The following is a 72,089-nucleotide window of genomic DNA, read 5'->3' on the forward strand; positions in this document are numbered from 1 at the left end:
ATGAGGAGGAATTTCTTCACCCAGAGAGTGGTGAACCTGTGGAATTCTCTACCACAAAAGACAGTAGAGACCAATACATTAAATATATTCAAGACGGAGTTGGATATATTTCTTAAGGCTAAAGGGATCAAGGGGTATGGGGAGAAAGCAGGGACCGGGTACTGAATTTGGATGATCAGCCATGATCGCATTGAATGGCAGAGGAGACTCAAGGGGCCGAATGGCCTACTCCTGCTCCTATCTTCTATGTTTCTACGTTTCTATTGATACAAGTACTGAGTTATTCATTAGATGTTTTTAATTTGAAGGTGCAAAGGTACCACGGTGGATGTGCACAGCGTGTCCACCTATGATGGTGTCAGAAAGAGGTGGCATTTCCTTCAACTATCTTTTTAAATATTAGCCCGAGCTTCTGCAACCTTTGAAGATGTGAGTGTAGAAATGCTTTCATTAGTTGTTGCATATAAGCCTACTGATGTATGAATGTTCTTTTAGATGTATTCCCTGAGCTGTATATTTTTTAGAGGTCTTCACATGGGAAAAAAACATCTTCACCGCACTTTTGTGCTGCAGTTTCCTTTCCTTCGCGGTTGGTCCTGCAACCTCGCCCTTCGCTAAAACATTCATTTCATCCTCTTTCGTTCTCTCTAATTATCCTTCATCCCTCTGAACCCCTCCTCTGCCCCTTGTTCTCCCCTTTCTCCAGCTCCTTGCTTATTCATCTCCCTTTGCACTCACCTCCTACCACTCCCACGACTCCTAGATTCCCATCTTCACCCTCCCTCTATCCTTATTCTCTCACATTGCTCCCCTCCCTTACTTATCTAGCTACCATCCTCCTCTCCCACCAGCAATCTGTACTCCGCCTCCACCTTCATTTGCTGTCCCTTTCTCCTCTCCCTTTTCCCACTTCATTTCACACCATCCTACGCTCCTCCAGTTAATGCATCTTCCTTCAATGCCTCTCCTCTTCACATCTAAGCTATTTGCTTCAACCACCTCCTGTTGTAGCGAGACATACATTCTATCCATTTTTGAGTATAGGAATGTCTCCTTGTTTCGCTGTTGGATGTATTACTCCACACTCTTGGCCTGAACACTTCCCTTTGCAACTGGACCATGGACTTCCTAACTAACAGACTCCAGTCTGACAAATTAGGTAACCACACCTCCCCCCCCGACCCTGAACACGGGGGCCCCACAAGGATGTGTGCTAAGCCCCCTCCTCTACTCCCTCTTCACCCACGACTGTGTGGCTGTTCAGGGATATACAATATTTAGGAAGGATCGGCAAAAAGGTAGGGGAGGTGGGGTAGCATTGCTGGTAAAGGAGGGGATTAATGCAATGGAAAGGAAGGATATTAACTCGGATGAAACGGAATCTGTATGGGTAGAAATGAGAAATAGCAAGGGGAGGAAAACGTTAGTGGGTGTGATATATAGGCCTCCAAATAGTAATATGGAGGTGAGGGAAGGCATAAAAAGGGAAATTAGAGAAGCGTGCGATAAGAGAACAGCTGTCATCATGGGTGACTTTAATTTACATATTGATTGGACTACCCAAATTAGTAATAATTCTGAGGAGGAGGAATTCCTGGAATGTTTTCGGGACGGTTATCTGGACCAATATGTCGAGGAGCCGACTCGAGATCAGGCCGTTTTAGACTGGGTATTGTGCAATGAGAAGGGACTTATCAGCAATCTTCTTCTACGAGGCCCCTTGGGTCAGAGCGATCATAATATGATCGAGCTCTCAGTCGAGATGGAGAGTGAGGAAATTGAATCAGAGACTAAGGTCCAGAACTTAAATAAAGGGAATAACGAGGGTATTAGACGGGAATTGGGTAAGATTGATTGGGTGGTGTTTCTGGGGGGATTGACAGTGGATAGACAATGGCAAGCATTCAAAGATAGAATGGAAGAGTTCCAGAACATGTTTATACCGGTTTGGCATAAAAATAAACCTAAAAAGGTGACTCAACCGTGGATAACGAGGGAAATTAGGGACAGCATAAAATCAAAAAAAAGGGCATATCAACTGGCAAAAAAAAGCACCAGACCGGAAGATTGGGGGCAGTACAGGATACAGCAAAAGAGGACAAAGGGATTAATCAGGAAGGGGAAAATAGAATACGAAAGTAAACTTGCAGCAAACATAAAGACAGACTGCAAAAGCTTTTATCGGTATATCAGGAGGAAAAGACTGGTAAAATCCCAAGTCGGTCCCTTGCAGTCCGATTCGGGAGAATATATAATGGAGAATAAGGAAATGACAGACCAATTAAACTCATACTTTGGTTCTGTATTCACAAAGGAGGACACAAATAACCTCCCAGGAATATCGGCAAACATAGGGACTAATGAGAGGGAGGAGCTGACAGAAATTAGTATCTCCAGGGATATGGTGTTGGGTAAGTTGAGGGGACTGAAGGCCGACAAATCCCCGGGGCCTGATAAACTACATCCTAGGGTACTTAAGGAGGTGGCCCTGGAGATAGCAGATGCTCTAAGGATCAACTTCCGGAACTCCATTGGCTCGGGAACAGTACCCGTGGATTGGAGGGTAGCTAATGTTACCCCAATATTTAAAAAGGGGGGTAGAGAGAAAGCAGGGAATTATAGACCAGTAAGCCTTACATCGGTTGTGGGCAAAATGCTAGAGTCCATTATTAAGGATAAAATAGCGGAGCACTTGACAAATGGGGAAAGGATCGGACAGAGTCAACATGGATTTACAAAGGGTAAATCGTGTTTGACTAATCTGCTGGAATTTTTTGAGGAAGTAACTGGTAAAATAGATGGGGGAGAGCCAGTGGATGTGGTGTACCTTGACTTCCAGAAAGCCTTCGATAAGGTTCCACACAAAAGATTATCATGCAAAATTAAGGCTCATGGGATTGGGGGCAAAGTATTAACGTGGATAGAGAACTGGCTGGCGGATAGAGAACAGAGAGTTGGAATAAACGGCTCGTTTTCGGAGTGGCAGGCAGTGACCAGCGGGGTGCCGCAAGGATCTGTCCTGGGACCCCAGCTGTTCACAATATATATAAATGATCTGGATCAGGGAATTGGATGCAATATTTCCAAATTCGCTGACGACACTAAACTAGGAGGAGGGGTGGGCTCTGATGAGGATGTCAGGAGGCTACAGTGCGATTTGGACAGGTTGGGGGAATGGGCGGATACGTGGCAGATGCACTATAATGTGGATAAATGCGAGGTTATCCACTTTGGGGGTAAAAACAGGAGGGTAGATTATTATCTAAATGGCAATAGATTGGGAGATGGGGAAGTGCAGAGGGACCTGGGTGTTCTTGTGCACCAGTCACTGAAGGAGAGCATGCAGGTGCAACAGGCGATTAAGAAGGCAAATGGTATGTTGGCCTTCATATCAAGGGGGTTCGAGTATAGGAATAGGGATACCTTACTACAGCTGTACAAGGTGCTGGTGAGACCGCATCTGGAGTATTGTGTACAGTTTTGGTCGCCCCATCTGCGGAAGGATGTTCTTGCCATGGAAAGAGTGCAACGGCGATTCACCAGGCTGATACCTGGAATGGCGGGAATGACCTACGAAGAGAGATTAAATAGTTTGGGCTTGTACTCACTGGAGTTTAGAAGATTGAGAGGGGATCTCATCGAAACATATAAAATTATGGCAGGCCTGGACAGGCTGAATTCAGAGAGAATGTTTCCAATGGCCGGGGAGCACAGAACCAGGGGCCACAGTCTAAAAATAGCGGGCAAATCATTTAAAACAGAGATGAGGAAGAATTTCTTCACTCAAAGAGTGGTGAGCCTGTGGAATTCCCTGCCACAGAGGGCTGTGAAGGCTAATTCAATAAATATTTTCAAGAGAGAATTGGATATATTTCTGAAGGCTAAGGGGATTAAGGGTTACGGAGAAAAGGCGGGGACGGGGTACTGAACTGGTAAGATCAGCTATGATCTCAGACCAAGATCAGCCATGATCTCATTGAATGGCGGAGCAGGCTCGAAGGGCCGAATGGCCTACTCCTGTTCCTATCTCTATGTTTTCTATGTTTTCTATATTTTCAACACCATCATCAAGTTTGCAGATGATACCATGGTAGTAGGCCAGATCACCAACAAGGATGAGTCAGCCTACAGGGAGGAGGTCCAGCATCTCGTGAAGTGGTGTGCCAATTACAAACTGGCCCTTAACATCAAGAAAACCAAGGAAATCATTGTGGACTTCAGGAAGTCTAAAGGCAGAAGTCACACCCCCATCCACATCCATGGGGCTGTGGTGGAAAGGGTGGACAGCTTTAAGTTCCTCGGAGTCCACATCACTGAAGACATCTCCTGGTCCCTCAGTACCTCCTCTTTGGTAAAGAAGGCCCAGCAGCGCCTATATTTCCTAAGGAGGCCTGAAGGGATGTAACCTGTCACACCTGATCCTCTCTAACTTTTACCGCTGCACAATAGAGAGGATCCTGATGAACTGTATCACAATGTGGTATGGCAGCTGTAGTTCCTATGATCGGAAAGCCCTGCAGCGGGTAGTCAAAACTGCCCAACGCATTACCGGCACCCGGCTGCCGACCATAGGGAACATTTATCAGAAACGCTGTTTACGGAGGTCGCTGACCATCATCAAACACCCTACACACCCCAGCCACAGTTTGTTCACCCCGCTGCCATCTGGGAGACGCTACAGGTGCATTCGCACCCGAACAACCAGATTTAGGAACAGCTTCTTTCCCAGGGCTTTCATCCTACTGAACTCTGCAAATAAACTCTAAAGCCTGCACATCTGCCAATGCACTTTATTATGTTTATGTTTATGTATTACAAGCCAAATGAATGTCGAATGTTAAATGTCTTAATCTAAATATACACTCTCGGGCGCCGCAAGACTACATTTCGTTGTACTGCACTTATGCACTAACAATGTCAATAAAGATGATTATTATTATTATTGTTATTATAATCTATTTTGTTTTTGATCTCCCGCAAGTGGAAACCTAATTTCACATTTACCCTGGACAAATGATTCATAATTAGATTGACCTCGATCAGATCACCTTTAAAACTTCTCTGTTCTAAAGAAAAGAGTCTAAAGCTGTTCAATCTTTCCCGAATGCTGTAATCTCATTTATGTTAGCATCTTGTAAATATTTTGTTCATTTTTTCCACTGATTCTGTGGCCTTTTCATAATGTGGAGGTCTGATCTGTGCAGCGTGAACAAGGTCCTATACAGGTTCAACATAACTTCACTAATTTGGAACACTACTCCCCTGAAATAAATCCAAGTGCTCTGTTAGCAGTTTTAATTTTTTTGCTGATCTGTGATGCTGCATTTAATTATATGTTCACCTTTACCATTAGTTCATTGTACTCTTCGCCACATTCAACTTCTTATATTACACGGAATAGGTGACATTTCTATCAATGCATCACATCACATTTATTTATTTTAAAGTGAATTTGACACTTATCTTCCAAGTCTACAATTTTTCTATACTGTATTATGCTAATACAATACTGACGTCATCTTATTGTATTTGCATATTTAATTAAATCTGACTTTGCAAAAACAGAAAGAAACTTTCAAGACGACAAAAAGTTTACTCGCTACATTATTCATGTTACAGATTTGATAAACTCTTTCCTTCACTTATTGAAAACTATATGCAGCCAGTGAGGTATTTAAGAGGAAGATATTTTGAACACCCGTAGATAGTTAACACACCATTTGACAAATCTCTCATCTCCGAAAATGAGCCACTGCATTATTCCAAAAAAGTGCAGCAAGCAATTCAGTTAATCCGAAGTACATTGTGCCCTTCTCAGAGCAATAATGCATTTTGCTAAATCTCTCCCTGTCTCTCTCTCTCTCTCTCTTATCTTAATTAATCCTTGAATGACTGCATTGTTAAAAATGTATTATCATTGATATCCAGAATTGATTAACAGGCACATTCTCTGAGCAACAGATTAATTATGTTGTCTGTAATTGATTAGAGGGGATATGACTGATTCGATAATTTAAAACGGTATATAGCTTCTTGTCCCAGGAAATAGACGACTGATGGCCGAATCCTTAAAACGTTCTCGGTCCCGAGGACACTTCTACAAATGTATATCCTTCCTACATCTAATAAATAGGCATTTTCAAGCGTAAATATTGTTTATTGTTCCAGCTTCATGCAAATCGAAATTAAGACATTGCTTTCAAACTTTTTTAATCAACTGCTTCGCATCGTAAATGTCACAAATGATAAGAGATGCCCACAGCATTAGAACAAAAGGAATAGGAGCAGGAGTAGGACATTTGGCTCTTGGAGCCTGCTCTGCCATTCAATAAAAGCATGGCTGATCTTCTACCTTACCTCCATTTTCCTGCAATATCCCCATATCACTTGATTAACTTAATATTCAAAAATCTATCGATCTCTGTCTTGAATATACTCAAAGACTGAACCTCCACAGCCGTCTGGGTTAGCGAATTCCAAAGATTCACCACTTCCTGAGTGAAGAAATGTCTCCTCATCTCAGTCCTGAATGGCCGACCCCTTATTCTGAGACTTTGACCCCTGGTTGTAGACTCGCCAGCCAGGGGAAACCTCCTCCCTGCATCAACCATGTCAAGTCCTGTAAGAAATGTGTATGCTTCAATGAGATCACCTTTCATTTTTTCTATACTCTAGATAATATTGGACGAATCTACTCAATCTCTCCTCATAGGACAATCCCCCCATCCCTGGAAACAGCCTGGTGAAACTCCGTTGCACCCCCTCTAAGGGAAGTATATCCTTCCTCCTGGAAGGAGACCAACACTGTACACAATGCTCCAGGTGTGGTCTCACCGGGGCCCTATATAATTGCAGTAAGACGTCTTTACTCTTAAACTCAAATCCTCTTGTAATAAAGGCCCTCATACAATTTGCTTTCCTAATTGCTTGCTGTACCTGCATGTTGACTTGCAGTGATTATTGTACAAGGACACCCACATTTCCCATTCTCCCGCCATTTAAACAATACTCTGCTTTTCTATTTTTCCTACCAAAAGGAATAACTTCACAAATTTCCACGTTATATTGCATTTGCCATATTCCTGCCCACTCATTCGCCTGTGTATATCCCCTTGGTACCTCCATACATCATCCTCACAACATACATTCCATGTTATGATTGAAGCAATTAGTATAAAACATGTTGCTACGTGTAACAGCTTGCATGTGAAAAGCATGCAATCCTTTATACCTACTAAAAAAAAACATGCTGAGCTAAAAAAAAAGGAGGCTATATAGTTGTAGATTTTTGTGTTTACCACTAGGGCATTAAGCATGTTCTGGGCAAAGCAGAAAATTGAAAATCCGGCGGGATGAATCGCCTGTAATAGAAACCACCTCATTTTCTATTTTGATATTAATGGAAAGGAACTCTGGCCAGTTCTGTTAGAGTTGTGCATAATATACTGCCGGAATTTCGAGCCTGCCGTTCGCCCTGGTAATGCTTAATCTCCAAGCGTTAATTACGAAAATCGCGTCCCTACTCCCACCATCCGTCCCGAGAAAGCAGTTGTCTCCACAGGTCTTGGTGAGTAACATATATCAAAGCTGCTGAGAACTTTTATTTCTTTTTCACTTCGGCATACACAATGCTGTCCGCAGCAGTGGCCAAGGCAGCTTCTTTCTGATTCAGAGCTTCCATATTCAAAGTAACATAGGTGAGTTCCTGGTGGTCACTCTCTGGTACATCAGCAGACGCTCCCTGCGATGAATAACATGAAGAAATGGCAGAAGTAGATAATATACGGATAATGTGTTTCTTTACTCCTCTCCAACTCTCGTCGCCTCGCAATATCAATATTTTTCTCTCTGTCTCACTTCCTCTGCCTCGCTCTCTCTCTCTCTCGCTCTCAGCTATCTTACTCTCCATCTAGCTCTCTGCCTTTGACTGTCTATCTTTCTCTGTGTCGCTGTGTCTCACTGCAGCTTTCTCTCTCTCTTTCTCTCACTCTCTGTTTCTGTGTCTGTCTCTCTCAGAGTCTGTCTGTCTGTCTCTTTTGTATCTCACACCTCTGACTCTCGTTCATTCGTCTGTCTGTTCATTCTGTCTGTCTGTTCATTTTGTCTGGTCAGTCTGTCTGTCTGTCTGTTCGTTCTGTCTGTCTGTCTGTCTGTTTATCTGTCTGTCTGTCTGTCTGTGTGTCTGTCGTTCTGTCTGTCTGTGGTTCTGTCTGTCTATCATTCTGTCTGTCTTTCGTTCTGTCTGTCTGTCGTTCTGTCTGTCTGTCGTTCTGTCTGTCTGTCGTTCTCTGTCTTTCGTTCTCTGTCTGTCGTTCTCTGTCGTTCTGTCTGTCATTCATTCTGCCTGTCGTTCTGCCTGTCGTTCTGCCTCTCTGTCTACCTATATATATTTCTATCTATATATCTATCTGTCTGTCTGTCTGTCTATCTATCTATAAATGTATCGATCTCTATCTCTGTGTCCATCTGTTCTTCTCTCGGTCTTGTCTTTCTCTCTCCTTCTCTCTCACTCACTCTCTATCTCGTTCTTTCACTCTCTCACTCTCCCTCGCTCACTATTCTGTAAGTTTCCGACTCTCTCTACAGGAGCCAGCTTATCGGTGTTTGCAAAGCAAGAGGCATAATGATTGGTATTTGAGAAAAATTGAACTTACGTTTTTGTCAGGATCTAAAGGAAGATTCGCAATCTCATCTGAAAAGAAGGACATTTATTTTGTGAAGTCTCTGCCTGCTTTTCCAGTGAGTTTCAAAGGGCTAGAATGCCAACTGGCTGCTCGGGCAGACAACTGCCGTTGCCATGCTTTATAGCAAATGCCTAGTTACTAAATTCCTTTAAAATCAGTTGATGGGCAGTTCATGCCCGCACTGAAAATCTTCCCCGATATTAAAAAATATCCTCAGTAATCACTCATTACCACAAATTTAGCGCAAAATTAAAATCATGTTTAGATATTTGTCTTTACCAAATGGGTAATAACAATCACAAGGCCACATTTCAGAAAGCAAAATATCGCAACAAGTATAACATGGCACTTCATTTCAAAGGAAGGGAAATCTGGCGGGTTACGTTACAAGCAGGGATCAGTGTTGGGGCCTCAGCTATTTACAATCTATATTAATGGGCGAGGTGAAGGGACCAAGAGAAAACAGGGAGGGGGAGAAGTACCTGGACTCTATGTTTCAGGAGGTAGTCACAAATATGAAATTAATTAATTCAGATGGAGTCCGTGGTCAGGGACAGGATGGTGTGACTATAAGTGAGGCAGGTACGGGGATCCAGGAGGTAGTGTTGAAGGAGCCGCAGCCCATGCTCTTGTCAAACAGGTTCGAGGTACTTACTCCCTGTGAGGGACGGAACGGGGACTGCAGGGAGGATGAGCAACCTGGCCACAGCACCGTGGAACAGGGGGCCATTCAAGTGAGGGGAGTAAAAAGAAATGTTGTAGTGGTAGGGGATAGTATCATTAGGGGGATAGATAGGGTTCTCTGCAGTCGAGGGCGGGAGTCCTGAAGGCTGTGTTGCCTGCCCGGTGCCAGGGTTAAGGACATCTCTTCTGGGCTGGAAAGAAACTTGGAGTGGGAGGGGGAGGATCCAGTTGTCGTGGTCCATGTTGGTACAAACGACGTAGATAGGACAAGGAAGAAGGTTCTGTTAAAGGAGTATGAGCAGCTAGGGGTCAAATTAAAAAACAGGACCTCAAGGATAATAATCTCTGGATTATTAACTGAGCCACCAGCGAATTTGGCTAGGATAAATAAAATTAGAGAGTTAAATGTATAGCTCGAAGACTGGTGTGGGAAAAATGGGTTTTGCTTCTTGGGACACTGGCACCAGTACTGGGACAGCAGGGAGCTGTTCCATTGGGACGGACTTCACTTGGCCAGTGCTGGGACTAGAATCCTAGCGAATCATATAACTAGAGCTGTAGAGAGGGCTTTAAACTAATTAGTGGGGGGAAGGTTTCTAGAGAGCAAATAATAAAAATGACAACGGGGAAGGTTATAGACTTAGGTAGCAGTGGGGGAATTAAAAACCAGAGCGTGTCAGAAAGGGACAGAAGGTATGGAGTAAAAGATACAGTAGCAAAAGGGGAAAAAGCAGGAACTAAGTGTCACAAAACGTATTTGAAATTTCTTTATCTGAATGCACGTAGCATTTGTAACAAAATGGACGAGTTAATGGCACAAATAACTACATATGGGTATGATCTTGTGGCCATTACAGAAACATGGCTGCAGGGTGACCATGACTGGGAATTAAACATACCAGGCTATTTAACAATCAGAAAGGACAGGCAAAAAGGAAGGGGAGGTGGGATGGCTATGTTAATTAAGGATGGAATCACTGTAATACAGAGAAATGATATTGGGTCAAAGGATCAGGATAGTGCAACAGTTTGGGTGGAGATAAGGAATAATAAGGGGAAAAAACACTAGTGGGCTTGTCTATAGGCCTCCGAACAGTTGCAACTCTGTTGGACGGAGTATCAATCAGGAAATAGTTGAGGCTTATAATAAGGGAACAGATATAATTATGGGGGATTTTAACTATCATATTAACTGGACAAATCAAATTGGGCAGGACAGCCTTGAGGAGGAGTTCATTGGGTGTATTAGGGATGGGTTTCTTGAGCAGTGTGTAACTGAACCGACCAGGGCGCAAGCAAACTTAGATTTGGTCCTGTGTAATGAGACAGGATTAATTAGAAATGTCTTGGAAAAGGATCCTCCATATTCAATTAGAGGGTGAGAAGGTTGGATCTCAAACAAGCGTGCTGAGCTTGAATAAAGGAGACTATGCAGGTATGAGAGCGGAATTGATTAGAGTGGACTGGGAAAATAGATTAAAGGGTAAGACGGTACATGATCAGTGGTGTACATTTAAGGAGTTATTTTAAAACTTCCAAAAAATATATATTCCACTGAGGAAAAAAGGGCGTAAAAGAAAAGATAGCCATCCCTGGCAAAGTAAGGTAATTAAGGATAGTATCCGACTAAAAATAAGGGCATATAAGTTAGCCAAATCTAGTGGGAGGATAGAAGATTGGGAAGTCTTTAAAAGACAACAAAAAATAACTAAAAGATTGATTAAGAAATGGAAGATAGATTATGAATGTAAATTAGCAAAAAATATAAAAACAGATAGCAAAAGTTTCTATAGTTATATAAAAAGTAAAAGGGTGGCTATAGTAAATGTTGGACCCTTAGAGGATGAGACTGGGAAATTAATGGTGGGAAACATGGAGATGGCTAAAACACTGAACAAATATTTTGTATCAGTCTTTAAGGTAGAGGACACTAAGAATATCCCAACACTGGACAAACAGGGGGCTCTAGTGGGGGAGGAGCTAAATATGATTAAAATCACTAAGGAAGTGGTACTCGGTAAAATAATGGGACTCAAGGCGGATAAATCCCCTGGACCTGATGGCTTACATTCTAGGGTCTTGAGGGAAGTGGCGGTAGAGATTGTGGATGCATTGGTAATAATTTTCCAAAACTCCCTGGACTCAGCAAAGGTCCTGGCAGATTGGAAAACTGCTAATGTAACACCCTTATTTAAAAAGGGTAGTAGGCAGAAGGCTGGAAACTATAGACCTGTTAGCCTAACATCTGTGGTTGGTAAAATTTTAGAGTCCATTATTAAGGAGACAGTAATGAGATATTTGGATGAACATAATTTAATCGGACAAAGTCTGCATGTTTTTATGAAGGGGAAGTCATGTCTGACAAATTTGCTTGAGTTCTTTGAGGAAGTAACATACAGGGTGGATAAAGGGGAACCAGTGGACGTATTGTATTTAGACTTCCAAAAGGCATTTGACAAGGTGCCATACAAAAGATTATTGCTCAAGATAAAAAATCACGGGATTGGGGGTAATATTCTGGCATGGGTGGAGAATTGGCTACTTAACAGAAAGCAGAGAGTTGGGATAAATGGTTCATTCTCAGACTGGCAATCAGTAACTAGTGGTGTTCCGCAGGGGTCCGTGCTGGGTCCCCAACCCTTTACAATCTATATTAACGATTTGGAGGAGGGGGCCGAGTGTAACATATTAAAGTTTGCAGATGATACAAAGATGGGAGGGAAAGTAGTGAGTGAGGAGGAAATAAAAAACCTGCAAGGGGACATAGACAGGCTAAGTAAGTGGGCAGAGATTTGGCAGTTGGAATACAATACTGGAATGTGTGAGGTTATGCACTTTGGCAGGAAAAATCATAGAGCAAGTTATTATCTTAATGGCAAGAAACTGGAAAGTGCTGTAGTACAAAGGGATCTGGGGGTCCTGGTGCACGAAACTCAAAAAGTTAGTATGCAGGTGCAGCAACTGATCAAGAAGGCCAATGGAATGTTGGCTTTTATTGCTAGGGGGATAGAATATAAAAACAGGGAGGTATTGCTGCAGTTGTACAAGGTATTGGTGAGACCGCACCTGGAATACTGCATACAGTTTTGGTGTCCTTACTTAAGAAAAGACATACTTGCTCACTCGGTTAATCCCGGGGATGAGGGGGTGGACATATGAGGAGATGTTGAGTAGATTTGGACTCTACTCATTGGAGTTCAGAAGAATGAGAGGAGATCTAATTGAAACATATAAGATTGTGAAGGGGCTTGATCGGGTGCATGCAGTGAGGAGTTTCGCAATGATGGGTGAAACTAGAACTAGGGGGCATAATCTTCGAATAAGGGGCTGCTCTTTCAAAACCATGATGAGAGACACATCTTCACTCAGAGGGTAGTAGGTCTGTGGAATTTGCTGCCCGAGAAAGCTTTGGAAGCTACATCATTAAATAAATTTAAAACAGAAATAGACAGTTTCCTAGAAGCAAAGGGAATTAGGGGTTATGGGGAGCGGGCAGGAAATTGGACATGAGACGAGGTCCGGAATGGTCATGGCCCTGTGTGTAGCGAAGCGGGCCCAGGGGCCGTGTAGCCTGGTCCTGCTCCTACTTCTTGTGTTCTAATTCTGTGTTAGATTTCAGGAGATGGTTCTATTCACAGGGATTAGTGGAGACATCGAACAGGCTGCCAGCTAGGTGTCCTTTAAGAGTAAATTGGGCCTGTTCCTGGCTGGGGTGGAGATCACCTTTTACAGAAGGTAAGTACTGTGGGAAATATCGGGACAGAGTGATCTCCTGGACGAGTTTCGATCGCCTAGATGGGGCGGAGAGGAATTTCCCAGATTTTATTCCCCAAATTGGCCATTGGGTTTTTTATCTGGTTCTTCGCCTCTCCCAGGAGATCACATGGGTTCGGGTGCGATGGCGAGTGATAGTAGATTTGATGTTAGGATCAGATCAGCCATGATCTTATTCAATGATGGAGCAGGCTCGAGGGGCCGATTGGCCTACTCCTGCTCCTATTTCTTATGTTCTTATGTTCTTAAATGTATCCAAAATTGATCACAATACAATGCAAAGTGGGACAGTAAACTGTGAGGAGAACTAAAAGAGTCTGCAGAGGGATGCAGATAGATTAAGTCAGTGGGCATTAAGGTGGCAGACCAACTGTAATGTAGGGAAATGTGAGGTTATTTACTTTGGTAGAAAGAATAGAAAAACAGAATATTTTATTAACGATGAGAAACTTTCAAATGTTGGTGTTCAGAAAGATTTGGGTGTCCACGTGCAAGGAACACAGAGAACTAGCATAAAGGTACAGCAAGCAATATGTAATGGAAATGGCATGTCGGCCTTTATTGCAAGGCGGGTTGGAGTATAAGAGTAAGGACGTCTTGCTACAATTGTACAGAGCCTTGGTGAGACCACACCTGGAGTACTGTGCACAGTTTTGGTCTCCTTATCTGAGGAAGGATATACTTGCCTTGGAGGCGGTGCAACGAAGTTTCATTAGATTGATTACTGGGATGAGAGGGCTGTCCTATGATGAAGGATTGTTTAGAATGGGCCGATATTTCTGGAGTTTAGAAGAATGAGAGGTGATCTCATTGAAACATACAAGATTCTGAAGGGGATTGACAGGGTAGATGCTGAGAGGATGTTTTGCCTGGCTGGAGTGTCTGGAACTAGGGGGCATAGACTCAGGATAAGGGGTCGGCCATTTAAGACAAAATACGGAGGAAATCTTCACTCTGACGGTTTTGAATCTATGAATTCTCTACCCCAGAGGGCTGCAGATGCTCAGTCGTAGAGTATAATCAAGGCTGAAATAGATACATTTTTGGAATCTAGGACAATCAAGGGATATGGAGATCTGGCGGGAAAGTGGAGTTGAGGTCGATGATCAGCCATGATCTCATGGAAAGGCGGAGAAGGCACGAGGGGCCGAATTGCCTAAACCCGCTCCTGTTTATTATGTTATTGTGTTCTTATGTAGGCATGCGTCCCTTCCATGGAGCTAGTACCTTTTCCACCCCGTTCAGATGGTGCCAGGTAGCCAGGCTCCAAAGAGCTAAATTTGAATCCACGACATTATTAATTGATTCACATATTTGGGGGACAAATTTGTACATGGGTGTGACGCAATAAAGGCATTATCGCTCCTGTCATCTGTAATCCGCTCAAGTCTTCAATCAGTTCCATTAACTTGAATAGATTGGAATATCAGACGTGTCGTACAACTGTTCACATTCAAAGGCATTACCATCGCTGAATCCCCCACTATCAACATCCTGGGGGTCACCATTAACCGAAAACTTAACTGGACCAGCCACATAAATACTGTGGCAACAAGAGCAGGTCAGAGGCTAGATATTCTGCGGCGAGTGTCTCAACTCCTGACTCCACAAAGCCTTTCCACCATCGACAAGGCACAAGTCAGGAGTGTGATGGAATTCTCTCCACTTGCCTGGATGAGTGCAGCTCCAACAACACTCAAGGAGCTCGACACCATCCAAGACAAAGCAATCCCTTTGATTGGCACCCCATCCACCACCTTAAACATTCACTCCCTCCACCACCGGTGTACCATGGCTGCAGTGTGTACCATCTACAAGATGCACTGCAGCAACTCGCCAAGGCTTCTTTGGCAGCACCTCCCAAACCCGCGACCTCTTCCACCTCGAAGGACAAGGGCAGCAGGCGCACGGGAACACCACCACCTCCAAATTCCCCTCCAAGTCACACACCATCCTGACTTAGAAGTATATCGCCGATCATTCAACGTCACTGGTCAAAATCCTGGAACGCCCTCCCTAACAGCTCTGTGGGAGCACCTTCACCACACGGACTGCAGCGGTTCAAGAATGCGGCTCAGCCCCACCTTCTCAAGGGCAACTAGGGATGGGCAATAAATGCTGGCATTGCCAGCGATGCCCTGATCCCATAAATTAATTTTTAATAATGTGAATCCGCCTGTTTGTTTACAGGCCCGTGTCAAATTTCACCCGCATTGTATCTAATTCAATCGTATGCAGGGTATTATTTTGCATTTTTCATTCCATATTATTTACACCAGTGCATTAATAACTAAAAGCCGATCCAGCTACAAGTATTACAAATTAAGCCATTAAGATATCTGTCACTGTTAGCGTCGCATAGAATCATATTGACCTGGATCTTACGGTCGGCAGCGTAACTACTCCAAACGCAATGCGCACTTAGCTCAATGTGCCAAGCACTTCCTCCGAGCTTTACACGGAAACTACAAAAATTGCCTGAGCAAAATCTGAAAATGATTCCCTTTCCGGCCGCATATAGCTTTTAGAAATTCTTGGAATTGACAGGCGGTATGTGTCACGCCCTGCGCCTGTTTGCATAAGCTGTTAAAATTGTAATGTTGCTGAGCAATTAGCCCTAATCTTTGGCCAGCAATTAGAATATCCCCATCGGTGCAAATCATCTGTCAAGTCGGAACGGAACAGAGAGCAATTTCGGGATGATGTGCACCTGCATTCGCATGTGGAAATTCCGAACGTGCTGCACATTTCCATGGCAAATTCTGGCCCATTATAATTAACCTTTTTCATTAAAGCAACACTGCACTTACACGTGTTATCAGCGTCTTCGTGACTCGTAACACCACCTGCAGAGGCTGCCCTACTGTAACATACACAAACATGTTATATTATCCTAAATATAGCCCCAAATTAATGTTTAGTCTCTGCACCATTACCTAAGATGCAATGAACTTGAGTGATTAAAGTATAATTGCATAATTTGCATAAAACTATGAGTATCAAAATAAAGCGTGTCTCATGGTGTTCTCACCTCTCAATATTTTGCCTTCTTAATTGTCCTGCAAGGTAACAATGGGAACATATAAATCACTATGTTAAATTTCGCAATAAAGTGACCCAAACTATCAAAATTTCCACTGTTCAATATTAATACAAGTGAAGTAGATTCAATTGTTTAATATGCACCCTTCCCAGAAGAAATCAAGGAATGGAGACGTGCATACGCACAAAAGGTGCAAGAAAATATGGAATGAGAAAGAAAAAAACAGTTTCCTCTACTTGGTTACCTCAGCAACAACGCGAACTGCTTGCTGTTATAGGTCTAGAAATTCGTCTCTTCCTACCCCAAAATATTGACAGCAAAGTCGGAAGCTATTACCACCTTAAATAGTATTGGGCCTAAATTTGCGTTGGAAGTGCACCTCCAGAGTACGCCTCCGACCCGAAAAATAAATCCAAAAGTACCTGCTGGCTCTCAGGAAGGATATACTTGCCTTGGAGGTGGTGGATCGAAGGTTCACTAGATTGATTCCTGGGATGAGAGGGCTGTCCTATGGTGAGAGATTGTGTAGAATGGGCCTGTACTCTCTGGAGTTTAGAAGAATGAGAGGTGATCTCATTGAAACATTCAAGATACTGAGGGGGATTGACAGGATAGATTCTGAGAGGTTGTTTCCCCTGGCTGGGGAGTCTAGAGCTAGGGGTCATAGTATCAGGATAATGGGTTGGCCATTTAAGACTGAGATGAGGAGGAATTTCTTCACTCAGAGGGTTGTGAATCTTTGGAATTCTCTGCCCCAGAGGGCTGTGAATGTTGAGTCTTTGAGTATATTCAAGGCCGAGATCGATAGATTTTTGGACTCTAGTGGAATCAAGGGATGTGGAGATTGGGCGGGAAAGTGGAGTAGAGGTCGATGATCAGCCATGATCTTTTTGAATGGGGGAGAAGGCTCTAGGGGCTGTATGGCTTACTCCTGCTCTTACTTATTATGTTCTTCTGTCACGGGCATCGGAGTTGTTGCGTCCTTGGGCTGCATAAAGGCCCACGGATCCCAGTTAGGCAAGCGGTTAGGAAGCGTCCCTCGGTACACGTGAGCCAGATCAACACCCCATAATAGACTGATGAACAAGGTCAGAGAATGCGGAGTCAGGGGACAAGCAGCAGACTGGATTGCTGGCTGCCTTCAGGACAGAAAGCTTGGAGCAGGAGTAACGTGTAGCTGCTGAGAATGGCAGGTGTGTCTAGAACGAGGGGTCACAGTCTCAGGATACGGAGTAGGACGTTTAGGACTGAGATGAGGAGAAATTTCTTCACACAGAGGGTGGTGAACCTGTGGAATTCTCTACCACAGAAGGCTGTGGAGGACAAGTCACTGACTCTATTTAAGAAGGAGATAGATAGATTTCTATACACAAAAGGCATCAAGCGGTATGGGAATATGGTATTGAGATAGAGGATCAGCTATGATCATATTGAATGGTGGAGAAGGCTCGAAAGGCTGAATGGCCTACTCCATGTTTCTATGTCTCTATAGAGGCTACGGGATTTTTTCCGTCCACCTGAGAGGGCAGACTTGGTTTAATATCTCATCTGAAAGACGGCACCTCCGACAGTGCAGCACTTCTTCAGCACTGCACTGAGGACTGTCAGCATGGATTTTTGTGCTCAAGCTTCTGGAGTGGGACTTGAACCCACAAACTTCGGACTCAGGCGAACTGAACCACAGCTGACACTATGAAGGGTAAAGGGTAGCTATTCACAGTGGCAAAAGCTGGGTAGTGGTGTTCCACACGGATCAGTGCTGGGACCACTGCTGTTCACAATTTACATTAACGAATTAGACTTTGGAATCAGAAACACAATTTCTAAGTTTGTGGATGACACCAAATTTGGGGGGAAAGTCAATACTGAGGAGGACTGTGAATTCTGTGACTGCAACAAGTTACAGGAGGACATTAAAAAACTTGGAGAATGGGCATGTAATTGGCACATGAATTTCAACACGGAAAAATGTGATGTATTACATTTTGGGAGGGAGGTCACTGATCACTTGGAGGATGTGAGGCTAGGTCATGTAGAGGAATAACGGGAGCTAGGAGTAGAAATACACAAATCTGTAAAAGTTGCGACACAGGTTAGCAAGGCAATAAAAAAAGCAACCCAAGCACTACGGTTTATTTCTAGAGGGATAGAATTGAAATGTAGGGAAGTTATGCTAAACCTGTATTGAACATTGGTTAGACCACACTTGGAGTCGTCGTCGTACCTGTCTTCACACTGTTCCCTTTGGGGAACAGTATGACATGGTGGAAGGATTTCTGGCCTCAATTAACGCTCCTTCCATGACCGTAACCATCTTCGTACCAGCCATTAGGGTGGTTAGTCCTATGGCGGGAGGGTTTTACGGGCTCCCACAACCCATATGAGGGGGGGGCCACCCACACCCACGGATGCAAGTATCCCACTGGATGTCAACCCAGAATTTAGAGCCGGTGCTCCGACTCCACTTGCCGGGACTGTCTGGAGCGGGGTTTGAAACCCTACACCTTCTGGCCCAGCGGCGGGGATGCTACCGCTACGCCAAAGGCTCACTCCCACTTGGAGTACTGTGTACAGTTCTTTCGCCATATTATAAAAAGGGTATAGAGGCACTGGAGAGGGCGCAGAGAAGATTTACAAGGATGATACCAGAAATGTGAGGGTATACCTATCACGAAAGGATGAACAGGCTGGGTCTCTTTTCTCTTGAAAAAAGAAGGCTGAGGGGTGACCGAATAAAGGTCTTTAAAATTATGAAATGTTTCGATAGAGTGGATATAGAGAGAATGTTTCCACTTGTGGGGAAGAGCATAACTAGAGGCCATCAATATAAGATAGTCACCAAGAAATCCAATTGGGAAGTCATCAGACACTTCTTTACCAAAAGAGTGGTGAGAATGTGGAACTCGCTACCACAGGGAGTGGTTGAAGCGAATAGTATAGATGTATTTCAGGGAGGCTGGACAAGCATATGAGGGAGAAGGGAATAGAGGGTTACGCTGACAGATTTAGATGAGGAAAGATGGGAGGAGGCTCGAGTGGAGCATAAACGCCGGCATGGACTGGTTGGGCCGAATGGCCTGTTACTTTGCCGTATATACTATGTAATCATATGTAAACACATTAGAAGGGAGAATCTCCATAAGCAAATGAGAAATCCCCAAATAAATAAGTAATTTACACAATTCTAATAAAAATAAATATTCTCATGTTCAAAATTAATTAAAAGCTCCAAATTCAGCATTTAAAATAAAAATTGAATTGTACGGAAAATAATTTTAATCCAGGCCAAAATTTAGATGAACTAACTTTAAAGGTTTTTGTATATTTTTATCATTTAGAAAATGTAATTTAACATCTATTTTTACCCTTATGCTGGTAAAAGCAGGCCCAGTGCCTGCTTTTACCAGGCGTCAGTGTTTTCCTGGGCACTCACTGAAGTAGATGAGTCACCTCAGGAGTAGTGACCACCAAATGACAGGGTTTCAGGTCCAAATAGAGAGAGAAAAGGTTTATGCATAGTTGAGTAAGCGGGTTGAGGCAAGGTGGAAAGACAGCTTGACAGGCAGGTCTGTAGATCAGCAATGGGATTTTTTTTTAAATTGCAAGGGCATGTAATAAATATCTATCATGTGAAAGAAAAAGAGAGCAATTCTGGACCCCGTATGCGCACAGTTTCTTTTTAATCCCGAGATAGTCAAATCCAAATCTGCTCCAGCAATAGAGTTTTTTTTATGGCGCATGCGATGATCACCTGGACAGGTACCAAATTCCAGTTTACCATGCACGGGCAGCGTTATGCAAAAACCTGGAACTTGTGGGGCCATTCTGGGGGCTTCCCGATGGTGTGTATGCTGTGCATACGCCGTCATCGGCCCCGCAATATCCGGGTCAATATTTTCCAATGATCCGACTAGGCAGAGAAGCCTTTCCAAACCATGCAGTCAGAACTCTTCTACATTTGCCTTACCGTCACCTTTCACAATGTTAATGCTGGACTGGGTTTGCAGGCTGTTTGCAAAGCCCGACCAGTTTTTTGATGATCTTAGTTCACGTGAAAATTTGTACTTTCTTTCCCCCACGATCACTTACTTCTCTTCGCAAGCAAGAACCAGGTCAGCGCCACAACCAGTAAAACGATGGTCCCAGCAGCACATCCCAGACCAATGTTGAGCAATAAACTGTTATCTGCATCTATACAGAGATAGAAAGATGGAAGATTGCTAAGATTTAATCAGCACACAAGAAATGTCAGCATTTACTTCCAGCTGAATGTCCAGTGCATAAAAGGGCACTAGATGATATTCTCTGCTTGACTGACTGCTTTGCGTCAGTGACACATTCTACCTCACGCCCGAAATTAAGTTCATTTGACGTGAGTATGATTATATGGGGATGAAATTGAACATGGGCAGAAAATTCAAAGAAAACGTCAGTATGGCACTGTTCGCTTATTTTACGCCCCGTTTGAGATCCAGTTACATTGCGCTCGAAATTCCACTCGGGCGGTGGTGCAGGATCAGCGATATCAGATCGGCCGTCCGTTATATGAAGCTCATGATATTCAATTCCATTGCCGACTGATACCGCCAATATGGCGCCCGTTCTGCGCCAATGCCCGAGTCAAATTTCAAACCCCCATATCCTCACATCTCTCTGTATAGAGGGACTTTTCCTGCTGTCTCCCCTCTAGTATTGTATTTACTACACTTCCTTATAGAACCCTAACTATTGACACTAGTTTGCTTCTATCATGATTTTAAATTTTCATCGAAGCCAACTTCCGTGCTTTCATAATTTAAAAAACATAGGCCCAGAAATTCGGGTCCCCACGGATGAGTACGCACGGGGTACTCACCCGTAGGCCCAATGGAAGTGCCGATTTCGTTCATGCACTGCGCAAGCACGAGAAAACGGAACTTCTGTTCCCTTGAAGGAAGGGGTTCACAGGTGGAATGCGTGCGCCGGAGAGGCAGCGCGTGCGCATCGAACTTACATTTTTTTTTGCAGGTTTCTCCGGGAGGGTAAGTCTCCAGAAATTAAACTTTTAAAAGCAGATGCAAGGCCTGATTTTAACAAGGTAAGTGCTGAATTAATTACAATTAAAATATTTTTTCAACAGTTTTATTATTTTTAAATACTTTAAAGAAAGCTAAGTTTATTTTTAGCCCCGTTAGAAAATGTAATTAATTTTTTCTTAAATTAAATTATTGTTTAAAACAGTTATTTTTCTGCCCTCGCAGCACGTTCCTATGCAGAGCTAGACAGATAGCTAACAACTTGATATCTTCCCATAAAAATCACAAGGCTTGACTTTTCTTGTAAAGCTTTACTGAAAGATTCTTATTGTAAAACTGAAATACAACACAGAAATGGAAGCACACATTAGTATACAAGTGCATAACTGATATGCATACACAAATTTAGGTACGCCTGAGCAACACAGTACATTTGGCATGTAAATTACCAAACACGTGGAAACACAGTTTACTGTGAATACACATTTAGCAAACTGGAAGGCATTCTCTTTAAATTAGCCCTGTACATAGTGCATTAAAAATACAGCTACAAGTTAACCAGCTAGACAGAGAGCGAGCACTTCACGGCTAGCTGTGTAAGTTTGCTTACAGTGAAAAGTTACAAACTAAACATTTTCTGCAACATGCAGTATACACTAATCATCTATAACATTCTCAAGTACTTACAGGCAAATAATATCCAAGACTCAGGCATGGGAACAATACAACTTCCCAGAGCATGTGCCGCTGTAGGTCTGTAGTTTACTTTACTGCACTTACTGTGCTTTACAGCACTTTACTGCACTTTTACTGCAGTTGCTAGGTACCAAATAGCCACTAGGTGGCAGCACACAATGGGAATCGACCCAACTTACGCAAACCCCTGAATTAACTGGAAAACTAACATAAATTGCCACAGAGAGACAGCACAGTTATTTGATGCAATTTATTGTTATTTTAAAAGTGTGATTTAAAAACAAAATATTTGAAGTTTTAGTGATGTTTTGGTGCTTATAGTATTTATAGGTTTGACAGCACTTCCTGTCGAACTTATGAATGAAGCATTCCCTGCTACCATTGGGTCTCCATGGCCCACATGATCCCAGGGGACGCATCGAACTAACTCCGCCCCTGGGATACGCGAGCACTGCACGCTGGCAGTTGGAGGAGGCCCAGGATCGGAATCCCACGTTGGCGGTATCAGTCGGCTGGCACGCTAGGTAAGTGCAGGTCGGGGACTTGCACCCGCGGGAAGCCCCCGACCCGAATTTCTGGGCCATTGTAATTGTAATTTTTATAATGGCCCGCATTTTCCAATCGCAGTGTCCCTGGGATTTTGTGGGCCTTGGGGAGCCAATCACAGAAGGGAATCTCCATTCATACGTTTGACAGGAAGACCTGTCAAATATATGAATGGAGATCAATGAAAAATCATGGCAAAACTTTAAATATATATTTTTTAAAAACACATTTTTAAAATGACTTGTAATTACAATAAATTAAGTATTTTAAACAAAAATTAATTTATTGAGAAAAATAATCCAAGTTCTTTATGGGGCTACAAATAAACTTATCTTTTTTTAAAAGTATTTTAAAATGATAACTCAGTGAAATGTTTTTTTCTTTTTTGAACTCTTATCCTGGTAAAAGCAGGTCTTACTCCTGCAGGTACACAGCGCATACCCACCCGTAGGAATCGGAATATCTGGGCCAATAAAACTAGCCTGTCTATTTGAAGGAATTTTTCATATCTCTATCTCATCATACCAGGCAGCATCACTGTGAATTTGCATTGCGCCTTCTTTAACTTGTCAATGTCATTCAATTTCTGACCTCCTTACTTGGGTGGAGACGACTCATATACTCCGAGTTAGCCTTCCACGCCCACCAGACCATGCATTAAATGGAGCATTGCCCAAGTTAAAATGGGCAAGAAATTCGACTGCTGATTTAGACGGGCGGCATATCCGATTCCGCCGCTTTCAGATCTCTGCCCTGGGGAATTTCTCAGCGAATGGATGTTAAATTCGGGAGCTCTCTGGCGTTTCAACGCTTATAAAGAAAGAGCGTTAAATAACGCTTCCAGCTTTTAATTTGTGACCATTATTTTTGGATAACAGGCGGGGGGGGGGGTGCGGTTCAGCTTCTGCAGACTATGCATAACAAATGGGAACCTTAAGCCAGCAGATAAAAAAACGATCCCCAGTTAACTTTTGCAGCGAAATATGTATATCTCAGTTCGATTTAAAAGGTATTGGTCACCTATATTAACAAGATATGAGCGAAGGAGACAGACATTGAGATACAAGAACACACAACCTCGTTTTGAAATGTGTTGGTCCCTACCTGTCTCCGTAATCGGGACATCTTTACTGAATGGCGAATGCCTCAAATGTCCTGCGACCTTTGTTTGATATCGACAACTGTAATTTCCCTCAGAGCCTTTGCTTCGGGTATTTATGTTGAAGGTCACATTCCGCTCATCACCAGTCACAGTACGAGACTGTACAGGATTTTGTTTCTGATCTTTGTACAAGAGAAATGTACCCCCTCTGGAACGAATGTCACCTTTGCAGGAAATGCCAACATTTTCCCCGTTTGAAACTGCACCGGAATCTGGTTCCATGTAGAAAGTCGGCTGCGGCAGTTCACCTGTATGAAAAATACCGCATGAAATTGTGTGTCAAAAGTCTACTCAATAACATATGAGGCCACTTTTGTGAAAATGGAACAAAATCTGTCGCCTTCATTCCAATGCATACTTCACTTTTTATTACTACTTCAAGAAAAGGACAGATGGGACACAGGGTGAACCAGAATGTGCTGATTTTTTCTATTATGCAAGGTATTTGATTCAGTCTGTTTTTTTCTGCTTTCAATAATGACCTTTGGGTAGCCGCTTACTGAACATCTCCATTCAATCTGCAAAACCCGACCTTCTTTTGGCTCAACGCTTTAAATGACCTCCCATTCCCAGGCCGACGTTCCATTTATCTGATTCTGTTGGAACTCGGATTAATCGGCTTCTGAAAGGTTTTCATGTATAGTTCATTCAGTACACAGCAAATAAATGTTGTTGGCATCATTGGAGAGAGAATGAGAGAGAGAGCGAGAGGGAGATTTCACTTAGCAACAGCCAGTGTTCAAGATTGATGTTTATTGTATTGCCATAATATAAACATCCAATCACCTAACATTGGGCCAGAAATTCGGGTGCCCACAGGTGAGTATGCGCTGGGTACTCACGCGTAGGTCCAACGAAAGTGCCGGTTTTGTGCATGCACCGGAACCAGAACTTCCATTCCCTTGAAGGAAGGAGTTCAGAGGTCAAACGCATGCGCCAGAGAGGCAGTGCGTATGCCTGGAAATTCCGTTTTTTTCCAGGTTTCTCGGGAGGGTAAGTCTCCAGCAGCTACGCTTATAACAAGCAGTCACAAGGCCTGCTTTTAACAAGGTTATGTGGTGAATTAAGTAAAATTAAAACATTTTTCCACAGGTTTATAATTTCTAAATACTTTAACGAAAGGTAAGTTTATTTTTAGCCCCGTTAAAAACTGCAATTACTTTTTTCTAATATTTAAATTATTGTTTAATATAGTTATTTTATGTAATTTATAGTTATTTTAAAAATGTGATGTTTTTTAAATATTTATTTGAAATTTTAGTTAGGTTTTGTGTCCGATCTCTATTCATAGATTTGACAGGTCTTCCTGTCAAATTTAAGAATACAGATTCCCTGCTACGATTGGCTCTCCATGGCCCATGTGATCCCAGAGGACGCTTCGAACTAACTGTGCCCCTGGGATAAGCAAGGACTGCGCGCCGGCAGCTGTAGGAGGCCCAGGATTGCAATCCCACGCGGGCCCACAGCACAATGGCCGGCGCGCTAGGTGAGTGCAGGTCGGGGGCTTGCACCTGCGGGAAGCCTCCGACCCGAATTTCTGGCATTGCAAACTAATCAATGGGATGTTGATGTACGAGAATTGTAAAGTTGTATGCATGCAAGACGTCTGAAGTACAGTGCAAAGATCAGTAACTACTGAATGTTGATGTATGAGAAATGTCAACTTGTGTGGGTATGAATCGGCTGAAGGAAAATGCATTGACTGGAGGCTACCAAATAAGGCCAGACCACTTCTAATTTGATACAATGAACAGTGTATAAAAAAGGAAGCATGTGTGTTAAATTTTGAGAAAAAGAGAGAAACCTATTTGAGTGCACGCTTACTCTCGGAACTGCTGACAACTCTCTGCTTGTGAACTATGTTACACTCTGAGGAAATTATACTCCATGTTTAGATTGATTTTTAATTTAATGTAGAAAAAAATAAAGTGATAAATAATCATAACACTGAAAAACAGAAGACTGTTTAAGAACAGATGCCTGTATACTTTTAATACTTCAGGCTCTCATTTATGTTCCCTGATACCGACAGTGCAAACACTCTCAGTAATCAGAGCATTGATATTAGCATTCCTACACCCTATAATCTCCAGCGTTTCCTAAACGATACTGCCTGGTTAAAAATCACACAGTGAATTGCATTTGTTGCTGGTATTCATTTTTTTGCAAGCATAGTAAAATTTAAACAGGTTCTAAATAACCAACATGCACAGTGGTGCTCGTGGTATCCAGTAGACGGTTTGAAATTGCATATCAGCCTCTCAAAATACGATTACCCTTTTCTCCCAGGTAAAAATAATATTAAGCGTAAAACAGATATGTGGCCAACTTGGGGCAACTCATTGTCACGTCCCATAAGCTGTGCAATTACTGTACTAAAAACAAAGATTCTAGCAAAGTGGCAAAGGCTAAATAGATTGTAAACTGGGTTACAAATTAAAAATGTGGGTTCTGCGCATTTATGTTGTGACAGAGGTAGATCCAGCTAGCCGAAAATTATAAGAATGGGACATTTTTGATCTGTTAGTTAGATAAGCATTTCTTGTGCAGCCGTAAGCCCACAGCCACACCAGCAGCTGCGAGAGCCAAAAGGTGCCATTCCGGGCCTGGGAAGTAAGTCTTATTAATTGCATATCATCTTGAATTTACTCTTGTCATAGTGAAAGCGGAGGTAGTTGAGGTACTGGATGTGCTAAAAATTGATAAGAAGGTGGCACTAGAATGGCTGGCTGTGCTTAAAGTAGATAAGGCACGAGGACCAGATGGGATGTAGCCTAGGGTGCTGAGGGAAGTAAAGGTGGAAATTGAGGAGGCACTGGCCACAATCTTCCAATCCTCCTTAGCTCCGGGGGTTGTGCCAGAGGACTGGAGAATTAAAAAATCAAATTAAAATGTAAGGATAAATCCAGCAACTACAGGCCAGTAAGTTTAAACTCGGTGGTGGGGAAACTTTTAGAAACGATCATCAGGGACAAAATTAACAGTCATTTGGACAAGTGTGGGTTAACTAAGGCAAGCCAGCATGGATTTGTTAAAGGCAAATCGTGCCTAACTAATTTGATTGTGATTTTGATGAGGTAACAGAGAGGGTTGATTTGGGCAATGCGGTGGATGTAGTGGACATGGACTTACAAAAGGCGCTGGTTAAAGTGACAAATAAGAGGCTTGCCAACAAAGTTGAAGCCCATGGAATATAAGGGACAGTGGCAGCATGGACACGAAGTTGGCTAAGTGAAAGGAAACAGAGAGTTGTGGTGAACAGTTGTCTGCGGGATGGAGGGAGGTATATATTGCTGTTCACGAGGTTATTGCTGCAAGGACCACAGCTTTTCTTGATTTGTATTGATGACTAGGACTTGTGTACAGGGCGCAATTTCAAAATTTGCAGATGACACAAAACTTGGATATATAGTGAACAGTGAGGAGGATAGTGATAAACTTCAAGAGGACAAAGACAGGCTGGTGGAATGGACGGTCACGTGGCAGATGAAATTTAACGCAGCAAATTGTGAACTGATACATTTTGGTGTGAATAACAAGGAGAGGCAATTTAAATTAAAGGGTACAGTTCTAAAGAGGGCTCAGGAACAGAGAGACCCGGGGGTCTATGTGCATTCATCATTGAAGGAGGCAGGTCAGAAACATAGAAACATAGAAGATAGGAGCAGGAGTAGGCCATTCAGCCCCTCGAGCCTGCTCCTCCATTCAATGAGATCATGGCTGATCATCCAAATTCAGTACCCTGTCCCTGCTTTCTTCCCATATCCCTTGATCCCTTTAGCCTTAAGAAATATATCCAACTCCTTCTTGAATATATTTAATGAATTGACCTCTACTGCCTTCTGTGGTAGAGAATTCCACAGGTTCACCACTCTCTGGGTGAAGAAATTCCTCCTCATTTCTGTCCTAAATGGCCTACCCCTTATTCTTAGACTGTGACCCCTGGTTCTGGACTCCCCCGCCATCGGGAACATCCTTCCTGCATCTAGTCTGTCTAGTCCTGCTGGAATTTTATAAGTTTCAATGAGATCCCCTCTCATGCTTCTAAACTCCAGCGAGTACAAGCTCAATTGTCCCAATCTCTCCTCATACGTCATTCCTGCCATCCCAGGTATCAGCTAAACTCCTTCCATGGCAAGAACATCCTTCCTCAGATAAGGCGACCAAAACGGCATACAATACTCAAGGTGCGGTCTCACGAAGGCCCTGAACAGTTGCAGCAAGATATCCTTGTTCCTGTACTCAAACCCTCTCGCTACAAAGGCCAACATATCATTTGCCTTCTTAACCACCTGCTGCACCTGCATGCTTACCTTCAGCGACTGGTGCACAAGGACACCCAGGCCTCGTCGAACTTCCCCTTCTCCCAATCTATTGCCATTCAGATAAGAATCTGCCTTCCTGTTTTTGCCACCAAAGTGGATAACCTCACATTTATCCACGTTATATTGCATCTGCCATGCTTTTGCCCAATCACCCAACCTGTCCAAATCATACTGGAGTTTCTCTGTATCCTCCTCACAGCACACACGCCCACCCAGCTCTGTGTCATCTGCAAATTTGGAGATATTACATCTAGTTCCCTCGTCTAGATCATTAATATATATTGTGAATAGCAGGAGCCCTGGGACCGATCCCTGCGGTAGCCCACTCGTCACTGCCTGCCACTTGGAAAAAGACCCGTTTGTTCCAACTCTTTGCTATCTGTCGGGCAACCAGTTCTCTATCCAAGTCAATACCTTGCCCCCAATCCCATGTGCCTTAACTTACAAGCTAATCTCTTATGCGGGACCTTATCGAAAGCCTTCTGAAAGCCCAAATACACGACATCCACTGGTTCTCCCTTATTTATATTACCAGTTACACCCTCAAAACATTCCAGTAGATTAGTCTAGCACGATTTACCTTTTGTAAATCCATGTTGACTTTGTCGGATCCTGTCACTGTTTTCCAAGTGCTCTGCTATTACATCTTTTATAATGGACTCCAGCATTTTCCCTACTACCGATGTCAGGTAATTCCCCATTTTCTCTCTACCATCTTTTCTGAATAATGGGGTAACATTAGCTACCCTCCAATCCATGGCTACTATTCCAGATTCCATCGAATGTTGGAAGATGATCTGCAATGCATCTATTATTCCTAGGGCCACTTCCTTATGTACCCTAGGATGTAGATTATCAGGTTGAGAAAGCATTTAAAAAGGCTTACGAATCCTGAGATTTATCAGGAGAGGCATAAGAGTACAAAAGTAAACAAATTATGATGAACCATTAAAAAACACAGTTACGGCCTCAATTCGAGTATTGTGTCCACATCTGGGCCCCGCACTTTGGGAAGGATGTGAAGATATTAGAGAGGGCGCAGGAAAAATTTACAACAATAGTTCAAAGGATGAGGGATTTCAATTACGTGGATAGACTGGAGAAGCTGGGGTTGTTCTCCATAGAGAAGGGAAGTTTGAGAGGAGATTTGATAGTGGTGTTCAAAATCACGAGGGGTCCAGACAGAGTAGATAGAGAGAAACTGTTCCCATTGGTGGAATGCTCGAGAACCAGAATTAAGGTGATTGGCAGAGGAACCGGAGGCGAAATGAGGGAAAGCTTTTTTTTACGCCACGGCTGGTTAAGATCTGAAAAGCACTGCCTGAAAGGGTGGAGGAAGCAGACTCAAAATGGCTTTCAAAATGACGTGGCTTTCAAAATGGAATTGGATAAGTAACTGAAGGAAAAAAGATGGCAGGGCTACGGGGAAAGGGCGGGGTGAGTGGGAATAGATGAAATGCTCTTTCAGAGAGCCGACAGGGGCTCGACGGGCCGAATGACCTCCTTCTGTGCTGTAATCATTCTAAGGTTCTACTGTGAAATAATATAACCTTGTAGAAAAGTTATATAAAATGATGTTAATAGTGCATGTACTAAACTTGTTAATAGAAAAAAAAATCGTGTGTGAATTACAAACGGAGTTATTGTCGCCGGACAACCCTTTGTTGTGACGGGAACCATTAAGAAATCCACTCACACCATGTAAAGTGGTTGGGTTTGAAATCGAACACCCAAGATCCAATGTAACTGCAGCCCAAGTGTCCTTCTGTTCCACTGGATCGTTTCATTGCTGAGTAAGCACAAATTGTTCTAATCCCATTGGGAGAATAGGTTCTGTTAACATACCTCGAATAATTAACTGAACAGGGTTGCTCGGTTGTGAAGATCTCCATTGTCCATTCTCCGAGTGTAGACATTCACATGTGTAAATGTCATCAAAGCCATGATCTGCGGTGAAATCAAATGAGGTATAACATTGTCCTTTAGCAGCAACATGTTCCGTGAATAAACCTTGCCTTTGGTAATAACAGTTCATTGTGAGGGGACACTGACAGCGACAAGTCATAGTTATTTTCTCTCCGTATACAATGACTTCATATGGTGGATTCACAGAGAAGATTGGCTTCGGTAAATCATCTGAGGAAAGCGCAGTCAAAAGAGTTTAAACACCGAAAAGCTTCAATCAATTAACATCGATATTATTATTGTAATAAGCTAAGTTCAACCTGTCCTTTACCAGTGTATGCCCCTCGAACAGAAATGATAAAAGTTTCAGGAGATAGCGAGCTCTCCGCTTTCTAGATCATTGGAATTAATGAGCAATTTTTTAATTACTGTAACAGTGACATGATGTTTCAAACAACATAACAAGAAAATGCAACTGCAGTCTTTTTAAAAACTGGTAAATTAGGTGGATTAGCGCCTCCCGTTAGCACCCACAGGGGCAGACCAGGCTGTTTTTACTGCACCCCGCTCCCCGGTGGTCTAGCAGGGCCCCGATGCCTGCGGCACTAGGTTCCACCCTATTAATCAGGGGAGGAATCCTGCAATGAGGCAGCGGTATGCTCCAACGCATGTGGCGCTGTTGCACGTAGCCCCCCGATCTTCAGTTATGGTGCCCCAAGAAGGAGGTGGGGCACTTCCAGTCACTCTCCACATTCTGCTTGGGACACTACTAATGAATTTCTGGCGGGGGGGGTGCTAACATTTATGGGGCGCTACAATCAGTGCCGGTGACTTTGACATCCCAAAATGGTCGCCAACAAATTGATCCACCCAATTACTGAACATCAGGTGCTGCGTATAACGGGCGGCCGATCCCATGCTGCCCATTTTGCGCCCCGCCCAAGACAAATATCTAGACCATAATAATAGTGATGGACAGTGATAATAAGTAACATTTTACAAAATGCGTACAAGCCGTAATTGCCTTTCAAGTAAGTGCAATTTTTTTTGGAATATCAGAATTTAAGAAACAATTGCGGAAAGTTGCACAATAATTCCTGCAAAGATCAATGCGCCCTGGAGTTAAATGAAATCCCAACTATCAAATATTAATTTCAGCTAACTGATGGCTATATTAATGAATTGACTATTCATTTTAATGTCGCATACTTACATATTATTTTCTGTCCGAACAACGTCTGGAAATGAACTGAAAGAGAAAAAAATGGATCAATGAAAAGTTTTGCCCATCAATAGCCTGTGGACCTGTCGCATTAACCAACAGCTCCCAGAGCTCGCATGTTATCACTTCCGAAATTGCCATCAGACTTTCTACCCTAGATATATGTGTACCTTTATAATTCAGTACAGGTAAGGTACAAAATTCAAATTGACTCTAAATTATCAAACATAACAAGCATAATTATATTACTACACAATTAAACAGAACGTATACACCGAGAAAAACATTTTGAAATGTCACTTTGTGTTGCGTAGTGGATATAAATGTTAATACATTTTGGTCTAGACTATTAGAAAGAAGGAAGGAAAGAAAGAAAGAAAGAAAGAAAGAAAAAATCAGACGGAAGGAAAGAAAGAAAGAAAGATCATAAAAACATAAGAAAATAAGAAATAGGAGCAGAAGTCGGCCAATTGGCCCCTCGAGCCGGCTCCGCCATTTAATAAGATCATGGCTGATCCAATCTTGCCCTCAACAACACTTCACCGCTCTCTCCCCATACCCCTTGGCTCCCCTGTAGTTCAAATGTCTGTCAATCTCCGCCTTGAATATATTCAATGACTCCGCTTCCACAGCTCCCTGGGGTAGAGAATTCCAAAGATTCACGACCCTCTGAGAATAAATTCCTCCTCATCTCCATCTTAAATGGGCGACCACTTATTCTGAAACTATGCCCCCTAGTTCTAGATACCCCCATTAGAGGAAACATCCTCTCAGCATCCAACCTGTCAATCCCCCTCAGAATCTTATATGTTTCAATAAGATCACCTCTCATTCTTCTTAACTCCAACGTGTATAGGCCCAACCTGCTCAAACATTTGTCAAGAGAGAGAAGGAAAGAAAGTAAGAAAGAAAGAAAGAAAGAAAGAAAGAAAGAAACAGAGTTAAAGTTTTAGGTATATAAATGTAATGAGAACTAGCAGATATTAGAGATGAAGAGTGTTAAGTCTGTGTGTCCCAGTTATGCTTATTATAAATCACTGGACACAGAGCACAAGAATAACTTTTAACAGGTCTTTACTATTCAGAGGTCAGGGCTGAACTGCCCAGCAAATCCCTACACAACGTTTATATACCAGTGTGGTCACCACCGGTATTACAGTATACAGCATCCAAGAGAATGTAGTACATCGCTTAAGGTAGTTCTCTTAAGGTGGAACAGGTTACATACACCACAATCCTCTCTTTTTAGCTTAACAGTTATATCACCATTTAACATAACATAATAACATATAGACATATATATATATACAACTTCATGCAAAACAGTTCAAAGATTCAGTCTCTGAGGAGGCCTCCTGATTCGAGTTGGATAACGCCTTTCAGGGGTCTCTGTTTCTCGTTGCTGGGGTGACTCATCTAGTTGACCTCTTATGGATTGGACATCATCCTCAGGTACATTCACTTCTGAGGTAGATGCTTCAGGTTCACTAACTTCTTCCACGGTTGTCTCTGCCGTAACCCTGGGTTCGACACTTGTTCTCGATTCTACCAGTTGGTCAGCATGACGCCGTATTACATTTTCACCAATATCTACCGTGTACATCAGGGGTCCTTGTCTGGCCCGAATTGTTCCAGATTGCCATTTCTCGTATTTATAGTCCCGGGCTAACACTGGTTGTCCTATTTCGAAACTCCGAGTGGTCTTGTTATTTATATGCTGGAACTGTTTGTTTTCAACTTCCCTCCGCACATTTGGTTTTAACAAGTCCAACATGGACCGCAACCTCCTGTTATAGAACATCATGGCAGGACTTTGGTTTGTCACTGCATGAGTGGCGTTTCGATATGCCAGTAGGAATTTGTCCACCTTGTGTTGTAGTGGAATCTGATCTTCGCTCATGGCCTTTATTGCTTTTTTGAACGTTTGTACAAATCTCTCAGCCAACCCGTTTGTAGCCGGATGATATGGGGCAGAGGTATAATGTTTCACCCCATTCTTCTTCATGAATTTCTGGAATTCTTCTGACACGAACTGCGGTCCGTTGTCTGATCATATTTGTTCTGGCAATCCATTTCAGGCAAATATCGTTCTTAGCACCACGATCGTCTTTTCCGAGGTAGTGGTAGTCATCTTAATCACTTCTGGCCATTTAGAATGTGCGTCCACCGCAATTAAAAACAAGGAGTCCATGAATGGACCAGCAAAGTCAATATGTAACCATTGCCATGGGGTTGAAGGCCATTCCCATGGATGCAGCGGTGCAATCGCAGGTGCATTTTGCACTTTTTGGCACCCTGAGCAGCTTTTCGTCAGATCCTCTATCTGTTGTTCGATACCCGGCCACCACACATAAGCCCTTGCAAGGCTTATCATCTTGACTCCCCCCAGATGACCTTCATGCAGTTCCTTTAGAACTCTCTCTCTTAACTTAGGCGGAATAATCACCCTTGTTCCATACATCAATGTTCCTTGACAGACGGACAGCTGTTCTCGTCTTGCTGAGAATGCCGGTAACTGTGGATCACCATGTGCTGGCCATCCCTTCACTGTCACTTCGTAGGCCCGGGACAGTGTCGGGTCATTCCTGGTTTCTCTTTCAATACTTGCATTGGTGACTGGTAAACATTCGATGAAGGTTGAGTGAAATAACTCAACAGGGCAGAGTCAACCATCGGTGCCTTCTCCTCTGTAGGTAGTGGCAGGCGCGACAGCCCATCAGCATTACCATGCTGCTTTGTACCTTTGAATTCGATCTGATATTGATGTGCCCCTAGGAAAGGGACCATCTCTGGAGTCTCTATGCTGTCATCACCGAAACACCCTTCTTAGGGTTAAAAATGGATCCCAACGGCTGGTGGTCTGTCAGAAGCGTAAATTTTTGGCCCTGCAGGTAATGATTAAACTTCTTTACTCCCCACACAAGGCTGAGAGCCTCCCTATCTATCTGAGCATAGTTGCGCTCAGCGGAGGTCAATGATCTGGATGCGAACGCAACTGGCCTCTCCAGGCCATTTGGCAACTTGTGTGAGAGTACTGCCCCAATACCATATGGAGAAGCATCACAAGCCAAACGAATAGGCAGCGTTGGGTTGAAGTGAGCCAACACTTCCTCTGAGGTGATCAATGCCTTGCATTTGAGAAAGGCCCTCTTACAGTCCTCGCTCCACTTCCATGGTACTCCCTTCTGCAAAAGAGCATTCAGCGGGTGCAGCACCGTGGATAAATTTGGCAGAAACTTATGGTAATAGTTAATCAACCCTAGGAACGACCTCAACTGGGATACATTATCCGGAGCGGGAGCCTTCAAAGCAGCTTCGATCTTGTCAGGAGAATTATGAAGCCCCTCCTGGTCAATGACATGACCACAGTACGAGATCCACTTCTGAAAGAACTCACATTTCTGGCGATTAACTCGAAGTCCATTTTCTTTCAATCTGGTGAGCACCAGTTCCAAATTTGCAAGGTTTTCCTCGTCATCATCTCCTGTAATCAGAATATCGTCCAGGTAACATTGTGTGCCTGGAATTCCCTGTAATACCTGCTCCATGGCCCTCTGCCAAATTGCTGGAGCCGATGCCACTCCAAAAACCAGTCCATTATACCGGTGCAAGCCTCTTTGCGTGTTGATCATGAGATACTGGCGTGACTCTTCCTCAACTTCCATCTGTAAGTACGCCTGCGCCAGGTCTATCTTGGTGAAGTGTTTCCCGCCAGACAATGAAGCGACGATATCCTCAATCCGCGGAAACGGATACTGCACCGTGTGAAGCACCGGATTAACAGTGATCTTGAAATCTCCACAGATGCGAACCTTCCCCGGTTCCCCTGGCTTGTTGCTCGATGAACACTTCATGACGGGAACAATGGGCGTGGCCCACTCACTCCAGTCTACCTTAGACAGTACTCCTGAATGTTCTAGCCCTTCCAGCTCAGCTTCCACAGCAGGTCGTATCGCACAAGGTACCGGTCTGGCTTTGAAAAATTTCGGGTTTACATGTTCTTCAACCTTGATGTTTGCCTTAATTCCTCTCAGTGTTCCCAGTCCCTGTTGGAACACCTCTTTAGCATCGACCAATATTCTGGACAATCGTTTAGGTTTGACATCTTTTTTACCGGAATCTACCATTAGTGCTTTTAAGGAATGCCAGTCCATATTTATTTTCCTAATCCACTCCCGTCCCAGTAGTGGTGGACCTCCCTCAGGTAGCACATATAAGTCCATTCCTCAGCTTCCTTTGCCCTTGAGGACCACCTTTACCTCTATCTTCCAAATGGGGTATACTCTTTGCCCCGTGTATGTTTTCAATACAATCTCCTTATCCCGTAGGGGAATATGTGGGAATAACCTTTTGTAATCTTGCTTATTCATGACCGTCAATGCCGATCCAGTGTCCAATTCCATCTTCACTTGGACTCCTGCTATCTGAAGTGTGACCCAGATTGTTTGTAGGTCTGCGTCATTACCAACATTGTGTACTCTTAGACTACCCAGTTCATTACTGCTGGAGTCTGAATTTGACTTCTGTTCGTTCGAACTGTTCTCTGTCACCTTGTGTACCTTTCTGTACTTTTCCTGCGGTGACTTTTTGTTGCTGGTCTTCTTTCCTGACCGGCATGCTTTAGCTATGTGACCATGCCTGCCACATTTTCTGCATTCCTGATTTTTGAACCAGCACTGGTTCTGATCGTGCGTTGTCTTTCCACAACGATAACATTTTACTCTACCCAAGACCATTTGATTGGTGCTGAGTTCCGGTGACCATAGCTGCATTTCTGCAGTGCCTCTCGCTGCGGCTTCGTGCGATGCTGCAATAGTGACAGCTTTATCAAGCGTAAGATCATTCTCCTCAAGCAGTCGCTTTTGTGTTCCTTCTTTTAACAATCCACACACAAATTTATCCTTCAGCGCATCTGCTAGTCCTGTTCCAAACTGACAGTACTTTGATAGCTTATGCAGTTCAATTAAAAATTCAGCGTTGCTTTCGTCTTTCAGCTGCGTTCTTCTGTAAAATTTAAATCGTTCCGCTATCATCAGCGGCGTGGGGTTTAAATGATTTTTCAGGACAGTAACAATATTCGCAAAAGTCTGATCCGCTGGTTTATCTGGTGATAGAAGGTGCTTCAATAGCCCGTATGTCTTCGCACCCATTGAGCTTAATAAGGTTAGTGCTTTCTCATCATCTGGTACCTTATTTGCTTTACAATATACTTCCATGCGTTCTACAAACGTGGTCCAATCTTCGATATCGCTATCAAAGGTATTAATGTTCCCATGTTTAGGCATCCTTGCAAGCTTTTAAATTTTTCTTTTTCTCAAAATGGTGGCTTCCCGCGCTTGTCTTCTTCCCCCGCCTACTAAAATGGCGGCTTCCCGCGCTTGGCTGTCTTTCCCGCGCTCGTCTTCTTCCCCCGCCGACTACAATGGTGGATTCCCGCGTTTGCCTTCTTCCCCCGCTGGCTGCAATGGCGATTGTCGTGCTGCTGCCGTTCTCGCCTCCCCAGCGGTTCTCAATTCCCCGACGCTGCTTTTACTCCCCCGCGGTTCCCGTGGGCATTCACGCTTCCCCTGCTGTTGCGCCTCTCAGCCCCGCATGCAGCCCGGTCCTTTACACCGGCTGCGTTTGAGTTCTCCGCGGCTCTCGTGCCTTAAGCTGCCACAGTCGCTGTGCCTCTTGGCCTCGATTGCAGCCCGGCCCTTTTCACCGGCTGTGGTCGAGTTCTCCACCCTTTTTCCTCCATTTTCCCTCCCCCACTCCAGTCAACGTGGCCGATGTTCTGCTCGTGTCGCTGATCGGCTTACCCACCACCGTGGTAGAAGGGATGATCACTGCCTGTCACTGATGGAGGGCTTCGTGATCAGAATTTTTCTTTTTAACCCGGGTTCTCGATGCCTCCCGTGCGATGGTGCTCAGCAGGATGATGAGGGCGGATGCTTCTTCTCGACGCCCATTCTGAGGACGAAGCTGCCTTGGATGTAAAACTGCTGCAGGGTAAGATCGGACTCATCGCCACTGTTAAGTCTGTGTGTCCCAGTTATGCTTATTATAAATCACTGGACACAGACCACAAGAATAACTTTTAACAGGTCTTTACTATTTGGAGGTCAGGGCTGAACTGCCCAGCAAATCCCTACACAACGTTTATATACCTGTGTGGTCACCACCGGTATTACAGTATACAGCAGCCAAGAGAAAGTAGTACATCTCTTAAGGTAGTTCTCTTAAGGTGGAACAGGTTACATACACCACAAAGAGCATTGATAATAAATATCCGGCCCCCTTGGGAGTCTAACTACCTTCCGTCTGCCAAATTGCCGATCCAGGACAAGCCTCTGCACTTTGAACAGGGCAAGCCTCTGAACCACATGAATCCCTGGAATACATGGTCCTCCTTGCATTTCGTAGTGGAGAGGCCCAGGATCGCAATCCTCGGCACCTACAGAGCCAACAGGTTAATGCGTAGATTTATCCTGATCGGAGACATCCGCACGCATGAACCCTCCGATCGGAAATTCAGGGCCAATGTGTCTTTGACTTATGTTTATAACAGCCTCACATACCTTCTCCTTTCATCCTTTAATAGGCTTTTAGAATGTACGATAAGATTGTTCAGATCATGAGAAACATCTGTGTGATTTTGTTTAAGCTGCTAGAGCACATCATCCAGTTTGCATCCTGTGAATTGCTATTTCATGTATTTAAAATGTCAATGAAATGTCGAATATGATCAAATATGCATATTAGAAAAAAACAGCTGCATGCTGAACCCTGTGTCGGCAGTTCCTCAATTCAAGCATTTTGCGGAACTCTCTATTTGAACTTTTCATTGACGTAAAGATCTTCGAGTAGTTAATGTTACCAGACAGTACACCCATGCCCACTGATCCCAAGAACAACTGAGAGAGGAAACATGTTCTAATTAGATTCGTGCACACTGTGCGGATCCTTCCAAAATACCGAGATATTGTGTTTTGGTAATTGCCTTTGTCATTGGTTTGGGGATAACGGATATGATGTGAATGTTGCTGCAGTAACCGAGATTGCAACACAGACATCACGTTAGCTGAAGTCACTAATTAGGGCACTGGGTTAACATTAGTCAAGTTGTCACGAAAAGGAACGTATAACTTCCCTTATTCGTTATGTTGGATTGGGGTAGGGATTAGGGAGGGCAGAGTATCCGAAAGTGGAGAGAGCGAAGGAGGCAGAACAACAGGAGGGCGCGGTCATGGAGGGAGAGCGAGAAAAGTAAAAGGGGAGAGAAAGTGGAAAAAGAAATGAATGGCTCGGGTCCGGACTGCCAGTCAATGTGCTCACGGGAATAGACACAGGGGGACAACCTGTGGAATAATGCAAAAGGTGATAGATGCACATATCGATATAGACACAGACCAATAAATAAACAGAGAGAAAGGGAGAGAGAAAGAGAGATAGAAAGAGAGACAGAAAGAGAGATTGAAAGAAAGAAAGATTGAAAGATAGATTGAAAGAAAGAAAGATTGAAAGAAAAACTGAAAGAAGGATTGAAAGAAAGAAAGATTGAAAGAAAGAGATAGAAAGCAATAAAGAATGGTAGACAGAAAGTAAGAAAGAAAGAAATAGGAAAGAGAGTGAGAAAGAACGAAAGAAATATAGAAAGTTTGAAAGAAAGTAAGATTGAAAGATAGAAGAGACAGAAAGAAAAAAGAATGGTCGAAAGAAAGTAAATAAGAAAGAAAGAGAGATAGTAAGAAAGAAAAAACAAAGAGATAGTAAGGCAAGTAGGTAAAACAAAACACTGTGAATGCTGGAATCCTGAAATACAAACAGGAAATTCAGGAAACACTCAGCAGGTCAGGCAGTATCTGTGGAGAGTGAAACAGAGTTAACGATTCATGTTGGTAAATGTAATGAGAACTAGAAGATATTGGAGATGAAGTGCTATTAAAATAAGTGCAGGAACTGGGAACCACTCCCAGAAACCTCTTTTTCACACTTCCGCCATCAGACCCTCACTCCCAGGAACAATTTCCGACCACCAACCGCACCCCTGGCAGTCTACCTACTGTCTTCCGCCACATTCCCGAACCAGGGTAAGCCTCTCCACATTGTTAGATTCCCCACGATTCCCTTACCTGCTGCTGTTCTACTGTAACCATTAAAAATCCTCTGCACCCAATATGTGTTTCTAGACTTGCAACAATAGCACTCCCATTTCCCTTACACCATCATCCATTTTGTCACTGAATCACTCACGTCCTCCAACCTATCACAGACTGCCTCATTTTATTAGTTTCCTGTCCCCTTTATCCTGGCACTTTATATTCTTAAAAGCTGCTCATCTCTAACAACTTCCAGTTCTGATGAAAGTTCGTTGAACTGAAACAATAACTCTATTCTCTCTCCACAAAGGATGCCTGACTATTTGAGTGTGTCCAGCACTTACCGTATGAAGTAAGTTAGACAGACAATGTGTCTTTGAATTAGTTATATAGCAGCCACACATACTCTGCCCTTACTTCCTGTAATCCGCTTTCAAAACTGTACGAGAACAGTGTCCAGATCTTGAGAAACCACTGCATGATTTATTGTTTAAGCTACCAGAGCACATCATTCAGTTTGTACCCTGTGAATTACTCGCCCACCTTTTAACAATTACAAATACAGGCCGAGTATTACCGATTATGCGCATTAGAAACAAATACAGCAGCGAGCAACGCCCTGTGTAGACTGTTCCTCAATTCAAACAGTTTGCGTAACTCTCTATTTCAACTTTACATTGAAATAAAAATCTTCGAGGAGTTAAAATTAACAGACACTAGAATCATACTCACTGATCCCAAGAAGAACTGAGAGAGTATACATGTTCTAATTCGATTCGCGCACAATTTTCGGAGCCTCCAAAGGACTGAGATATATTTCTTTCTTAACTTCCTTAGTCGTTGGTTTGTGCAGAAAGGATATGACGTGGCTGTTGCTGTAGTAACCAAGATTGCAACACAGATGCCACGTTAATCAAGTTGTTACTAAAGGAACGAATAATCTTCTTCATCCTCATAGGCAGTTCCTCGGAACCGAGGATATCTTTCTTCCACATTAAAAATGTGTTCGTAGGTGACTGATGAGTCCAATGCAGGACCTACAGTCTCTGTCACAGGTGGGGCAAACGGTGGTTGAAGGGGTGGGAGGGTGGGGTGCTTCGGTTGACGTGCGCTGCTTGCGCTTGGCTTCCGCTTGCTCCCGGCAAAGAGACTCGAGGTGTTCGGTGCCTTCCCAGATGCTTCTCCTCCACTTTGTGCTATGGTCTCAGGCCAGGGATTCCCAGGTGTCGGTGGGGATGTTACACTTTTTCAAGGAGGCTTTGAGGGTGTCCTTGAAGCGTTTCCTCTGCCCACCTGGGGCTCTCTTGCCGTGCCGGAGCTCTGAGTAGAGTGCTTGTTTTGAAAGTCTCGTATCGGGCATGCGGAAAATTTGACCCATCCATCGGAGCTGATCGAGTGTGGTCAAGGCTTCGATGCTGGGGATGTTGGCCTGACCAAGAATACTGACAATGGTGCACCTATCCTGCCAAAGGATTTGCAGGATCTTGCGGAGGCAGCGTTGGTGGTACCTCTCCAGTGCATTGAGGTGCCTCCTGTACATGGTCCATGTCTCTGAGGCATACAGCAGGGCGGGTATCATTGCTGCTCTGTAGACCAGGAGCCTAGTGCTGGGTTTGTGGTCCTGGTCTTCAAACACTCTCTTCCTGACCTGTCAGCACATACAATTACTACACACTCATTCTGAACATGAATTTGACATGTTACACCGGTGTGTAATATATTGAGTTACGAGGAGAGATTACACAAACAACGCATGTATTTCCTAAAATTTAAATGTGAGGGGGTGATCTGTTCGATGTTATCAAGATAGTAAGGGGAACAGATGGGATAGATAGAGATAAACGATTTCCGCTGGTTAGGGATTCCTGGACTAGGTGGCATAGTCTTAAAATTAGAGCCAGACCTATCAGGAGTGAAAATATGAAATTCCAAAATTATACACACAAATGGTGGTCGAAGTTTGAAACTATCTCTCGCAAACGGCAATTGTTGCTAAATCAATTGTTAAATTTAAATCGGAGATTGATAGCTTTCCATTAACCAAAGGAATTAAGGGATATGTGCCAAAGGCAGATTAACCATGATCTCAATGAATGGCAGAACAGGCTCGAGGGGCGGAATGGCCTCTTCCTTTTCCTATATATGTAAATAGAAGCCTGTAGCATATATTAAACAATGTATTGAAACAACCACCTACAATGCCAGTGCGTTTTAGGCAATCACATATAACTTCCCGGTGCCTCTCTGAAGATCTTTCAATATTAAACATCTTGTTTCAATGATGAAGGACTGAAAACCTTAATTTAAAAAAATAGAGACTGTTTTAGGATCACAGAGAGAAGCTCAGAAGGATTAATTTATATTCCAGATTATGTTAATTGTATGTTGACGTTATCTTAATATATTTGCATATATATGTACATATTAGTACATTTAATCGCTAAACACACAACAATCCTGTTTAATTTTCAGTACAACAATAAGATTACTCGCTACATTATTCAAAGAGCAGATTTGTTTAATAATTAGCTTTACGTACTGTAGCCTATCTGCAGCCAGTGCAGTATTTAGCAGGAAGCAATGTTTCATAGCCAAAGATAGTGAACAAATCACTTTACACATATTTCATCTCTGATAATGATACCCTGTATTATTCCAAAGACATGCAGCAAACAATTTGGTTAATCAGAAGTGTTTTGTGTACTTTTCAGAGACATATTACAAATTATTGTATATATATAGCAAAACAGCACAGAATGTGGTCATCGTGCCTGTACAGTCTCTTTGAAAGAACTATTCAGTTGACCCACTCCCCTGTTATTTCACCAAATCCCTGTAAATGTTTCCTTTTCAACTATAAAATCACTTACCTTAAATTAAGTGTGAAATCTGTTTCTATTTTCCTGTCAAGCAATGAATTCCAGGTAGTGATTAATAGGGTATTAAAAAAATATCCGCAACTCCCCTCTTTTTTGCCAATTACCATAAATGTACATCCTCTGGTCAACGATCTCTAGCCAGTGGGAACTGTTTGTCCTAATTCAACCTATCAAAACCCTATATAATTATGATCACTTTAGGTTCTTCTCAGGTACACGATGCAGATTGTGGTATCTATTTCTCCCTACACTCTCTCTTACTATAGATATGGAGAAAGAAAGAGATAGAGAGAGAGGCATTTAGACAAGCTTACATATATACAGACAAGCATAAAATTAAACCGAAAATGAATACATTGCTGAACATGTAATGATTGATATCCAGAATACATATAAAGGCACCTTCTCTGAGCCACAGTTTTCCCTCGCTAATTGATTAGAAGGGAGCTGTATTATTAATGTATCGTTTCTGTGGCACTGATCTATCTGCGAAGAAGACAGCGAGAAAATTGGAAAAAATGTAGACTTGCATTTATATAGCGCCTTTCACGAACATCGGACTTCTCAAAGCACGTTACAGCCAATGAAATACTTTTCAAGTGAAATCACTGTTGTATTGTGGGAAACGGTGCTGCCATTTTGCGTACAGCAAGGTCCCACTAACAGCAATGTGATAATGACCAGATAATCTGTTTTTGTTAGGTTGGTGGAGGGATAAATGTTGGCCAGGACACCGGGGATAACTCCCCTGTTTCTTTGAAATATTGGCCATGGGACCTTTTTAATGTTCACCTGAGAAGAGGGACAGGCCCTCTGTTTAATGTCTCATCCAAAAGACAGCACCTCCGACAGTGCAGCTCTCCCTCAGCTTTGCTTCAGAGCTTCAAGTATGGCTTTATGTGCTCAAGACCATAGAGTGAGACTCTGAACCCACAACCTTCTGACTCAGAGGCGAGTGTGCTAGCAACTGAGCCACAGTTCACAGGGAAGTGAGTCAAGAAGTTACACTTCCCTCTCTGCACGAAACAGTGTGTATTAAAGGCATCTTCCTCAACTGATGGTGTTGCTGTGAAAATGCCAGCAGCAGCTTACAGCAGAGATATCAGTTTTCAAAGGAAACAGGTTAAATTGAGCAATGCCTGAATCAAGTTTGCTCTAACTGCAGGCAGCTTGTGATTCAGTCTTTGTGAATAATTATTCTGTTTCTATAACTGCCGGCGCCAGGATTACTATTTCATGCTTTATTCTCAGATCTGTACCTGAGATATACCTATATTGATAATTTATTCTCCAATGCGTTTCATCTTATATCATTTGTCTTCAAATTTGCACTAACTTCCCAAACGGGTGGATTTTCCAAATGCTATTTTCGGTTGGCTGAGTGAGGAATAATGACCAGGACAACAGTGCAGCTGCCCTGATCTTCATTGAGTCATGGTGTGGGATAACTTACATCCACCTGAGGGAGGAGGAAGGGGCCTCAGTTTACCATCTCATACTAAAGAGGGCACCTCCGGCAGTGCAGCGCTCCCTCTGGCGATTTTACCATCTGCCCTAAATGTGCACCCTCTGGTTGCTGATCTCTGGACAGTGAAACGGTTTTTCCTATTTGCATCATCAAAATAATTTCTAATTATGAATAACTCTATTAAAACCCCTTGCCCTTCCCTGCTGCACAGAGAACATCACCCTGCTTCTCTACCATGTCCACATAATCGAAGTTCCTCATCTGTTTCCATTCTGTTCAATTTTCTCTGCATTCTTTCCAAGGCCTTTACATCCTTTGTAAAATCTGATGGCCAGAACTGGACACAATGTTCCATCTGAGCCCCCAACAATGATGTTTAATGATTTAGCATCACCTCACAATTATTCATCACTACTTTATGGCTCTATTTATAAATCACATGATACGGTATACTTTTTAACAGTCTTTACAATTGGCCTGCCAACTTCAAAGATGTGTGTAAGTGAACCTCCAGGTCTATCTGTTACTGCACCCCCTTTAGAATTACACCAAGCTATTTATATTGTCTCACCTCATTCTTCCTACCAACAGGCATCACTTCCCTGCATTACGTTTCAGCAGCAATGTCTCTGCACATTTGAAATGATGCCCTTTAACCCCAAGTCCAGGTCGTTAATATATAGGAGCAAGGGCAGAGGTCTCAATAAGCGACCCATGGGGAACCCCACTACATACTTCTCTCCAGTCTGAAAAACAAGCCTTCAGCACCACTCACTTCTTTCTGATCCTGAGCTGTTTTTATATCCACGCTGCCACTGACTCTTAATTAATATAATTGAGAAAAGGACAATAAGCAGCAATAAGTGGGCAATTACCGTTCAATAGTTTTTAATTGAATGTCGAGGAATAAAAGGAGGGACCCGGATACAGTAGCAACACAGGCAGCAACTACAAGCAGGTTGTATTGACTTGTTTAAGGGGTAAGAGTTTACATGTTTTAAGCTGAGGCAAATACAGGGCTATGGCAAAACGGCAGGATATTGGAATTTCATCAGGGTTGCTGCAGCAAACAGCCAGCAGAGAGAGAAACAAACAGACAGAGAGAGAGACAGGGAGAGTGAGAAAGAGAATCACACACACACAGACAGAGACGGAGAGAGAGGCAGAGAAACAGAGAGAGAGGCTAATTTGATTGAATTTTTTGAGGGGGTGTCTAGGTGTGTGGATGAGGATAACGCAGTGGATGTGGTATACATGGATTTCAGTAAGGCCTTCGATAAAGTCCCGCACAGGAGACTGGTCAAGAAGGTAAGAGCCCATGGAATCCAGGGTGCCTTGGCACATTGGATACAAAACTGGCATAGTGGCAGAAGGCAGAGGGTGATGGTCGAAGGTTGTTTTTGTGACTGGAAGCCTGTGGCCAGTGGGGTACCACAGGGATCGGTGCTGGGTCCCTTGCTGTTTGTGGTCTACATTACTGACTTGGATATGAATGTTAAGGGTATGATCAGTAAGTTCGCGGATGATACAAAAATTGGTAGGGTGGTAAATAGCGAGGAGGGTAGCCTCAGTCTGCAGGATGATATAGATGGGTTGGTCAGATGGGCGGAACAGTGGCAAATGGAATTTAACCCGGAAAAGTGCGAGGTGATGCACTTTGGGGGGACTAACAAGGCAAAGGAATACACAATGAATGGAAAGAACCTAGGCAAGACGGAGGGTCAGAGGGATCTGGGTGTGCAAGTACACAGATCCCTGAAGGCGGCGGAACAGGTGGATAAGGTGGTAAAAAAGGCATATGGGATACTTGCCTTCATTAGCCGAGGCATTGAATATAAGAGCAAGGAGGTTATGATGGAGCTGTATAAAACACTGGTTAGGCCACAGCTGGAATATTGTGTGCAGTTCTGGTCGCCACACTACAGGAAGGATGTGATCGCGTTAGAGAGGGTGCAGAGGAGGTTCACCAGGATGTTACCAGGGCTGGAGCGCTTCAGCTATGAAGAGAGACTGGGCAGGTTGGGTTTGTTTTCCTTGGAGCAGAGGAGGCTGAGGGGGGACATGATTGAGGTGTACAAAATTATGAGGGGCATAGATAGGATGGATGCTGAGGAGCTTTTTCCCTTAGTAGAGGGGTCGATAACTAGGGGGCATAGATTCAAGGTAAAGGGCGGGAGGTTTAGAGGGGATTTGAGAAAGAACTTTTTCACCCAGAGGGTGGTTGGAGTCTGGAACTCACTGCCTGAAAGGGTTGTGGAGGCAGAAACCCTCACAACATTTAAGAAGCATTTGGATGTGCACTTGAAATGCCATAGCATACAAGGCTACGGGCCAAATGCTGGAATATGGGATTAGATTAGACAGGGCTTGATGGCCGGCGCGGACACGATGGGCCGAAGGGCCTCTATCCGTGCTGTATTACTCTATGACTCTATGACTCTATGAGAGGCAGAGACAGAGAGACAGAGAGGGAGACAGAGAGACAGAGAGAGGGACAGAGAGAGAGAGAGGGAGACAGAGAGAGACAAAGAGTGTGAGAGAGACAGACAGAGAGAGACAGACAGGGACAGAGACAGAGAGAGATCGAGAGAGAGTAAGACAGAGAGACAAACAGAGAGAGAGAGACAGAGAGAGACAGGGAGAGAGAGGGAGGTCTGAATGGTGTCATGAGCATCTGCAAAATCCTAAAGTTTCAGAAAACCTCAAAAGAAGTAATTCATGCGAAAGAGAAAATTGCTTACGTTTGAATGGTGACTGTACTCAAGGTTAAACTAGGCTAAAACAAACAAAGCGACATACTGGTGGGGTGGGAGGGGATCGGTTGATGATGATGCGGTGGTGTACATCACTAATATGCACAGACTGTATAAACGTGCTGTCAGAAAGATATACAGGTTATGAAAGCCTTTATTAAATCAAAACACGATTGTATTCCGTGCATGGGTAGTTTTAAAATCTAGGTGAGTCGATGTTGTAACACAATTAACATAAAATAGAATATGAGTAACTGATATGATATTGTAGTACTGTATAGCCTAGGCTTCACTTTAAAATGTATGTTGGTCTGTTCAAAGATGACAGAAATGCGCAATTGTGGAGCATTTTCTGGACCTGAATCCAGTATTTGAGTGATAGTTCGTTATTTGACTTGTGCAATGTTGTAATCTACAGGATATTTGTCAGCAATTTCTCCCAGTGAATCTGAACCGTTCCTTCCCAAGGGAGGGAAAGACTCTGTAAGTTTAAGATAGAGCAAAGGAGGGCAAAGGGCATGATCAAGAGGGGCAAAATAGCTTACGAAAACAAGCTGGCGGAAAATATAAAAACTAACTCCAAAAGCTTTTATAAATATATCAAAAGGAAAAGACTGGTGAAAACCAAAGTTGGTCCATTGCAGTCAGATACGGGGGAATATATAATGGGAAATAAGGAAATGGCAGATCAACTAAATGCATACTTTGGGTCAGTCTTTACGAAGGAAGACACAAAAAACCTCCCTGGGATATCGGGAAAAATAGGGACATTGGCAAAGGAGGAACTGACGCAAATCAATATCTCTAAGGATATGGTGTTAAGGAAGCTAAAGGGATTGAAGGTGGACAAATCCCCAGGGCCTGATAACATGCATCCTAGGGTACTGAAGGAGGTGGCCCTAGAGATAGCGGATGCACTAAGGATGATTTTTCAGAATTCATTAGACTCGGGAACAGTGCCGATGGATTGGAGGGTAGCTAACGTTACCCCACTATTCAAAAAGGGGGGTAGGGAAAAAGCAGGTAATTACAGACCTGTAAGCCTTACATCAGTTGTGGGCAAAATGCTGGAGTCCATCATTAAGGATGAAATAGCGGAGCACTTAGCAAATGGGGACAGGATAGGACAGAGTCAACATGGATTTACAAAGGGTAAATCGTGCTTGACTAATCTATTGGAATTTTTTGAGGGAGTAACTGGTAGAATAGATGGGGGAGAGCCAGTAGATGTGGTGTACCTGGACTTCCAAAAGGCCTTCGATAAGGTCCCACATAAAAGATTAGCATGGAAAATTGAGGCTCATGGGATAAAGGGGAAAGTTTTGGCGTGGATAGGGAACTGGCTGTCAGATAGAAAACAGAGAGTTGGAATAAACGGCTCATTTTCTGAATGGCAGGCAGTAACAAGTGGGGTACCACAGGGATCTGTCCTGGGCCCCCAGCTGTTCACAATTTACATTAATGACCTGGATCAGGGAGTCGGATGCAGCATTTCCAAATTTGCAGACGACACTAAACTAGGAGGTGGGGTGGGCTCAGAGGAAGAGACCAGGAACCTCCAGAGCGATTTGGACAGACTGGGCGATTGGGCGGATAAATGGCAGATGCACTATAATGTGGACAAGTGCGAAGTTATCCACCTTGGGTGCAGGAACGGGAGGGCAAATTATTATTTAAATGGCAATAGATTGGGAGAGGGGGAAGTACAGAGAGACCTGGGTGTTCTTGTACACCAGTCACTGAAGGCGAGCATGCAGGTGCAACAGGCGGTCAAGAAGGCAAACGGTATGCTGGCCTTCATAGCAAAAGGGTTAGAATACAGGAACAGGGATACCTTGCTGCAGCTGTACAGGGCACTGGTGAGACCACACCTCGAGTACTGTGTACAGTTTTGGTCGCCTCATCTGAGGAAGGATGTTCTTGCCATGGAGGGGGTGCAGCGGCGATTCACCAGGCTGATACCAGGAATGGCGGGAATGACCTATGAGGAGAGACTATGTAGTTTAGGGATGTACACACTGGAGTTTAGAAGATTGAGAGGGGACCTCATAGAAGTGTATAAAATTCTGACAGGTCTAGACAGACTGGATGCAGAAGGAATGTTTCCCTTGGCGGGTGAGAACAGAACTAGAGGACATAATCTAAGGATAAGGGCTAAACCATTTAGGACAGAGATGAGGGGGAATTTCTTCACTCAGAGAGTGGTGAACCTGTGGAACTCATTGCCACAGAGGGCAGTGTACGCCAGCTCATTAAATATATTTAAGAGGGAATTAGATATATTTCTACGGGCAAAAGGGGTTAAGGGTTACGGAGAGAAGGCGGGGACGGGATACTGAATTAAAGGATCAGCCATGATCTCATTAAATGGCGGAGCAGGCACGAAGGGCCGAATGGCCTACTCCTGCTCCTATCTTCTATGTATCTATGTATCTATGTAATCTATTAGAGATTGAAAAGTGGAGTTGAGGAATTTCTCGGTTCTCCAAAATTATTCTGCAGAAAAAGGGGATCTCCGGGTGACTCGGAGATAAGGTATTGTATGTGATCAGTGATTAGAGTTGTTAACAAAGGACCAGGTCCGTATACCACCTTCTGTGTAAGCGTTCCTGACTTGCTGATAATGAATTGGGTGATGCCTCAGGAAAGGGGCTCGGGTAGGTATGGCGGTGGATGTCACAGGGAGGATGGCAGTGAAACTGCCAAGAAGGAAATCACTGTGTCTGTAGAAATAAATCTTAGGCCAGCGCTTTTTCTACACTCCTTCACAATGGAATAATTCAGATTCAAAGATTCCCTGAGATATGAAGTGGAAGATCTATTCCATTGATTCAAATGATGCAGCAATTAAATAACATCACAGCCAACCTCATCAACTGAATATGGAAGGACATTGATGATATTGTGCCATTTCAATAAAATTACATCCAGTGTTTGTACACATTGGGCGACATAAAATGTAATGTTTTTGGCCTGATAATTGAGCCACAGGCCTAATTTGCTGCTGTCATATTTGCCTATAACTTCAGTTAAAACATCAGCTCGGCTACACTCTATATTGTGCAGAATATTACTATAAAATTCTAATCCCACAGGGTGGACAGCACTGAGCCAAAGCCATCACGGCAGATGCCTCGTTACTCAGAAGGAGCAATAACCTGCTGTTTGAACATGTTAATACTAAACGGTCACACGCAACAAGAAAGGTGGAACCTGACCAGCCAAGAAAATTAATTGCATTTCAACAGCGGCCAGCTTCTGTTAAGGTGCTTTCCCAACATTGATACTGTGCAGTCACATGGTTCACATAGTGAGAGAGCGGGAACAGTACAGCAACAGGAAATGATAGCTTGACAAAATATTTGAAAGTATTCTTCCTGTTGTAGTGTTAACCAGAGCTCAATGGGTCGCATTCTCGCACAAGCTCATGGGATCAAGTCACTACTCCAGAGACTTGGGCACAAAAACCTGGGGCTGACACTCCAGTACAGTGCTGAGGGAGTGCTGCAATGTCGGAGGTGCCGTCTTTCAGATTTTTCTGCTCTGTAAGTTGGACGTAAATTATTCCATGGCACAATTTTGAAAAGGAGCATGGAAGTTATTCCCGATTGACCTGGCCAATGTTTATCCCACATTCAACATCACAGAAACAGATGATCTGGTCATTATCACATTGCTGCTTGTGGGAGCTTGCTGTGTGCAAATTAGCTGCCGAGTTTTCTACATTGCACGTCACTAATTTTCAAAAAGTACTTCATTGGCTGTATAGCATTTTGGGATGTCCGGTGGCCATGAAAGGCGCTATATAAATGCAAATCCTTCTTTCATTTCACAGAATAGGCAGCTAGCTGGGAGAGGTTTTGATCTCAGCTTCATTAGCATATGTTATACCTCTTATATTGTGAAAGTTTAATGCATGTCATTTACTCTGCTTACGTGTTTGTGTCTTTGCTTTCCATTTGTCACTCATTAGCGTGCAGTGAAGGGAATAAAGGCGAACAGCATTAAAGAGTATCTGCGTCAAACAGCACCTACCATTCACTACACCTGGCACGGATGAATGATGTACTAATGGCAGAATTTTAACTGCTTTATATTACCCCGAATAAATGGTTTCATTGGCACTGCCACTCACCTTCCCCTCTTGTGTATTTTGAACATACACAACGGACTGTGAACTTCTTCATCCACCTTGTTATAACTTTCCGTTCCTGACCTTTAATGTCCTTCTCCTCCCTCTAGACTGCCGCCCCTCGATAAATGATTCCATCCTCTCTGATGCCTTGGAGATTTAACCCTTCCATTGACCACTGTTCAAATACTTTCTGTTCCTTTCCCATTGACACAAAATCTTGGCATCACAATGTTGTCATTAGGCTGAACTCCAGCCGAGGCAACTGCCTCGAAAGCTCTCTGTTAATGAGCTGCGATAATGATTAAGCTGGGTCTGGAGCACGAATCACATGAACAGGTGGCTCTACACCCATTCGATCGTCACCTCCTGTTTGAAGTGGGAATTACAGTCACTATTTACATAGAAACATAGAAGATAGGAGCAGGAGTATGCCATTCGGCCCCTCGAGCCTGCTCTACCATTCAATGAGATCATGGCTGATCATCCAAAATTAGTACACTGTCCCTGCTTTCCCCCCAGATCCCTTGATCCCTGTAGCCTTAAGAAATATATCCAACTTCTTCTTGAATATATGTAATTAATTGGCCTCAACTGTGGTAGAAAATTCCACAGGTTCACCACTTTCTGGGTGAAGAAATTCCTCCTCATCTCTATCCTAATTGGCTTACCCCTTAGACTGTGACCCCTGGTTCTGGACTCGCCGACCATCGGGAACATCCTTCCTGCATCTAGTCTGTCTAGTCATGTTAGAATTTTATAAGTTTCAATGAGATCCCCTCTCATTCATCTAAACTCCAGCGAGTACAAGCCGAATCGACTCAATCTCTCCTCATACGTCATTCCTGCCATCCCAGGTATCAGCCTGGTGAATCTTCGCTGCACTCCTTCAATGGCAAGAACGTTCTTCCTCAGATAAAGTGACCAAAACTGCACACAATACTCAAGGTGCGGTCTCACCAAGGCCCTGTACAACTGCAGCAAGACATCCTTGTTCCTGTACTCGAACCCTTTTGTTACTAAGGCCAACATACCATTTGCCTTCTTAACCACCTGCTGCACCTGCATCCTTTCCTTCAGCATCTGGTGCGCAAGATCACCCAGGTCTCTTTGCACTTCCCCTTCTCCCAATCTATTGCCATTCAAAAAATAATCTGCCTTCTGGTTTTTGCCACCAAAGTGGAAAACCTCACATTTATCCACATTCTAGTGCATTTGCCATGTTTCTGCCCAATCACCCAACCTGTCCAAATCGTACTGGAGGTTCACGACATCCTCCTCACAGCATACCCTCCCACCCAGCATTGTGTCGTCTTCAAATTTGGAGATATTACATCCAATTCCCTCATCCAGATCATTAATATGGATTGTGAACAGTTGGGCCTAGAAATTCATTGTAGCCACTTTTGGGGCGGTAAAGTAGGGCGGCCGCTAAAGTTTGCGCTCGCCGCCAAATCGAGGCCACTTCTCCGATATTCATTAGCTTCGCCCTAAGAGTTTGCTCGAGCGCTAAAACTGGCGCTGCACGCCTCTCTTTAGGCGCTAAGCCGGCGGGCCGGGGTGCTACACCGGAAGTTGGGCGCAGGGCAGGTGCGGCGAGCTGCTGATTGACGGCAGACACTCTGGCTCCGGTGAGCTCTTAAAGGGGGAGGGTGGATTTTTTTGAAAGGCCGACACTGGTGTATTTGTGGTTTTGGGGAGGGTGTCTCTCCATCAGTTTGTTATGTGTTCCCGGAACACCAGTCGTCTCCATCTCCTCCACCTCCTCCTCCTCCTCCTCCTCATTCTCATCCTCGTCCTCCTCCTCCTCCTCCTCTCCCCCCACCCCCCCAGCCATACCGTACCATTTGTAGTACAGGAGGGCCCTTTAAATTGCGCTCCCCGCGGCCCGCATCGGCTGTGTACCGTTCCACTTCACAGTCGTTACGACCGCCCGGTGCACAATGGGCCGGCGCGAGTGAAGTTCCAGTTCAGGGCGCACAAAGGGCGTTGCACTAGTAAATGACGTCATGATCTGCGCGCGCAGCAGGGCGCGCGCTAAGATTTTGCGCCGGTGCTAAATGTGTACTGAAGTTGGGGCGAGGCGCAGATCGCGCTGCGTCCGGGCGCTAAGCACCTAGCGCTCGAGATCTGCTCCTCCTAAGACGCTAACAGCTGGCACGCCCAACTGAATTTCTAGGCCCTGGGGTCCTAGGACCAATCCTTGCGGTACCCCACTAGTCACTGCCTGCCACTTGGAAAATGACCCGTTTATTCCATCTCTTTGCTTTCTGTCTGCCAACTAGTTCTCTATCCAAGTCAATACCTTTCCCCAAATCCCATGTGCTTTAACTTTACACGCTAATCTCTTATGCAGGACCTTATCAAAAGCCTTCTGAAAGTTGAAATACACCACATCCACTGATTCTCCCTGATCTATGTTACCAGTTACATCCTCACAAAATGCCAGTAGATTAGTCAAGCACGATTTATCTTTTGTGAATCCATGTTGAATTTGTCCGATCCTGTCACTGTTTTCCAAGTGCTCTGCTATTACATCTTTTACAATGGACTCTAGCACTTTCCCCACTACCACTGTCAGGCTTACCAGTCTGTAATTCCCTGTTTTCTCCCTACCACCTTTTTTGAATAGTGGGGTAACATTAGCTACCCTCCAATCCATGGCTACTGTTCCAGATTCCATCAAATGCTGGAAGATGATCAGCAAAGCATCAACTATTTCTAGGGCCACTTCCTTAAGTACCCTAGGATGTAGATTATCAAGCAGTGGGGATTTATCGGCCTTCACTCCCATCTATTTCCCTAACATCATTTCCCTACAAATACTGATTTCTTACAGTTCCTCTCTTTCATCAGACCCTATGTTCCCCGAAATCTGTGGGAGGTTTTGTGTCCTCCTTTGTGAAGACCGAATCAAAAAATGTATTTAATTGGCCTGCCATTTCTTTGTTCCCCATTATAAATTCCCCTGATTCTGACTGCAAGGGACCTTAGCTTGACTTCCCCAAACGTTTTCTCTTCACATATCTATAAAAGCTTTTACAGTCAGTTTTTATGTTCCCTGAAAGCTTACTCTCATATTCTATTTTCCCTTTCTTAATTAATCCCTTTGTCCTCCTTTGTTGAATACTAAACTGCTCCCAATCCTCAGGTTTACTGCTTTTTCTGGCCAATTTATATGTCCTCTCCTTGGATCTTATGCTATCACTAATTTCCCTTGTTAGCCACGGTTGAGTCCCCTTTTCTGTTTTATTTTCATGCCAAACTGTGAGGAATAAATTCTGTAGTTCATCCATGCAGTCTTTGAATGTTTGCCATTGCCTATCCACCGTCAACACTTTGAGTGACATTCCCCAATCAATCCTACCCAACTCCAGCCTCAGACCATCGTAGTTTCCTTTATTTAAATTTAGGACCCTATGTTACCCATAATATCTTGAAAAGTTCAATAAAATCACATCTTAATCATCTAAATACCAAGGAATACAACGATAGTTTGTAAAATAAGTGTGTGATATTCACTGGTGTATATTATTATAGTTGTGTTGGTCCGTTTATTATAGAACAAACTTTGACAGAAACCTGTTATTTTCTGTCCTTTATATAATGAAGTTTACATTTGTTCTAACACAGCAGCAACATTGTGACACTGAACGCGCACCAGATCATATGTGTTAATGCAATGTTAATTGGCTTATTCATCAGTCAGAGCCTGAGTGTAACATCAGTAATGAATTCTATCGTTTCAGACTCCCCACCTCCTCCAACAAGGCCCAGTTATCCGGTATATCTGGTCAGAGAAGAACTCATCATTATCTGCGAAGCTGCCAATGGTTACACTTTCGGTCAGCTTCAGTGGTTACTCAGGTGGCCGGTTGGCAATGCAGCCAATGAAATATACAAGGAACAACAATCGTTTAATAACTCAATAATAAATGTCAATAACAATAGTGACGGATGCTACAAATGCCTTTATGAGAAACAAGTGTCCGGACGCCGGATTAACGCTATTCCCAGTGATGCTGTGACTGTCCAAAGTGAGTTATACTTTCTGATATTTTATGCCATTCCAATTTTGTATAACGGCTTCCAGAGATCAGCAACACCTTCAGTTGAAGAAACGTAGATATTGCTCATGGGCTGGTGCACAAATGGGCGCTATCCAATCTGCTGCACGTTTTTGGTCCCGCCTGATGTTGACATCGATTGACTGCAATGGAACTGAATATCTACCTGTAAAACTTGGCTCTGATAACTGGTAAAAATCTTATTGTGTGTGCTCAACCCTCTGTGGAAACGGAAACTGGGCAGTGTTAAAAAGGGGCGACCGATTAATTCCCACCATTTTGTGCTTCCGCACAACACAAATTTCACCGCAAAAATATGCTTTTACCGAGTTACCACGTTAAATTGTAGCGACATCTAGAATTGTTCTTCTGCTGCATTTTTATGTGGTAGAACTTCCTCCTGGGCAGCAATGGTATAATGGGCAGCATCGCTTCTTCTGCCTGTTCCACACCCCGGTGCGTATAATGGGAGGCCGATTGCATTGCTCACGTTTTGTGTTACACCCGATATGATTTAATACTGCAACATCTTCAGGAAATAAATTTATAACGAATTAACCCGAGCTAAGGCAGCAGGCTAAAAACCAGTAATGTAATATAAGAATTGCTAGACAAAATCAATAGAAATGCATCTGAATGATGCCGTTGGCGTCTCTATTGATGTTGGCTGCCTGTGTGTGGCTGCCTCAACTTCAGCTGGATAATATGGGCAATATGGGAATGCTGCCCATTATATATCATGCTCGCTTTTGCTTTGCATTGTTTTCAATGGAAAATAAAATAATGTGGGGCAGGCAGTGGGTATGATGGAAGGATGATCGGAAATCGTCGTTTTACGCCCCTAGGGAAGTTGAGATTTCTGGCGCATATCTCTGTAATTGTGGCCCATGATAACAGATCTTGTTTTACATTTTTGCGATGATGCAAATTGGGTGATTTCCATTAGCCACCTGTAATACTTGCAAGCCTGCTTTTCCCTCCATTGAATTTATTTATAATGACCGGTCAATTCATTATCATCCGTTTTATACCACCTCGCAAAATTAATTGACCCTCAGAGTCTCGCGCCTTAGAGATTTATGTTGCGATACGAATATAAATTCTTTCAAATCTATTATTTTAAACTTCTGTTCCAGGACAAAAGATGATCGCCAGTGTTTCTTTGTACCACGAGCCGGGTGTGTATATGAAAGAAGAGTCAGCTCCCATTACCTGTTCCGATTCCGACCAGAACAAGGTTAACAACTTCACTTTCTATCGGGACAATTTGGTACTGAGCTCCCTAGATATTGGTTCCCCTCATGATTTTGCCTCGATCATTATCAGCAACATTTCCGATATACGCACAGGATTTTACAGCTGCAAGTACGAGTTGAGAGTGTTCGGAAGGCAATTATTATCACACCTCTGTGTTAATAACTGTGGAAGGTAACTCTTCCTCCTTTTGCTTTACTTAACAAAATCTCAATTCCTACACCTAGAAGGAGTTTATGATTTCCTCACTCATGCAACAAACAATACATCCCCCATCCTTAGGCAAAACATACTCTTTCTGAATTGGTAAGAGATGCGGCTGTTACACAGCTGAATTTCGTCTTTGGCAGAAGCGACAAACGGGCGGAATCTTATTGGCCGCGTGTTATTTGCCCCGCCGGATATTCAGTCCAATTAACATGAATGGGACTGAACCCGCCGGTGAATCACCTGGCGGTAGAAAATCTGTGGAGTTACTGGTCGATCATATCCAGTGTCTTTCACTTCTATTCGTGACAATTGTTGTGATTGGTAAAGCATTAGACTAACTGACTCCTGCTCTAGTGAATTATCCTGCTAAACCTTTTGCCTTGCCACATCTCTGCTCACCTTCAACAATTTTGGCACATGCCATGTAAATCTACTCATAACTGGTATTATGTGGCTGTCTCTCCATATCTGTAGAGCTTCCCCTGTGGAAGCCCCAGTACTTTAAATGGGCTATTTCAGAGTGTGTTCCTGTTCTGCAAGACACAGCAGTAAGAATAGTGACAACCATCTGGTTAAACATTAGTCATACAGGGATAGATATTCTACCTACCGCTTGGGCAGAACCCCGGTGTTCCCATTAAAGAAACCAATGGAAATGTAACTGGAGACGGTTCTACAACCAGCTGCCAATGCTTACCGACAATTAATACACTTAGCCAGCAAAATAAACAACAAGCCCATTATCCAGGAATGAATCTGCTACCTATGAGGTTACGAACCACGCTGAAACTGAAATGGATCAACATTTAGCACATTAAAGACAAACGTGAAGTTGAAGTGTGAAGAATGATTGTGGTGGAATTGGTCATGGCGGGGCAGGGGGTAGGGAGTGCGCTTGTAAAACTGACGGTAGAACATTAGTGACCTGGTATATGCTGTGCCCGACATTCAATTCATTCGCCGAGTAATATGCTGTCAATTGAACTTAATATCAGTCGCTACATAGAGCGGGCGGCCGATCCGACACCATTCGGTTTTCGCTACCGTCCGAGTCCAATTTCTCTATTGACTTCTAACGACTCAATCATATCATCAGCAACTTGCCCAATTGTACTTAGCGCAACTCTACACTGAATTGATGGCAATGGCTTCAACATAGGAAATTTAGTCAAATTCACTTAATACGTTTACTTTTCAGAGATTTTTAAACCAGTTATATCAATACATCCAGGAAAAGTTGAAATCGGTGGAAACGTCTCTATTACCTGCACCAGATCGACTGTCTATCGCAGCATCATATTCATCTTGCAGAGAGCTGGCAATACCAATTGCTCTGCCTCCCTGACTGTGTCAGCAGAGGATAATTCTGTCACCTTCACATTCACCTTCACAAATGTGACTCAGGATGATGAAGGAGTCTACTCCTATTGCTATAAAGCAATGGTTAATGGAAGAGTGATAACATCAGCTATCAGTCAACATGTGCAGGTGACTGTAAAGGGTGAGTGCTATTTATACAGTGACATGTAGGTAAAGGTAAAGAATGAATACAGGGCTCGTGGCAATATATACATTTTTCGATTTCTGCAGCCACACTGTATAAATGAATCAATTCATCCTGACAAACAGACAAATAACACATGGAACGTAAGAAAGCTGCATTAGACTCAAGAGATCTGTGGGTAAAATGTAGTTTAACCGAATGTAACCCTTGACCTAGATTCGAGGTGGTGAAATAGCACCTGTGCGGGGATGGAACATGTGCGGAATCGCATTTGCTTCCAGTTATAAAACCGCTCGAAATTGAATGTAAATTGCTGGGTTCTATCAAGTACAGACAATATGCGACACCAAATTACCTCCTAAACAATTATGTTGAAAATTTGTCCCAGCACGTCAAATATTCGCTCTTACTTCCCAAATGTGATTCCACCATTGATATAGAAAAGGTAAGAGTAAGGTCCAGGAAGATATTGTTATCAAACAATGAACAACACAAATGGGTGCAGCTTCACCCAGTGGCTCAGTGGGTTCAAGCAATGAGGCACTGAGCATTGGCCACTGGCCTTTGAACAACCGGAACAAGAATAATAGACACATTTCATGAAGTACACGAGGGCGCTCTTTGGACAGTAAACAATTTGAGCAAAGCCTCAACTGGGAGACGGGGGATTCAATGGCAAGGGTGAAAAGAGGGCAGGTGTGGATACATCACCTGTTATACACCCGGCCCGAATTTAGTTCCCATTGAATTTAATAGGTGAATCTTACAGTTGGCTGATGGCACAGAATGTGCAGTATTGAAATAGACACCCATTATAAACCACACCGGATTTCCCTTTCCACTGAAGGTGATGGAATGTAAAATCGGGAGAGTTGCACATTCAGCGGCTAATTCAATGTCGCCCGTTGTTCACCTGTGCCAGGAGTTCAAATTAATCCCAAATAGAAAGTAAAATGAGCTGCGTGTATAACGGTCAGCCGATCCGCTCCCCCCTTTTGGTAAATCTCCCGAATTCGGGTTTCACCCTTCGTCTTCCGAGGAGGAAATATTGATAGACCGTGAAGAATTCGCAAAAACTGAGCGCTGGTAAAAGCTAAAAATAGTTTAATGCGGTTTGTGTATTAATATGAACCATTGTAAGCCCTTTTAAAACTATTACGGAATATAAAAACCATCAGGTTGTTTCTGACAAAAAATATTCACATCGAAGAAAATTCAGCACAGCTAATATTCAGAGAATCATGCAGCCCAGAAGGAGGCTATTCGGCCCATGGTGCCTGTGCTAGCGCTCTGAAAGTGCTCTCCAGATAGTTCAACTCCCCTACTCCTTCCCCTTAGCCCTGCAAGTTACTGTCGAAGGTGCTTATGACACTTTTTCAGGCATTGCATTCCAGATCATATATCGCTGAGTTAAAAAAAATCTCCTCACCCTTCCTCTGTTTTTTTGACAAATAAATTAAAATCTGTGGCCTTTGCTTAACAACGCTCCTGCTAGTGGAAACAATTGCTCCCTATGTACTCGATAAAAAAACCCTCATAATTTTGAATACATCTCTACTTAATCTTTCCTCCAAGGAGAGCAATCCCAGCTTTTCTAGTCCCTCCACATGACTGAAATCCCTAATTCTGGTATATCTCTTCTGTACCTGCTCCAAGGCCGTGACATTCTTTCCAGAGTGTGGTGAACATAATAGTACACAAGACTCTAGCTGAGGCGTAAGCAATGATTTATAAAGCTTTACCATAACTTCCTTGTTTATGCCTCTATTTTGAAACCAATGTGTCCCGGATACATTTTTCGCAGCCTTCTCAACTTGTCCTGTGACCATCAAAAATGTGTATGTGTGAATCGACAGTTCTATTTGTTCCCGCACCCTATGTAAATGTTTTCCATTGAGTCTATTCTGCAGCTCCTCATTTTTTTCCCTGCCAAAATGCATCACTTCACAAATCTCTCCATCAAATATATCTACCATTGTTCTGCCCAATTCACCATTCTTTCTCTTTCCTCCTAAAGTCTGCTACTATGCTCCTCACTGCTCACTATATTTCTATGCTTTGTGTCATTTGCGAAATTGGCAATTATTCCGCCGATACACCGTGCAGTTCATTAATATATATCAGAAAGAGCAATGGTCCTAATATCAACTCCAGGGGACACCGAATTATATATTGCTGCATTCTGAAAAACAGCCGTTCACCACTGCTCTCCACCTCCTCCCTCTCAGCCAATAGCGAGTCCATGCTGCCAATCCACTTTAAACACGACGGCTTCAAATTTGTTGCGGTTGAGTTTATTTTAAGTGCCATTTACTGCACAACCAATCTTCGACTACTTATTAGATCTCAAGCATTGTGAAAAGTAACCAAGTGTAAAATGAATTAGTGGTGAAATTCAGACACGAACCTGTCTGTCTAATACAACTGCTTGTTATTTCACGGCCAAATCACCAATTGAAATGATGGTTCGCAATGTTTGTGTGATTGCGGTGGGGGTGTTGGAGCAGTCGCTGTAGCGATCGCCATAAGGAATCGGAAAAGAAAAGGTAAAATACAGAATTTATCATCATTTAACTATCTTCAACTTAAACAGACCAAGTGTATCATTGCTATCATGATACAACCACATGTGTTTGATACACAAATTGAGTTAAATCATGAATATATTTATTTCTACAATGGGGAGTAAAAAATTCCCGGCAGACTCCAGTCAACTTGCTAGTAAGCCCCAAACATAGAAACATAGAAGATAGGAGCAGGAGTAGGCCATTCGGCCCCTCGAGCCTGCTCCGCCATTCAATGCGATCATGGCTGATCATCCAAATTTATTACCCTGTCCCTGCTTTCTCCCCATACCCCTTGATCCCTTTAGCCTTAAGAAATATATCCAACTCTTTCTTGAATATATTTAATGAATTGGCTTCTACTGCCTTCTGTGGTAGAAAATTCCACAGTTTCTCCACTCTCTGGGTGAAGAAAGTCCTCATCATTTCTGTCCTAAATGACCTACCCCTTATCCTTAGAATGTGTCCCCTGGTTCTAGACTCTCCAACCATCGGGAACATCCATCCAGCTTCTAGTCTGTCTAGTCCTGTTAGAATTTTATAAGTTTCGATGAGATCCTCTCTCATTCTTCTGAGCTCCAGCGAGTACAAGCTCAGTCGATCCAATTTCTCCTCATATATCATTCCTGCCACCCCAGGTATCAGCCTGGTGAATCTTCACTGAACTCCTTCCATGGCAAGAACATCCTTCCTCAGATAAGGAATACAAAAAAGCATGTGCGGCATCACAAAGAGGGAGGAAACAAAGAGAAAGGGAGAGAGATAAAGATGAATCCTAAATTTATAAAAAAGTGGAATTCTAAGTTTATCGGGGTAGAAATCTGTCCCTGGCGGTAGCGGAAAAGGGAATTAGTGGATTGGTCGCTCATTCCACGCTCCGCCTGATTTTGAGTTCCATTGACACTAATGGAATTGAATATTGAGCAGTGCGTGTAGCAGGAGGCCGACCGTCCAATCTGAACCTCGACTCCAATGAAACTTCTGTATACTTGGCTTGTGTATTGATTGGTTAACACAACTTACATTGAAATGAATCAATGATAGAGATCGGTAAATTGAGCATCATGATCTAACCTGTCTCATGGAATACAACACTTTTTGTTCTGAAATTCGCAGGACATGCCAGTTTGGTAAAAGCTGCCGCCAACTTAAATGAAATGAATCCTACCTTCAATGCAGAGGCCACGTTTTGAGAACATAAAGACACCACGATGCAACATACGATGTGATACTTTATACTGTTTTCTTATTTAGACGGTTATCATTCTAAATCGGTAGCACTCCCCATAATAATAAAGGATTCCGCTCTCCTCTCACATCTAACCTGGTGTAGGTTTTTCATAATGGATTCGGCCCAGAGAAAAACGCATATCAATGATAACTGCAAGTTTCCGATTTCGCTTTTGGAATAGCCATCGTTTATTTGTCTTTATAGCAACAGGCACGTTATTTTGTACAATGCGTTTTCACACTATCATTAGCAACCTCACTGTTTTTAAATGAAGTCTCTTCTATCAACAATATCAAACAGAAGACAAAACACGTAACATGAAGTTTTATTCAAATAATGTTTTAACATGTTTTATATAATGCGCTTAACTCATTACAATATATTAATGGTTATTTTTACTGGCTTCCTAATGGAATCAACAAAATTACTTTTGCGATATTTGGCAGGTTGTCCAGTTGCATTCAATTTGTGTTCCTTCTGTAATTTCATTTAACTGATTTCATTCTGTTTTTGTTAAATGTGGTTAATAGATGTGATCAATATATGAGATTAATATATTGGATTAATACATTTTAAGTTTTGAAATCCCATTACTGGTACAAATTTCGTCAGTACTCAGAATGCAGAAGATTGTCAGCCAATTCAAAAGCATCATGATTTAAGATACCACACACACACACACACACACACACACACACACACACACACACAGATATACACACACAGATACACACACACATAACGACATGCACAGGCACACACACACACACAGATACACAAACACAGATACACACACACAGATACACAAACACAGATACACACACACACAGATACACATAACGTCATGCACACACACACACAGATACACAAACACAGACACACACACACAGAGATACACATAACGTCATGCACACACACACACAGATACACAAACACAGATACACACACACAGAGGTACACATAACGTCATGCACACACACACAGATACACAAACACAGACACACACACGCAGAGATACACATAACGTCATGCACACACACACAGATACACAAACACAGATACACACACACACAGATATACATAACATCATGCACACACACACACAGATACACAAACACAGATACACACACACACAGATACACAAACACAGACACATACACGCAGAGATACAAATAACGTCATGCACACACACACAGATACACAAACACAGATACACACACACACAGATACACATAACATCATGCACACACACACACAGATACACAAACACAGATACACACACACACAGATATACATAACGTCATGCACAGACACACAGACACAGATACACACACAAACAGAGATACACATAATGTCATGCAAACACACACACACAGATACATAAACACAGATACACACACACGCAGATACACATAAAGTCATGCACACACACACACAGATACACAAACACAGATACACACACACACAGATACACATAATGTCATGCACACACGCACACACACACAGAGATACACTTACACATAACGTCATGAACAGACACAAATGCATACCCATAGGCCGAATCGTGCGCACAAAACACGGCCACAAACACATATATAAACATATACACATATACAACGCATTCACACACAGAAACACACACACACAAATAAACATAAGCACACACACTCCCACACAATCACAAATATACCAATATGCAATTAGTAGCAGAAATCGGCCACACAGCCATTCGAACCTGCTCAGACATTCAATAACATCATGACTGATCATCGACTGCAACTCCACTTTCCCGCCCGATTTCCATATCCCTTGATTCTCCTGGAGTCCAAACATCTATCGATCTCAGCCTTGAATATACTCAATGAATCAGCATCCATAGCCCTTTGGGGTAGAGAATTCCCAAGATTCACAATCCTCTCAGTGAAGAAATTCCTTCTCATCTCAGTGTTATACCCCTTATCCTGAGACTGTTCCTCCTATTTTTCGACTCTCCAGCATCTACCCTGTTAATCCCTCTCAGAATCTTATATATTTCAATGAGTTCACCTCTCATTTTTCTAACTCCATAGAGTAAAGGCACAATCTACTCAAACTCGCATAGGAAAAAGCCCCCATCCAAGGAATCATTCTAGTGAACCTTGTTTGCACTCCCTCTAATATATGTATGCACTTTCTTAGATAAAGAGACCAAAGCTGTGCTCTGTACTCCAGGTGTGCTCTCACCAAAGCTCTTTACTATTGTAGTAAGATTTCCATACTCGTATTCTCCAACCCACTTGCAATAAAGGACAACAAGCCCTTTGCCTTCTGCATTGCTTGCTGTGCCTGCATGCTAACTTTCTGTGTTTCCTGACCAAGGGCAACTAAATCTCTCGGAACACCAACATTTAAAAATTGATCATCATTCAAAATAATCTGCTCTTCTATTCTTGCTACCAAAGTGAATAACCTCACACTTCTCCTCATTATAGTCCATCTACTACATTAGTGCCCACTCACTTAACCTCTTTATATCCCTTTGATGGCTCTTTCTGTTCTCCTCACAGCTTACTTCCCCACCTAGCTTTGTATCATCAGCAAACTTGGATATATTGCACTCGGTCCCATCATTAATATAGATTGTAAGTATACATAAAGACACACACACACACACACACACACACACACACACACATGAATTGCTTTATATGCAGAATGTATATATTTCGCATCTCTCACAATTACGGGGTTGGGGAATGGAGTCGGGGGGCGGGCTGCAGGCAACTCATATGTGAAAAAGTACAATCGCATCTGCCACCAGGCCAGTGGTGACTGCATAGAATCCGTTCAATCTGAGGTCCACACCTGTAGTAATGGTTGTGTAGGAATACATTGTGCAGCTTTAAGTAGAGTTAGGCACTATTTATGTTGCACTTATTACAGTTCTACGGAGTACTACATCTGCAGAGTACTATACTCGGGAATTTGGTGAGTGAAGGGATTGTTAAGGGTTGATCTCTTTCAAAAATGTCATTACGTTTTGCATTTAACATTTGGCGCTTAACTTAACTTTAACCTTATCTTGTAGTTTATTTCACAGTGGTCAAAAAACTGCCTGCTATTTCCAGTAGCAGATTGGAAAACTGCTAATGTAACACCCTTATTTAAGAAGGGAAGTAGAGAAAAAGCTAGAAAATATAGACCAGTTAGCCTAACATCTGTGGTTGGCAAAATGTTGGAGTCCATTATTAAGGAAACAGTAACAGAGCATTTGGATAAAAATAATTTAATAGGACAGAGTCAGCATGGTTTTATGAAGGGGAAGTCATGTTTGACAAATTTGCTCGAATTCTTTGAGGATCTGTGTGTAGAGCCAGATGATGTAGGTGGGGTTTTAAATGAATTTTTTGCAGCTGTGTTCACTATGGAGAGAGACGATGCAGACATAGAAATCGGGCAAGGTGACTGTGACATACTTGAACATATTAGCATCGAGAGGGAGGAGGTGCTAACGGTTTTAGCAGGCCAAAAAGTGGATAAATCCCCAGGCCCGGACGAGATGCATCCCAGGCTGCTGTGGGAGGCAAAGGAAGAGATTGCAGGGGCTCTTACACAAATTTTCAGAACCTCTCTGGCCACAGGGGATGTACCAGAGGGCTGGAGAACAGCTAATGTAGTACCATTATACAAGAAGGGTAGCAGGGATAAACCAGGGAATTACAGGCCAGTGAGCCTAACATCTGTGGTAGGGAAATTAGTGGAAAAAATTCTGAGGGACAAAATTAGTCTCCACTTGGAGAGGCAAGGATTAATCGGGAATAGTCAGCATGGCTTTGTCAAGGGTAAATCATGTCTGACAAATCTGATTGAATTTTTCGAGGGGGTGACTAGGGGGGTGAATGAGGGAAATGCTGTGGATGTGGTTTACATGGACTTCAGTAAAGCTTTTGACAAAGTCCCGCATAGGAGACTGGTCAAGAAGGTAAGAGCCCATGCGATCCAGAGTGCCTTGGCTCGTTGGATCCTAAACTGGCTGAGTGGCAGGAGGCAGAGGGTGATGGTCGAAGGTGGCTTTTGTGACTGGAAGCCTGTGTCCAGTGGGGTAACTCAGGGATCGATGCTGGGTCCCTTGTTGTTTGTGATCTACATAAATGATTTGGATGAGAATGTAAAAGGTATGATCAGTAAGTTCGCAGATGACAGGAAAATTGGTGGGGTGGTAAATTGTGAGGAGGAAAGCCTCAGGCTACAGGACGATATAAACGGGTTGGTCAGATGGGCAGAAAAGTGGCAAATGGAATTTAACCCTGAAAAGTGCGAGGTGATGCATTTTGGGCGGACAAATAAGGCAAGGGAATACACAATGAGTGGTAGGACCCTAGGAAGTACAGATGGTCAGAGGGACCTTGGTGTACATGTACATAGATCCCTGAAGGCAGCGGAACAGGTAGATGAGGTGGTTAAAAAGGCATATGGGATACTTGCCTTCATTAGCCGAGGCATAGAATATAAGAGCAGGGAGGTTATGATGGAGCTGTACAAAACGCTGGTGAGGCCACAGCTGGAGTACTGTGTGCAGTTCTGGTCGCCTCACTATAGGAAGGATGTGATTGCTTTGGAGAGGGTGCAGAGAAGATTCAGCAGGATGTTACCTGGGATGGAGCGCCTCAGCTATGAAGAAAGACTAAACAGGCTGGGGTTGTTTTCCTTGGAGCAAAGAAGGCTGAGGGGGGACCTGATTGAGGTGTACAAAATGATGAGGGGCATAGATAGGGTAGATAAAGGGGAACTTTTCCCCTTAGTAGGGCGGTCAATAACAAGGGGGCATAGATTCAGGGTAAGGGGCAGGAGATTTAGAGGAGATTTGAGGAGGAACTTTTTCACCCAGAGGGTGGTTGGAATCTGGAACTCACTGCCTGAAAGGATGGTAGAGGCAGGAACCCTCACAACATTCAAGAAGCATTTGGATGAGCACTTGAAATGCCATTGCATACAAGGCTATGGACCAAATGCTGGAAAATGGGATTAGACTGGGCAGGGTTGGATGGGCGGCGCAGACACGATGGGCCGAAGGGCCTCTTTCTCTGCTGTAAAACTCTATGACTATGACTCTATGATGTAACATACAGGGTGGATAAAGGGGAACCAGTGGATGTAGTGTATTTGGAATTCCAAAAGGCATTTGACATGGTTCCACAAAAAAGATTACTGATCAAGATAAGAAATCACGGGATTGGGGGTAATATACTGGCATGGGTGGAAGATTGGCTATCTAACAGAAAACAAAGAGTGGGGATAAATGGTTCATTCTCGGGCTGGCAATCAGTAACTAGTGGTGTTCCGCAGGGGTCAGTGCTGGGACGCCAACTCTTTACAAACTATATTAACGATTTGGAGGAAGGGACCGAGGGCAACATATTCAAGTTTCCTGACAATACAAAGATGGGAGGGAAAGCAATGAGTGAGGATGACATAAAAAATCTGCAAAAGGACATAGACAGGCTAAGTGAGTGGGCAGAGATTTGGCAGATACAATATAATGTTGGAAATTGTGAGGTTATGCACTTTGGCAGAAAAAATCAAAGAGCAAGATATTATCTAAATGGAGAGAAACTGCAAAGTGCTACAGTACAAAGGGATCTGGGGGTCCTGGTGCATGAAACACAAAAAGTTGGTATGCAGGTGATCAGGAAGGCCCATGGAATCTTGGCTTTTATTGCAAGGGGGATGGAGTATATAAACAGGGAAGTCTTGCTGCAGTTATACAGGGTATTGGTGAGGCCACACCTGGAATATTAGGTGCAGTTTTGGTTTCCACATTTAAGAAAAGATCACAGAATCACAGAATCCTCACAGTGCAGATAGAGGCCATTTCGGCCCATCGAGCCTGCATCGACACATGTCCCACCCGATCCCCGTAACTCCTACACCAACACATATCCCACCCTATCCCCGTAACCCCATGTATTTAATCCCCCTAACACTAAGGGTCAATTTTATCATAGCCAATCAACCTAACCCGCACATCTTTGGACTGTGGGAGGAAACCAGAGCACCTGGAGGAAAACCACGCAAACACAGGGAGAATGTGCAAACTCCACACAAACAGTCACCCGAGGCTGGATTCGAACCCGGGTCCCTGGCGCTGTGAGGCAACAGTGCTAACCACTATGCCACCATGCTGATATAGTTGCTCTCGAGGCGGTTCAGAGAAGGTTCACTCGGTTGATTCCGGAGATGAGGGGGTTGACATATGAGGAAAGGTTGAGTAGGGTGGGACTCTACTCATTGGAGTTCAGAAGAATGAGAGGCAATCTTATCGAAACATATAAGATTGTGAGGGGGCTTGATCGGGTGGATGCGGGGAGGATGTTTCCACTGATGGGTGAGACTAGAACTAGGGGGCATAATCTAAGAATAAGGGGTTGCCCTTTCAAAACTGAGATGAGGAGAAACTTCTTCACTCAGAGGGTAGTAAATCTATGGAATTTGCTACCCCAGAGAGCTGTGGAAGCGGTGACATTAAATAAATTTAAAACAGGGATAGACAGTTTCCTCGCAGATAAGGGAGTTAAGGGTTATGGGGAGAGGGCAGGGAAGTGGACGTGAGTCTAGATTCGGACCAGCCATGAACCTATTGAATGGTGGAGCAGGCCCGACGGGCCGTATGTCCTACTTCTGCTCCCGCTCCTACTTCTTATATTCTTATGTTCTTATGCACATTTAATGCGGTAGCTAGCTAGAACTGGTTACCTGGTAATCCCTGTCAGCAGGGGCTGACTCAGGGGTTTGGAATTGATGCTGGTGTAATAATGCATGGAGGTAAGTAGCACCGAGTCCATGTCTATGGATTACTACTTCTGCAGAGTAACAAAATCGGAAATTTGCTGAGTGAGGGAATTCGGTGAGGTGGGGGTTAAAAGGTTCTGCTTGATGCATAACAAAAATAAACAACAAGGTTAAATTATGACTGTGGGCTAAGTTACAGTAAAGACCTAATGCATATAACTAATTTTAATATACTCAATTGACTATTAATATTTTCTAATCCAAATAATAGCCTTGGATGAGTTAATGAATTTCCGACTTTACTACTCTGTATAAGCAGTAATCCATTGAATTGGACTCGGTGCTACTTACCTCCGGGCATTAGCAAAAGCCTTTTGTTATTATACCAGCAGAAATTCCAAACCCCAAATCAGCCCCTGCTGACAGGAATTACCAGGTAACCTCATTATCTCATCCAAGTTTATTGCTTCCATTAGAAAATATTAACAGTCAGCTGAGTGTTTCAAAAATTGTCAATTTTATTAGTTAAAGAAAATACAACAGAGTTGGCAGGACAGGTGAGGTGCTGCAGCTGTAGCAAGTGGAAGCTGGTGGACCCCAGTGAGATCCACAGCAATCACGTCTGCAGTAAGTATCTGCAGCTCGAACAAATTCAGCTGTGAATTGATGAGCTGGAGTCCGAGCGTTCGACACTGCAATACCTCAGGGAGGGAGAAGGTTACTTGGACTCTTTGTTCCAGGAGGCAGTCACAAACTTCAGGCTAAATATTTCAGATTTGGTACGTGGTCAATGACAAGAGGGTCTGACTACGATTGAGGCAAGTATAGCGATGCAGAAGTTAAACATAGAAACAAAGATATATAGAAGAAATGAGCAGGAGTAGGCCATTTGGCCCCTCGAGCCTGCTCTGCCATTCAATGCGATCATAGATGATCATCCAAATTCAGTGCCCTGTCCCTGCTTTCTCATCATACCCCTTGATCCCTCTTGCCTTAAGAAATATATACAACTCCTTCTGGAATATATTTAATGAATTGGCCTCTACTGCCTTCTGTGGTAGAGAATTCCACAGGTTCACCAATCTCTGGGTGAAGAAATTCCTCCTCATTTCTGTCCTAAATGGCCTACCCCTTATCCTTAGACTGTGACCCCTGGTTCTGGACTCCCCGACCATCGGGAACATCCTTCCTGCTTCTAGTCTGTCTAGTCCTGTCAGAATTTTATAAGTTTCAATGAGATCCCCTCTCATTCTTCGAAACTCCAGCGAGTACAACCCCATCGAGCCAATCTCTCCTCGTACATCATTCCTGCCATCCCAGGTATCAGCCTGGTGAATCTTCGCTGAATTTCTTCCATGCCAAGGAACATCCTTCCTCAGATAAGGCGATGAAAACTGGACAAAATACTCAAGATGTGGTCTCACCAAGGCCCTGTACAACTGCAGCAAGACACCCTTGTTCCTTTACTCAAACCCTGTCGCTACAAAGGCCAACATGCCATTTGCCTTCTTAACCACCTGCTGCACCTGCATGCTTACCTTCAGCAACTGGCGCACAAGGACACCCAGGTCTCCTTTCACTTCCCCCTCTCCCAATCTATTGCCATTCAGATAATAATCTGCCTTCCTGTTTTTGCCACCAAAGTGAATAACCATGCATTTATCCACGTTATATTGCATGCTTTTGCCAAATCACACAACCTGTCCAAATCAACCTGGAGTTTCTTGGCATCCTCCTCCCAGCACACACGCCCAACCAGTTTTGTGTCATCTGCAAATTTGGAGATGTTACATCTAGTTCCCTTGTCTAGATCATTAATATATATTGTGAATAGCATTGGAGGAGTCTCAGCCCTTGCACTTGTCGAACCGGTACGACATTCTTGCTGCCTGTGTGGACGAGAGCAGGGACTGCAGCAAGGTTGAGTAAACTGAACACAGCACGGTTGTACAGGGGGATATTCATGTTGGGGGAGTAAAAACGAATGAAGTAGTGGAAGGGGACAGTATAGTTAGGGGGATAGACACTGTTCTCTGCAGCCGAGAGCGTGACTATAGAAGGGTGTGTTGCCTGCCCGTTGCCAATTTTAAGGACATCTCATTGGGGCAGGAGAGGAATTTGAAGTGCGAGGGGAATGATCCAGTTGCCGTGGCCCACGTAGGTACCAATGACATAGGTAGGTCTAAGAAAGAGGTTCTGCTAAATGAGTTTCAGGAGCTGACTCATAATTAAAAAGCAAAACCACAATGGTAATTATCTCTGGATTACTATCTGACCCACGATCAAATTGGCATAGGGTCAATCAGATCAGAGATATGCATGCCTGGCTCAAGGATTGGTGTGGGAGAAATGAGTTTCAATTCATGGGGAACAAGCACCAGTACTGGGGAAAGAGGGGCTTCTTCCATTGTAACGGGCTTCACTTGAACCATGCTGGGACCAGTGTCCTGGCGAATTGAATAACCTGGGATGCAGATGGGGCTTTAAACTTAATAGCGGGGCGGGGTGGCAGGGGGGTGGTTCAGGTGAGGGGAAACATAAAAAGTTAAATCGAAAGGAGAAGGCCAAAATGCAAGGTAGCTTAGGGGTAATGAGAATCAGAGTGTGCGAGGATGGGACAAAGCGTACAAACATAAGAGCGCACCAGCAAACAGGGTCAGAGTAGGGAAAATAGCAAAAAGACAACACTAAAGGCTCATTATCTGAATGCACGCAACATTCAGAACAAGATAGATGAATTAACGGCAGAAATAGAAATAAATAGTTAGGTCTGAGAGTGTTAAAAAACAAGCATGTAGGCTTTGTGTCTTAATGTGAGGAGCATTCATAATAAGGTGGATGAATTAGATGTGCAAATAGATGTAAACGGATATAATATGATTGGGATTATGGAAACATGGCTCCAGTGTGACCAGGGCTGGGAACTCAGCATCCAGGGGTATTCAATATTCAGGAAAGACAGGCAAAAAGGAAAAGCAGGTGGGGTAGCATTGCTGGGTAAAGAGGAGATTAACATAATTGTAAGGAAGGATATTAGCTCTGATGATGTAGAATCTCTATGGGAAGAGCTGAGAAAAACCATGGGACAGAAAACGTTAGTGGGAGCTTTATACAGACCTCCAAACAGTCATGTGGAGGTTGGGGATGGGATTAAACAGGAAAATAAAGATGCGTGCAATAAGGGCACAGCAGATATCATGGGTGACTTTAATCTACATATAGATTGGGCTAACCAAGATAGTAACAATAATGTGTAGGAGGAATTCCTGGAGTGTATACAGGATGGTTTCCTGGACCAATATGTCGAGGGATAAACTAGAAATCAGGCCATCTTAGACTGGGTGTTATGTAATGAGAAAGGATTAATTAGCAATCTTGTTTTTCGAGACCACTTGTGGCGGAGCGAACATAATGTGATAGAATTCTTCAGTAACATGGAGAGTGAAATATTAGACTCACAGGCTAGGGTCCTGAACTTAAATAAAGGAAATTATGATGGTATGAGGTGCGAGCTGGGTAGGATTGATTGTGGAATGTTACTCAAAGGTTTGACGGTGGATAGGCAATGGCAAACATTTAAAGATCGCATGGATGAACTATAGAATTTGTTCATCTCTGCTTGGCATAAAAAATAGAACAAAAATGTTGACTCAACCGTGGCTAACAAGGGAAATTAGGGATATCATAAGATGCAAGGAGAGGACACATAAATTGGCCAGAAAAAGCAGTACACCTGAGGATTGGGAGCAGTTTAGGATTCAACAAAGGAGGACAAAGGGATTTATTAAGAGGGGGAAAATAAAGTATGAGAGTAAGCTTGTAGCGAACATAAAAACTGACTGTAAAAGGTTTTATAGATATGTGAAGAGATAACGATTGTTGAACTCAAGCGCAGGTCCCTTGCAGTCAGAATGAGATGAATTTATAATGGGGAACAAAGAGATGGCAGACCAATAAAATACATACGTTGGTTCTGTCTTCACAAAGGAGGACACAAATAACCTCCCAGAGATGTCGGGGAACATAGGGTCTAATGAGAGGGAGGAACTGAAATAAATCAGTATTTGTAGGGAATCACAAACATACGAACATACAATTAGGAGCAAAAATAGGCCATACGGC

At 43.3% G+C, this 72,089-nt stretch overlaps 1 protein-coding gene across 1 annotated transcript; it reads right to left on the bottom strand.

Annotated features, from left to right (window-relative positions):
* Positions 1–5,992: 5,992 nt before the first annotated feature.
* Positions 5,993–37,629, bottom strand: LOC147085123 (low affinity immunoglobulin gamma Fc region receptor II-like). The gene is made up of 9 exons (XM_085979766.1): positions 37,617–37,629; positions 29,775–30,065; positions 25,981–25,994; positions 23,547–23,838; positions 20,275–20,376; positions 16,174–16,201; positions 15,953–16,005; positions 8,655–8,692; positions 5,993–7,741 (listed from the first exon to the last, which is right to left on the bottom strand). Exons 1-9 carry the CDS (start codon positions 37,627–37,629, stop codon positions 7,601–7,603), a joined length of 972 nt encoding a protein of 323 aa, XP_085835892.1. The 3' UTR covers positions 5,993–7,600.
* Positions 37,630–72,089: the final 34,460 nt, after the last annotated feature.

Source organism: Somniosus microcephalus, unplaced genomic scaffold, assembly GCF_052327205.1.
Source record: "Somniosus microcephalus isolate GS21.2 unplaced genomic scaffold, FLI_Smic_1.0 unresolved_chr9, whole genome shotgun sequence".
Lineage (NCBI taxonomy): Eukaryota > Metazoa > Chordata > Chondrichthyes > Squaliformes > Somniosidae > Somniosus > Somniosus microcephalus.

Excerpts from the sequence above, each read along its gene's own strand:
- LOC147085123 (XM_085979766.1), bottom strand. Across the intron at positions 16,202-20,274 it reads GTTCTTGCTTGCGAAGAGAA|GACAATTAAGAAGGCAAAAT; the intron begins GTAAGTGATCGT and ends GTTACCTTGCAG. Across the intron at positions 7,742-8,654 it reads CTTTAGATCCTGACAAAAAC|GGAGCGTCTGCTGATGTACC; the intron begins GTAAGTTCAATT and ends TATTCATCGCAG.